Source organism: Gracilinanus agilis, chromosome 4, assembly GCF_016433145.1.
Source record: "Gracilinanus agilis isolate LMUSP501 chromosome 4, AgileGrace, whole genome shotgun sequence".
Classification (NCBI taxonomy): domain Eukaryota; kingdom Metazoa; phylum Chordata; class Mammalia; order Didelphimorphia; family Didelphidae; genus Gracilinanus; species Gracilinanus agilis.
Window position 1 is genome coordinate 46,465,670 of NC_058133.1, and position 72,089 is coordinate 46,537,758.

The following is a 72,089-nucleotide window of genomic DNA, read 5'->3' on the forward strand; positions in this document are numbered from 1 at the left end:
ATACTTGAACAAAGCCATCACATTGCTCTGGAGTCTTCCCAGAAAGAGACAAAGACAGAGATACAGAGACAGAGAGAGTTATTAAGCCCTTATTTTGAAAAAAAATTACCATCCAGTCACTGAGGCTGGCAACTGTCATTTTCAGGTCCTCACTCTTTCATCCCACCCTATATGCAACTGATTGTCAAGTTTTGTAGTTTCTGACCTTCATAATATTTCTCATACATGACTCTTTCCACTGACTCTACCACCACCTTGGAGAAAGTCCTTATCACCTCACACCTAAACTATTGCAACAATTTCCTAGTTGGTCTGCCTACTTCTTCTTTCTTCTCTCCAGTTCACCTTCCACTCAGCTGTCAAATGGATCTTTCTAAAAGACAGAGACAGTTCATCTCCATGTTGGATAAACTCCAATGGCTCCCTTTGACCTATTGTTGGCAAACCTATGGCATACAGGCAAGAGGGGGCTGCTCCCCTCTCCCTCTCTACCACACTTGAGGACATTTTTTTCCACATTACCTTCCCCTCTGCCCAGCAGTCCAATGAGAGTGCTTCCTCTCTCCCATGTCTGGGGTAAGGCAGGGGTCTCATATGTAGCATGAGGGTGAAGTTTGGGCATTGTTTCTAAAAGGTTCACCATCATTGACCTGGAAGAGAAAACAAAAAATCCTCTATTTGACCTTAAAGTCCTTCCTGCCCCTTTCCTACCTTTCTAGTCTTTTTACATCCTACTCCTCCTCATGTCACTGTGACCCAGTGACATTGGCCTTCTGTCTTTTCCTCACACAAGATACTCTATCTCTTTATCCCAGGCATCTTCACTTGTTGTCCCTCATATCTGGAACTCTCTGCCCCCCAGATTCTCTGCCTTGCTTCAACTCTCAGCTGAGGTTCCACCTTCTACTAGAAGTCTTTTGCAATCCTCCTTAATATCAGTAGCTTCTCTCTGAGACTGACACTACCCCTCAATTTATTCTATATGAATCTTGTTCATACACAGTTGTTTTCTTGCAGTCTCTCCCATTAAACTATAAACTTCTAAAGATCAGGGAATGTCTTTTGCCTTTTTTTTGTATCTCCAGTTCTTGGTACAGTTTCTGGCACACAATAAATACTTAATAAATGCTAGATGGATGCTAACTGTGTGCCCCACATTGCACTAAATTCTAGAGATGGAAATATAAGTGAGCAAGCCAGTCCCTACTACCAGAGAGAAAGACAGTACCCAAAGAGGGAACTGGAAAAGGGAGAAAGAGTACCTGGTTAATGCTAATGCTGTGGGCAACAATGAGAAAGAATGGGAGAGTTCAGGCATGACTGATGTTAAACATAGTTGAGATCCTTCCTAATATGGTAACACTGTTAGAACAGTAAGGAAAGGGGTGTTTTGATCTTCACACACCTTCCACTCCTATATTGTACTTATGAAAATGATTTTGGGAGCCCGAGAATTTGACTTTGCATTTATCCCTATTTAATTGTATCTTACTTTTTTCCTCCAGTGTTTTAACTTTCCTTCCCAATTTTGTGTCATCTGAAAAACTGAAAAGCATAATATTTATGCCCATCTGTGTAAAGTTTTGAGATGTTAAAAACAGGCCACATAACCATGCATTATTCTTTTTTTTTTTAAACCCTTAACTTCTGTGTATTGACTTATAGGTGGAAGAGTGGTAAGGGTAGGCAATGGGGTCAAGTGACTTGCCCAGGGTCACACAGCTGGGAAGTGTCTGAGGTCGGATTTGAACCTAGGACCTCCTGTCTCTAGGCCTGGCTCTCAATCCACTGAGCTACCCAGCTGCCCCCAACCATGCATTATTCACTTAACTTTTCTCAGCTTCAGCTTTTTCATCTATAAAGTACAATCATTGTAGTACTTACCTCAGAGTTATTGAGATGATTAATCTAATATAATATGAAAACCAAGAATATTTAGATGTGATTATTGTTACATAACTTCCTTAAACATTTATGCATATGTATATGTGCATGTGTAAATATACATCTATGTATAAGGAATCAGTCTTGCAACTTCACATATATAGAAACTTTCCTCATAGATTTAGAATAGTAAATAGTCTATAATGTTATATTCTTACAAAATATTGTTGGGCACCCAGAGTTTTAGCATCTCGCCCATGATCATAAAGTGAGTGATATCAAAGGCAATACTTGAATCCATAGCTTTATGACTCTCAAACCAGCTGACTTTCCCCCCCTATACCTGTATGTCTCTTATAAATTAGGTTAACTGGGGCATATATAGATATGTGTTTGCCTTAAAATATTCATTTATGGGTTTCCTGTAGTACTCAGAAGCTCAGGTATATGCCAACAATAACTCACAATTATGTAATATTTTGGGTTTACTTAACATTTTCCTCCCAACAATAGTGTGAATTAAATAGTATAATTATTTTGACCGTCATTTTGCAGATGAGGACAGTGAGGTTCAGTGAGGGTAGATGACTTGCTTATGGGTCACATAGATAATAAATTTTGGAGCTGAGACTTGAACTCAGGCCTTTTGATTCCAGAATTAGAGTTTTTCTTATTAAACATTAGATAAAAGTGCCTAAAGGCCATACTAAAATGGCAAATGCTTCATTTGCTAGATAATGCATCTATTGTAATTAGATCAAATTCCATTGTAAAATATATGTGTTTCAGTGAGAGATCTATTATTCTTTTGGCATGAGATAAATTAGATAGAGAATGACAGTCCACTTTATACTGGGAGTAAAAAACAAATTAGAAGGAAAGTTATTTTGAAATCAGTAATATTAGTATCTTCATACACCTAAAAAATTCTTGGTTTCCCATAGGCTTTCTCTTCTCCATTGGAAATTGATGTTAATTATACTTTAGTCAAAAGGCTTTTTAAAACTGTGGGTAGCTTAGAATTTGAGTTAGCACACCAAAAATCTATGAACACATTTATTCAGTGAACACAAAATCGCAATTCACAATTGAAATATGCAAACCTTTGACTTTATTTGGGCATTTAAATTCAATTTAATTAAACAAAATTCAGTGCTTCCAATGTGTAAGGTAACAATCCATTAAACAAAGTAGACATGAGTACCTTCTGTTTTTATTATTTAATATTATTATAAAAATTACTGCAGGCTATTCAAATTTATTTTTCCAAAATATGATCAGCTCTATATTTATCTTGTTTTAAAAATATTTCTGTTGGATTTTTAACTCTGAGAGAGGAATATAAAAATTAACATTTAATTTAAAAACTTAGTCCCTATACCATTTGGGTTCTCCAGTCTTGAATTTCTAACAACCTATTTGACATCTCAAACTGGATGTCCTATATATATCTTAAACTCAACATATCCAAACTTAACTCACTGAAGTCATCTATTCTTCCTAGCTTCCCTACTTCTACTATGAAAGGTGCCCTATTCCTTCTACTTACTCTGACTCTGGCTTCTTTGGCTTCCTTCAAGTCCAAGCTTATTTTCTACAAGAGGGCTTTCCCAATCGTCTTTAATTTTAGTGCTTTTCCTTTGAGATGACCACAATTTATGGCATGCATGTATCCATATGCTCATGAATTATATTTACATATATAAACATAGTTGCTTGCATGTCCCTTCCACTAGACTGTGAGCTCCTTGAGGGCAGGTACTGTATTTTGCCTTTCTTAGCATCCACAGAGCTTTGCACAGTGCCTGGCACATAGTAGGCACTTGATAAATTTTGGTTGTCTGGCTTGACTAAATAAAGTTGAGAAATCACTGCAGCAATTTGCTCCTGGGTTCTTTTCATTAATTTACCATGTTTAAAACAAAATTCCTTTTGAGTTTAATTTTATTGTTTTTCTTTCTCCTTTTCCTTTTCTTATTTCATAGGACAGTTTGATATCAAATTATCTCTGTTCTTTTGCATCAACTGTTCTCTTTAATTTCATGACATTAAAATTTAACAGCCCTGTAAAAAATGTGGTTTTCATTTTACCCTTTATTCCTTTTTCCTTCTAAGATACTTTAGGTAGGAATTCTTAGCTTGGGGTCTGTGAACTTGTGTTTTTTTTGTTTGTTTGCACTTGTTTTTGATTTTTATAACTGACAGCTGCTTTTTGAGATTATTGTTTTTCCTTGTAATCTTTATTTTATTTTATGCTTTTAAAAACACTATTCTTAGAAAGGCTTCTTACCAGACTATAAAAAGAATCCATGACACAGTAAGATCTAAGGATCTTTGCCCTAATCACCCATGTATGGGCTTTGCTCAATTGTGCCTTTCATATTGTTGGGGTATATGAGGACATAAACTTTACTCTTGCTTCTTATTTCTAACCAACCCACATGCTAACATAATTAAAAATCTCTAACTTGCCCCCTCATCTCCACTCGAAATTTAAAACTGTTTTAACTCAATGGGATACCCAGAGCCTCAATATGTTATTTAGTGACTCTTTTACTAAAAACAAATTCACAATGATACATAATTAATACAATTCACCTTGCCTTTCCTTATTGTCAAACCCAGTAACTCCCAAATAAGGTTGGGGATTGAATTGTATATTTTTCCGGCAAGTCTGAGGCACTCACAGTGGGGTAGCCAGAGCAGCCCCTACATGTTCTTTGGATCATCCACCTGGGGGAAAGGTTTCTTATTCTTTCCAGCTTAACTCTAGGTGAATTTCCAGCCAACTATACCCCATCTCTTCCCCCCGCCTCCAACCCCATGCCCCACTTCCATCTTTTTTTTTCTTTCTGAAGAACTTCATTTGCAATAATATTAATTTGTAAAGAAGATAGTAGGGTACAATGAAGAGTGCTCTATAACCTAGATTTGGAGAATATTAGATCGGTTGCTGGCTTTCCTCCCTTTTACTTGCAATTCTTGTTAAAACATCTCTCCTTTGGACTTATGTCCTCCCTGTTATTCATTTAGCTACACACCAGTAAGAGTCCTAAACACTCAGTTCTCTCAGATGGAGGTAATTGCCCCAAGAAGTGTGATTCCTACTAAGAAAAGCTTGTTTCCTAGCCCTCTATAGTCTAGTTTCCATAGTCATCACTCAAGAGAATTGCTCTCCTCAGTTACCAATGATCTTTTAATTGCATTTTCTCTGTCCTTAGTGTCTTGGCTTTCTTGAAGAATTTGCTACTGTTGACAATCCTTTTTTCTTAGAAAATGTCTCTTCTCTCTGAGTTTTCTTGACAGTATTCTCTTCTGATTCTCTTTTTATCTGGCTGGACACTCTGTTCATCTCATACCCCAAGGCTCTGTCCTTCTCTTTACATTCTCTGAATTGATGATCTTATTAGCAGCCTCTGTTTTTCTATCATATCTGTGCAGATCTTTCCCAAAGCTGAGCTCCCATAATACATCCCCAGCTGCCTATTATATATTTCTTATTTGCTTCCCTCTCCTTTCCTTCCCTCCCTTCCCCTTCTCTTCCATTTTTCTTTTCTTTTCTTTTATGACTAGGTCTCCTTGTCTCATAGTCTCAAAAGCCCAGAACTGCTCTTACCAGCACAAGAGTGTTGACCTGATTTCTTTCCAGCCAGGACTAGCTCATAGCTTCTTCAGTCAATTGTTGCCAGATTTAGTGCAAACTCTTGATTAGCTTAGACTGCTGCAGCTTAGAACTCCTGAGCTCAAGATATCCTCTGAATTCAGGATTCTGAATAGCATGAATTTATGGGCATGTGTTATCATGCCTATTTTTATTACAGATTTCAAACTGGATGTCTTGTAAGCATCTCGAACTTCAAATGTCCAAAATAAGAAATAATATCTCCCCACAAATGCTCTCCTTTTCTGAACTTCCCTGCTTTATAAAAAATACCATCATCTTCCCAATCACCTTTCTCCCTCAGACCCTTGGTCATTTAGCCCTTCTCTTCAATGTCATGTCACTCTCCTTACTTTTCAATCCCTTCTGCTTTCAGTGTAATATATACACCCAATGCCTGGCTTCAGTCAATCAATAAATCAATGAATCAAGCAAACATTTATTACTTATATGGCAAGTATCCTTCTAAGTACTGAGAATATAGGAAAAAGCTTTACAGTCCTCACCTTCAAGGAGCTTGCCTTCTAATGGAGGAAATAAAATATTTAAGTAAGATCATATAAGATAATGCAGAGTGAATGCAAGTTAATTTAGAGTTGATAGCACTAGTAGTTGGGAATAGGAGGGTTGGGGGAAGAGGCAAGTAAGAGTCTTCTGGAGATGGTGATATATAAGTTGAGTCTTAAAGGAGACCAGAGAGAAAGTCAGAAAGAGCCTCATCATAGGCACATAAGTAGAAATGACTGAAAAGGCAGAAGGAAGAAAGAGTCAAACTTCAAAGAGTAGTTAAAGAATGGGATTCGTCCTGGAGGTACAAATATCCCAGGGTTTGTCAGGCAACAGTATGTTCCTGAAGAATAGGTTGCTCAGGTGCAGTGTAATTTGGGGTTATATAAAACCAAATAGCAACTGCTGAGGAGTCTGGGTAGTCAAAGAAAAGGCTTGAAGGGCCACCAGATAAGCCAGCTGCTAAGGAATTTGGATAGCCTAAGAGAGTGCTTGAAAGGCACCCAGTATAGTTGACTATTGTGATGTTTGGGTGATCAGAGAGAATGCCTAGAGTACAATCCAAGTGAAGTCAACAGCTGAAGAGTTTGTTTCAAAATGGAATTGTGTGTTCCAAAAAGCAATAGATCTCAAGTTACAACCCAATATAACATATCGTGAAAACTTGAATCTCTCATCAATGGGAACAATAAACTTTCATCTAAAATGAAACATTTGAGGAATTCCTACAAAAAGCAAACACAGAGGTGAGCAATTATTTGATTTGCAAACAACATAACCAAGAAGAGCATATAAAGGTAAATAATTACAATTTTTTAAAAGTCTAAACAATAGGGCAACAATATATCATTTATTTGGTGCTTTAAAGTTTGTGAAGCACTTTGTAAATATTATCTCATCAATCTTCACGACAAACCTGGGAGGTAAATGATATTATTATTCTCATTTTACAAATTGGAGATAAGGAAGGCAGAAGTGAAGTGACTTTCCCTGGCTTACACAACTAATAAAGATCTGACATCAGATTTGAACTGTGCTACCTGACTCCAGATCCAGCATGATGTTATTTACTGTGCTATCTCTCTACCTCCAAAAGAGGTGGCAAAGAGGCAGCTGATCTTGGGACCTTTCTTACACTTTCATTGTTCTGGAATTCCCTAGCAATAAGTAGATTTTATAGAAAGATATCTAGAAAATGAAGTCACAGTCAAGGGATAAAATAAGAGTTTAAATGATCCATGTACTTTGTAATGATATTTAACAGGTAATTTAAATTTCCACAATTATCTCTGCAAGGACCAAGAACAAGGTAGCAGCTGGCTTGAGGTTTCCCCACTCACTCCCTTCATCCCATAGCCATGGAGAACTGTTTTGTTCTTTGGAACTTTGGATCAGTTTTTGCTAAGTACCAAACATTTGAAAGGAGACCAATGCCAAACTTTCACCATGGGAACCCATAGCTCAGTGGTTTCAAAGGCAAACAAATATTGTAGAGTTAGCTTCCCACTGGCATGAAGAGGATGTTTAGAAAGTGAAATGGGAAAATTTCAAACCAAGAGATATTAGATAGAAAAGAAAATGAGCCAAATGGGCTTTGCACCCCAATACTTTTTCAGGTTCCTAGATCTTGACAGGGTCCATTATCAGTGCAAAGACTTACTTCCAAAGCTCTATTTACTTCGGAATCTTCCTCTAATCAGACAGACTTAAGCACATGATATCATTATAAGATAAATAGAAATTTAATTAAATTAGAATGCAAGGCAACAATCAAGAAATAAAATCAATAGCAGACACTTCATCACCCATTTTGCAAGATGACCTCTTAGCAGGGAAAGACTCCATTTGTTCCTGCTACCCATGCTGGCTCAGCATCATGGCAGAGAGGAGATTAGAGAAGCATTTATAGTAGATAATTCTGAAGCTCTGTTCTAGCATTGTCATTAGCAACATCTGTATAGGATGTTAGAGATCCCATCTCTGGAGCAAATTATTTCTAAAGACCCAGAAACTCAATTTTCTCAGATCAAGTCCTTCCTCTCCTAGCATTTTTCTTATTACTGCTGGTTTTTTTTTTTTCAATCTAACCACTTTTCCTTCTGTGGTCAAAGGAATTATTCTATCTTTTGACTAGAAATGGATGAGGAAGGAGGTGTTTGGAGATAACAGGTGACTGAAAGGTTAATGAATTTTGGACATTTTTATTTACCTTGTATTTTACTTTAAGTGATTATTCTTTTGCAGTACTAAAATATATTATTAATTCTGACTGGTTAAACACAGTGGAAAGATTCAGAGAAAATCATGGGTTTGTTAACATTGGTTTTAAATGGATGATGAATATAAATAGTTTCTAGCAAACTTGATTGTACTATAGGGTCATCATATTTTATTGGGTTCCATCCATAACACCAATTGAAGGTGCTATACTTTGAGTTAGAAAATGAGAAGTTATATCCCACTTTTATATCTGACCTCTGTGGGTTTCAGCAAGTTTCTTAATCTCTTAGAGATGTTATTTCTTTATTTGCAAACTGAACTCTCCTAGTTTTCAATATAATCTAACTTATTTGCTCTGGTAATGTAAAATTGAAATTTTAAAAAATGTTCTTTCTAATTGATAGTCAAAAAAGTTTCTTTTTTCTTCCCCTGGAACTCTTACCAATCACGGCAATTATATCATTATAATCATTATACCACTGTGTTTTAAAAACTATTGAGATTTTATGTTTTTGTTTTATTGATGACAAGAAGTGAGTGAGGAAATTTGAGATCTTACTGGTGAGAGGAGAGCCTAAAGATGAATTGAGAAGCATGCTAGTAAGGAAAACAACAACATTTCAGCCCAGAGGTAACCTTACTTAGGAGTGGAGTAAAGATTGTAAGACTACACATTTCTAACTCAAGTAACTCAATGTGGGAAGTGATAGGGTCCTTTTCAAGAGGTCATTTTCCTCATCCATCAAATGAGGGCTTTGAAGATTAATCAGAGCGTGCCATAGAAGTAAATGACAAGAAATGATGTGGAGAAATATATATTTGGACATGGTCAATATGAGAATTAATTTTGTTTGACTAATAATAATAATGGATTGCATTTTTATAGCTTTTTAAAATTTGCAAAGCACTTTGCATATATTAAATCATTTGATCCTCATGACAGTCCTAGGAAATAGATATTATTGTTATTCCATTTTTACAGATGAAGAAACTAAGACACATAGAAGTTTAGTGATTTGCTTCAATGTCACCCAGCTCAGGTATGTCTGATTCAAAATCAGGTCCTCCTGATTCTAAGTCTAATGCTCTATTTACTTTGTTGCTTAGTTGACTATGAACATAAGCACTTTTTTCTTTTTCAAGTACAACGTGATAGAAGAAAGAGAAAATAAATGTTGATTTAAAAAAAGATATATATATATATATATATAATAAAATGTATATGAATCCTCTAATCAATTTCTCAGTATACTTTAACATGATAGAAAGAAGGCCTTTGACTTCATGTTATATTTGGAAAGATTAGTTGTCAGAGAAGTAAAGTATGATGTCAGAATGTCAGAATGGTCCAAATGGGCAAAGTATTGGTATGTGAGAAAACCATATTGCAACACCTATCTCTGGAGGAACAGCAAGGATAGTTTCTCAGTTAGTAAGAGTTCATATGTGGTGGGGAAGGCATTTGCAACAAGGATAATAGACAGAGAGAAAGGTAAGCAATGGGAACAACTGATCCTGACTAACTTTAAGACATTTTCTCAGGTATGGATCATGAAGACTAAATAAGAGATTTTTTTGGACTCAACTAGATTCCATTGCAGAAGTTTGGGGCAAGACTGATGGAAGATGGTATAGTGGGTAGGGTCACTCTTTCTAAAGGGGCAAAGGAGTGTAATACCAGAAATTAAAGCAGCCCTTTTTTCAATACAGCATCAAAAAGACCACAACCAAAGAAGCCACAATGTACTTTGCTATTTTGCTGTGGATTAGATAAACACTTGCATGCTTGGTAATCTCATGAGAAGAATACCAAATTGAGAGGCATAGCAGAATCATGGAATAGCAAGTGGAGCACTAGACTTGGAATCAGGAACACCTGGGTTTAAATTCAACCTCAGGTGTTTATTGACTGCACAGTCCTTAGCAAGTGATTTATCTTATATGTGCCACACTTTACTCATCTATAAAATGAGAGGATTGAATCCTTAAGATTCTTCCCAGCTCTAAGTCTATGATTTTATGAAGCTGATGTTCAAAAGATTGGCATCAAAAGTTGGAGATAGAGTCAAGAGCTCACTGTCCCAGATTCTAGAGAACCCAATCTCTCCCTCACCAATCTTCACTTCTTTCCATTTAGACTCATAGGACTACATGAAGTAATGTAGCATGTTCAGTTGAACCAGAAAGATCCCAAATGACAATTATACTTCAGGCATTTTATGAAGGATTCTTTCAATTTATGCCTTAGCCTATGCAGGGACTAATTCTCCATAGACTGAGAGAGAAAAATACCAATTGTTTGGCTATATCAGTGTTAATTTGATATTACCTAGGGAAGCTGAGTGTTAACAAGTAGAAGGTGAGCATCATAATTCTGGAGTGTACAGATTCAGAGAATATCTTTGAGGTGTCAGAATTAATTAGAACTAATTCAGGTCTGTTCAAAGCACTAGCAGAGTTTTGCAAAGAGCAATCAGGAATTCAAAATACCTAGATCTCCTGGCAATATATGGTACTGAGGAGGAAGGGAGAAGGTAGATGAAAGTGGTTACCATCAAAGAGTTATGGACCCAGAGTGGTGCTGGTAAATGTTTAACAATAGTTTTTGTAGGCTAGTGGGTGGGAAATGTATGGAGCACACACCTTTTTAAGTGTAATCTAGATGATTAATATTTTCTCTATCACTTTGCTAAGTCTAGACAATCATCAAAAGAGTAAATCAAGTCCTAATTTTTAGTATTGGCTGATTTCTGAGGTGTAAATGCTCTCACAATGAAAATTTAACAACTGACTCTCGGTAGTCATTTTGAACTGGCTTCTGTACTCCCCTGAATGCTCCCTTCAACCTCACAGATAGACCCAGAGACATATGACTTTAGTGACTCTCCAACATTGCCTCTGAGGAGGATCATCTGAGAAGGTAACCCAGAGTGAGAACTGAATAAATGAGATATGTGATGTGATTAAGAACCCAATGCAAATCATTCAACTCACAGACTCTCCCCCTAGAAAGTGATCTTGGAAAATTTTATTCTCTGAGATGAACAATTTTAGAAACCACCCAAAGGAACCAATGGTCGGTGTCATCATCATGTAGTCCCACAGACCATAAACCCCACTGATAAGAGGGGTGTAAAAGGAGACTGGGGGAAAAAAAGGACACTGGGAAGATTAAGAAAATGTGGATTATTAAGTTAAAAAAAACTAAGGTAGACCATGACTTGAGTGAAAGATACATTGAACTATCTGACAGGTAGCTCACACTTTCAGGGTTGGGCTTGTGCACTACGTAGCAGAATTCCCCAGCAAGATGAAAATAAGATGGCCAGTAGGATTCCATCAGTTCCAATAAATATCCCAAGTGATTTCTTGAGTCTTTCCACTTTTTAATTGTTCATGGAGAGGGTAATTGGTGATATGAATAACTTGATATAAAAAGACTGTGTGAGGTAATATTTAGGGGACCCCTAACTTGACCCATCTTGGAAAGACTCTACATAGGAGTCACAGAGTCACATGATGTGTCTGTTGATCTGACAGTCTGATGGCCTGACATCAGGGTCCTCTGGCATTCCCCAGCATCCTAGCATCTGTGTAGGGGTGCAATGTAGTGACAGAGAGAAGAGCTATAGGTTTTAAAAAACTAGTGGGAGAAGCAGAGAGATCTTTTTGCTTCTGCTCTCGAACTAATTGTCTCTGGGCTGACTCTCTCTGGCTGATTATTTATCTTATCTAGTCATCTCTGACAGGCTGCAATGGAGAATTGTATTTTCATGTAAAGTTACAAAGGCTATTAATCCCTTTCTTCTGTCTTTCTTTCTCTTTACTAACAAATGCTTATAAACCTAGTAATAAGCCTCCAGATTAATTTTTATTTATAACAAGATGACCCCTGAGCATTTGGAAAGACATTGGAAAAGTGTTAGAAAAGGTCATTGAAAGTATTAGACTGGCTAAGAAGCTCTAGACTGGAGCTATTAATTAACAAATAGCACAGTTGTATGCAAGCCAGTTGATTTCTCCACAGTAAGTGAGTTGGAAAAGATAGCAGTACATACCGTTTGGTTATGTCCAAAGGATTTTCAAGACCTAAAGATGGTTATAGTTTTTGGTAGCTATTGGGAAGTTGTAAAGAAGTAAGCTATACTTTTCATCATTCAGTTATGACACCCATGGGAAGATGGTCCAGAAGAACTTGAAGTAGATGGTCAAAAAGGGACAATCTGACCTGAAACTTGGCATTATTTGAGATTACTGGCAAGGAGTGGTGTGAAGAAGTTAAGGATTCACTCAATGTTCTGGTGCATATAACTGTGGATTTATACAGATCTGTGTTTTATGCTGACACCAGACCCGGAGGACATTAATGTAGATTTATACCAGAAAAGCAATGGCTACCAGTACCCTATTTTGATACTGATAATGAGACCTGAATTTCCACTTCTAAACTGGATTTTCTGGCTTTGAAGTGGAATGTTAGTGATAAATTCTAAGCTGGTCTGTAGATCTTTAATTCTAATATAGACAGACAACTCACCGAGACATTCTAAACAGTGCTAAGTTCGGTTCTGCTTGCTAGAGTTGGGTCATAGAATTATGACTGAAACTAGTACCACTAGCCAGGGATAAATAATTTGGATTCAAAAGCTCTGTCTTATAGGCCACATTTGTCCAAAGTTACGATGAATAAAACATTAAAATATGGGTAAGAGACCAAGAATTCCACTGAAATGTGCCATCAATGGAAGTAAATTGCCTGACATGCAACCAGTATTCATTATTGAGGTTGTTCTTGAATGATTGGAATTGGGATGCCAACTAGATGATAAAGATGTAAACAGGGCTAAGAAACAGGGGAGTTATCCTCAGGATTTCAAGTTTAAGTCCCAGCAAGGACACTATGGTCTTGAAGCAATGGAAAGAGGTTGGTTCTGTTCAATGGAGTGCCATCCTATATGTGAATGAGACAATTCAAAATATAAGAATGTAGTTTTGCTTCCCCAGGAGTACCAACTCATGGTTATGAAAACACTACATGGTGGTTTGGGATATTGGGATGAGGAGAACACCAGAGCCCATCCTATCCCAAATATCTTGCTTGATATGCTGTCCTGAGAAACCACTGCAAGGAGAGGGTTGAACAAATTTAAATCTTCTCAGGTCTGGGGAAGGGAGCTGTGTGATGGATCATTGAGGAACTATGCAAAGGCACAAAGCAGAATTCCTTGACAATGTCAAGTCCTGGCCCTAGCCTTCGAAAGGAACTGACACATCTCTCCACAATGTTATAGTCATAGACAGACAACACCATGACCCAGAGTTGGGAATTTCTGAGAATTGGTAATCTAGCATTCCAAAGGTCAACAGTCCTAGAATCTAGCTTTCTAGAACTTAGAGCCTCTCTAGAGAGATTTTCCAGAACAATGTGACCACAGATTCTATGTTTCTAGTGAGGAGAAGGATCTCTTAGCCATCATTAACCTTTTATCAAGAGAAGAGTTTCTGGCCCGAACCATGGAAACACCATCTTTCAACCAAGTGGCAACCATTCAAAGGTTTAGTGCTGAGATTTCCCAAGGGTTGCCTCTCAAGCAGTCCCAAATTCAAGAATCCTAGAATACGTCCTTCTCACTACAGGCGGGTGATTTTCTAACTTAATAATCCCAAAATCTGTGAAGGATTTTCTAAGCAGTGCTCATCTTGGGACTTGTCTTGTAGGTAATCAGAGCTTTTGATTAAGAGAAGAGAAATCATCTAAGTAGCACAAACCCTTGGTTATCCTTTGCTTAGACAAAAGGGACTATGCATGTGGCATGCATTTCTGTTGTGTAGAGAAATTAAGGGGATGATAGATAGCTCAATCCTTTATAAAGAAGAATGGTCAAGAAATCTGGTATTTGCATTGAACTATTAAAATAGGCTATTCAATTTGCAACTGATGAGAAGCAGGGATTGTCTGTCTAGGAGCCCCGAGTATTCTCCCCTGCCAAGAGGAGTCTAAAGAACAGGGTGACTCCAAGCTTAGGGAATTTAAAGACCCACAAGAGGAGAATTATATTCTTTGTTTATGGGCTATGAGGTTAAGACCTCTCTATTACTGTTCATGAATCTTTTGTATTTTTTATATGGGATAGAAAAAAGGCCCTATTACCTTGAGTATGGATTCCATGGCACTCTTTTATGTACATCTGTAGTTAACTTAGACCCAAAGTTGTTTTTAGAAGTTTCTTAAGGGTAAAGTGTGGGTGGGGAGCATAAAGAGCCAGAAATATTGATATATTAGAAGTATATGTGGTAGTTCATAAAATTCAGACTTGTGAAAGAGGTCAATGACTTTTCCATGAATATTTCCCCCCAGTAATTTCCATGATGGAAAAGGCAGTATACCTGATGACATTCGAAACCTATCATTAGAAGGAAGAGAGAGATTTAAGTTCAAGAGCCATCAATTAATTCAGATGTTCTTTCAAAGAATCTGATTTCAAATCTGAAAGAATCTAAATTATGACCATCATTTTAGAACTTTATGAGTTAAAGGGAACTGTGGAGATCATCTAGACCCTCTTCCTCATTTTATAGCTGAAGAAACGGAAAACTAGAAAAGTGAGATCTAGGGCCACAAAACTGGTTAATTGTAGGGCTTATATGTGTTCATCTTAGGTCTCTGACTCCATGTCCAGTCTTTCCATTTCATCATGTTTAAAAGCATTATTTCTTCAACTGTGAAATTTTCACCTGATACTAATAATAATTTGTGAAAATTGTTTTCATTCAGATTCATGCCAGTTCTCTTGGCCAAAATTAGGGGCTTAAAATGGGGGGTTTTATGCTAAAATCTTGTCAGAAACTTTTCCTTCTAAATCCCAGCGCATGTTAAGCCGCAAAGAAAATCAGACAAATAAAAGCACAACAGAGACAAATTGTGATATATAGGTAGCATTTATTTAAAACTTTAACAACATCAAAGTTACTATATGTTTTATCGCATACAGCTAGCGTACAACAAAGCATGTTCTGGAACTAAATGAAATACAAAAGATTTAAACCTTTTCTTACAAATAATTTTCAAATTTGTTGATGGGATGACAAATCTTCATTACTTAAATTCTGATACGGCAAATTATCTTATACTTTTCTTGCACATGGGTAAATATAAGTAGACCATTACTGAAAATCTGTGTCAGCATCTTAGCAACATTGCTGCTACTAAGATGTTCAAGAATCTGGTGTTATACTGAAAGTTGGAGAAAGAGTACATTTTAAATATAATTGTAAAATGAGTACAAACGTCTTTTTTTTGTCAGAAAGGAGTAGTAAGCAGATTAAAAGGAAGTCGTTTCAGTGACCTATGAAACCGTGGAACAGATGAGTCTGTTGTATATCAATATAGATCTGTTTTTTGATAAAAACGATCATCCTGTAAAAGTTTGAGTTGTGATATTGATCTGCAATTATGCCCCAGTTTTTTAAACTGTGAAGGTGTGCTGTGTGAAGATAGGTCACTGAGAGATCCAGAAGTGTAAAAAGTACCGGATGGATGATTGAAAGTAAAAAAAAAAGGTGCCGAGCCATGTAATTTTTGGAAAATTTTGAAAAAAAATAGTAAGAGCGCCCAAAGCCAGCACATGGCAGCAAGATCTTATAAATAAGTCATTTGGTGAGAATGTACAAAACATCACTACGCCCAAAAACTTAATTATGCTGCAGTTACCGTTGTCGTAACTTCTGGCTCACCGGAAACAAAAAATTGATAATAACTGAAGAGAGGATTTTGTTGAAAATAAAAGAGCGCACCCTTACATTTAAACCTAATTGTGGCAGTTTTTTTAGACTTTTGTTTCTCCTTTCCTTGTTATAAGCAATTAAATTTGAAAATGATGATTGATGCAGTACTCCATCTTCAGCTTACTAATATAGTATACCAGAACAAAAACATGGCAATAACGCTCTAAGTCAAAACCACTAAAAACAAAAAATAAATAGCCGCAATCAGCTAGCAGTGCATCCATAATATAAATTGCAATAGCGAAGCCGGTTAATTAATTAATTAATTTTTTTTTTTTTGCCTAATAAGGGCCAAGCATTTCTCACCACACAGATGCCCTTTTTTTAAAATGAAGCGAATTTTCCTTTTTTTTTTTTTAAAGCGAAAAGGTTTAAAGTGAGGGATTATTTTTATGACCCTCGACAATAATCACTTAAATACTCATGCGCTGTTTACAATACTGAAACCATTAATTTTATTGAATACAGACGGCGATGCTGTTACCTATGTGAGTGAAACTGGTTTACAGTCCAGACCATTTAGAAATTTTTTCCTGCTGCATGAGATCACATGCTTCCCATTGCACAGGCTACTCATGATTTACAGAACAACGCACACGCAAATATTACAACAGAAGGCGGAGATGAAAGAATTGTACTGATCACAGAAAACCCAGGCACAGGGTCCGGCCACCCCTGACTTTTAGCCAAATTTACTGCCAAATTTAATTTAATTTAGTTTAATTAGTTTTGTCTGATTAATTAATTAATTTTTGTTTTAGGTTAATTTTGCATGAACTAATCTAGCATTGGGAAATTTTAGAAATCTCCAATAATATTGGGTAGTTTGGATTAGAAACCATAGGCATGGGGATAGGGATAAAAGGGATTGGCTGGTTTGGAGAAGAAGAAATATGTCTCTCTCTCTTCCTTCAAAATACCACTAGCTAAATAGCAATCTGATCAAAATAAAGTAAATTGGGGGGGGGGGGGAAGGGAGGGCGTGACGTCATAATTTGGAAAGGGGAGTTAATCCAATTAGAGAAACCAGGGATGAGGACAAATAAAAGAGGGGCAAAGGAAAAAGGTTAATTTTGCATGTTAATTTTGCTTGAACTTACATAGCATTGGGAAATTTTGTCTTTAGACATCTCCAATAATTTTGGGTAGTTTGAATTAGAAACCATAGGCATGGGGATAGAGATAAAAGGGATTGGCTGGTTTGGGGAAGAAGAAATATTTCTCTCTCTGTTCCTTCAAAATACCACTAACTGAATATCAATCTGATTAAAATAAAGTAAATTGGGGGGGGGGAGGGCGTGACATCATAATTTGGAAAGGGGAAGTATCCAATTATAGAAAGAAACTAGGGATAAGGACAAACAAAAGAGGGGCAAAGAAAAAATAATACCCTTGGCCGGCCCTATACCTAAGAATTCTGGGCTTTTAGATTGCACGCATGATGATGACATTACTTAGCTGTGTGGAAAATGAAGGAACTAGATAGTATCAATTTAGATATACAATGATGATATTCATATTCAGCTTCGCCTTTTCTCTTAACATGGTGCAAAGGTGTGAGTCTTCTTGGGCTCACTCTAAAAATCAGCAAATTCCTTTGCACACTTCTCAGTAAGAGAAACACGGATGTCCTCTTCCTCGTAATCGTCGAAGTTGCTGGTATCGCCAGCACCCCGGTAGCGGGGAACAAAGGGAGCCTCCACCTAAAATCAGATCAAAAGAAAAATGACATAACTAGCACAAAGCCACCTCATATTTAGATAACTTCTTAAATACCCCCCCCCCACAAAACAAGGCTAAATGGCACTGCTAACACCTGAATATCTCAAAAATATGAAAAAAAAACATTTTTGTCTCACCTCCCCATATTGTCTGGGAGTATCAAAATATCATAACAGTTACTTTTTGCATTTAATACTTCATATCTATAAAAGAGACTATCAGATCTCTTTTACTGGTTTCGGATTCTGTATACAGTGATCTTTTAATTCAAAGATTCCAAGAACCCTTCTTCCAAATAAAGGAGAAACTTCAGCTTTTCCATGTGATGAACAGGGAATGGGGATTCTCTCATTTTTGGTTCGGCTGGGTTAATTTATTGGCTTCTATAATATCTCCATATAAATGGAGCTACATGCCCACATTAATGCTATCCATTTGGGAATGCCAAAATCTAAGAGGGCGAAAACTATGTTAGACACATGATAGAGAGCTATGCTTGAAAAAAGACCATTTGGGGATGAGAAGAGAATGATTAAGAGTAAGACTCAGTGTTAGGAAAAACACTTCAAAATTATAGTCAAAATAGAGAACATGTCCTTTTCCCTCCTTAGAGAGAGAACTAATTTAGCCTGTGTGCCTTAAGTGATACACAAAATAATTATTAGTCCTATCCATAATGATGAATTTTTAAAGCATCTTAATATTTACAAATAATTTTCCATACAACAAGTAATCCTAATAAGTAAGTAATAAAAGTATCATTAGCAGCCCTGCTTTATTGATAAATAATTGTAAAAATCACTATGTGAAATCCATATAGTAAGTTTTGATGTTCCATCGTCTGGAATTAGAATATCAATTGTTCATTTTCAACTATTTAATTTAGAAGAGAGAACCAGGCTTACTTTGCGCTGAAAAATGGCAATCCAGTCAATGGCGGAGAACCAGCGGTGGTGCTTGATGTCGCCAACACCGTTCTTCAGGTTCCCGTAGCGCTTGGTCAGGTCGACCTGGAGCAGGTTCCTCAGAAGGTCCTTCAGCTCGGAGCTGAAGTGGGAGGGGAAACGGACCTACACAGAGATATCCTCATGTTAAAATACATATTCCATACCTTTTCTCTACATTTCCCCCCCTCAGGACATTTCTTTCCTAAAAGTTTTATAAATGAAGATATATGTTGATGACCTTCAATCTATCCCTGAAAACCAGAACAGTCTGTAAATGCAGTATTTCAATAAAAAGGCACCCATTGTCCTTATCTGACTCTCTCACATCATCATATTATTGTAATGAAATGACTAGTAGAGCCTGACTGAATCAGCGGCAGAACAAGATTGGCCAATGGATCAACTGGATCAGGGAATTTGCTAAATTATTTTATTGACTTGAATTCCTTTTTTTAATCATTATTTTGCCTGAGGAATTTATAAATAGGTAATGGGGGTGAGTGGGGAGGAAATGAATCACAATCTCTACTCACCTTTCCAGAGATGATCTTCTCGTAGATCTGGATGGGCTGGTCGGCAAAGAAGGGAGGATAACCAGCGGTCATCTCGTAGATCAGCACTCCCAGGGCCCACCAGTCCACGGCCTTGTTGTATCCCTGAGATAAATCAGTATTGAAGGTCAATTACTGTTTCATTTCCTAAAATCAAATGGGGCCTGGGGGAAGGTTAATGATTGTACAATGATCTTCAAGCACATGAAAGAGTATCAAAGCAATTACTAAGCAACTATTGAGGGAAGAAGAGGAAATGGGTTTAAACTAAGGCAGAACAAATTCAGGTTAAATAAAGGAGAGAAATTTGGAAACTAATGACTGGTAAACACTGGAACAGGCTTGTAAAAAAGCTTGTAAAAATATTTACCAAGGAATATTAATAAAAAAATAAACAGCCAATCTCAAAAATATGCTGTCTACCCTGCAGGCAGGGAGATGGACCAAATGACCTCTTAAAAGGCAGCATGGTATAGTGGAAAACAACCCACTGGATCTGGAGTCAAAAGACTTGAATTTGAGTCCCAGCTCCACCATTTACTAGCTATATGACTATGAATAAGTCACTTAACCTCACTGAGACTCAGTTTCCTCATCTGTAAAATGGAGATAATATTTGCCCTATCTACCTCACAAGGTTGTTATGAGAAGCAAATGAGATAATGTATATATTGTTTTTAGACCTTTATAAATGTTACTATTGTTGTTATCATTCTTAGGATGTGTACTCAAGATGTTTTGTTCAAGGATTTGTTAATCCCAAGGACTGCTACCCTTCTAGTAACTCATGTGGAACAAATATCATCAGGAAGATTCCTGGGAAGATTCTCCAGGATTATGAGAACTGAATTCAAGAGGAAAATGTTAGACTTAGGAACCCAGATGGTTTTTCTATAATTACTACCAATTGCCAGTAAAGACTTCAAAAGTAGTTGGAAAGTGATATACATGACTAAGAAGATGGTTGGGGGCACAGAGGAGAAGGATTTTTTTTTCCTGAACCATGGCTTAAGATACAGGAATGACGCTCCTTTGGCCAAGGACAGAGTGCATAAAAAGACTACCAAGGGGGAAAAAAGGAGCCTTCTCTGATCCCTCTCTAAATGGTCCCCACCAGTTGCTATGGTTCTCCTTTTCAAATTTCCTTTTATCTATCTCTATCTCCATATGTTGATTTCCTCCTGCCATTCCTAGCCTAAGTACAATTGAAGAGAAAATTTTGAAGCTGGGTGGTGCCTAAGCCAAACCTTGAAGGATATTCTACAGGTAATCTTTCTCTGCTAAGAGTTGATCAATTCTTGGCTTTCCTTAATGATAATTTTGCCAACAGAAGGAAGACAAAGAGAAAAGAGAAAAGCAACTGCTAATGTGTATCTGATTCTGCCTAAAACGAAGGAAATGATCAGTGAAGTGGAAATGACAGAAACCTTGGTAGGAAGAAACAATGCCATTTTAGATGGCATCAGGGAATGTTTCACACAGTCTGTGCCAAATCCAAGTCTTAGAGAGAATAAGTTTTGAATAATTCTGAGATAGAATAGCAAAGATTCTTTGGCCTGAGGTGCTAAAAGGGAATTCAACTCAAGAAAATTGGGAGGCTTTCAGGAATGAAATCTTAGTGCCCAATAATAAATGATTACTTCTTTGAAAAAAAGGAATGATTACTATAATTACCATTAGAAAGAAAAGGGAGGAATGGCTAATGAGTACAATGTACTTGAGTAAGAAATGCATTGCTGAACTTAGGTTGTGAAGGATAAGTCCAAGATATGGAAGAAAGGCATCTAATAGTAAGCCATAAAAGAAAGAATGGAATCATCTTGTGAGAATACTAGCAGAAGGGTTAGAGCCTGATTTGAACTAAGGCTTGCAAATAATGCTAAAGAAAACGGCATTTGATTTTTATTGGAGACAAGAGGAAGATCAAAGAAAATATACTGGCTTTTGTTTAGGAGGATGATAATAAACAAAAGGAAGGAAAAATATTCAGGGCCTATTTTACTCCTTTTTTTTGACCAAGGTCAGATGGCTATTTTCATTAGTTAACAAGGAATTGAGATGCAAGAAAGGAGAGAAGATGGAAAGGGAGCATATTGCTAAAGTTGCTCTCCTGGAGTTCAAATGACATGGCCCAGACAAACTGTATTGGAAGGTACTGAAAGAATGTTCAAATGTGAGGCTGCTGAATCATGATTAAAAGCCAATTTTGGCAAGTAGGAAGTATGTCATGGGATCTGCAGCAGGCTAACATTGTTCTAGATTGTCATTAGTAATTAAAGTCAAGTTCACTATCCTAGAGCTTGAAGGAGTCATCTTTTTCCCCCTTTTGAAAATTAGAACAATTTGTACATCCTCAGAAAGAAATGAGACAATCACTATAAACTATCATGGGTTTGGAAAGAATATATTATATATTAAACTAATTTCATTTTATTTCAGACAAGTAGACTAGTTACTAGTCTAGTAGAAACTAGTAGATACTTTGCCATTTGTCTTAGCCAAATCTGGATTTGGGTATAGCAGATATTCAGATATCTGTATATCTAAACTTGGGTAAGGCAGATGGCAAGGTAGTTTATAATTTCCTTGAGGATAAATGTGTAGCTAGGTGGATTCAGTATGTCCCAGATGGTCAACTAAAAATATTATCTTTAGCAGTGAAAAAAAAATTGATGTTCTGGTGGACTGCTAACTCCATGTGAGTCAATTGTGCGATGAGGAAACCGAAAAAGCTTAAGCAATCTCAGGCTACATTAATGGCATCCAGAGTAAGGGAGGTACACTATACTCTGCCCCTCTCTGTATTCTTCTTTAGTCAGAGCCCATCTGGATTATCGTGTCCAGTTCTAGGTGCTGCATTTTAAGAATGGCATTGACAAGCTGGAATGGGTCCAGAGAGGGCATTCAGGATGGTAAAAGGAACTCCAAAGCATGCCAAATGAGGATTGGTTGAAGGAACTGAGGATTTTAGCTTGGAGAAGAGAAGATTTAAAGGGTGCATGATTACTTTATTGTAAAATCTCAAGTCTCCACCATTATAGGTCTGACCTCTCCGTCTTGGATCTGGAGGACAGAACTAGAACCAAGGGATGGAAGTTAAAGAGAGGCAGATTTTTGACTTAATATAAGGAAAAACGTCCTAACAATTAGAGCTATCCAAAAATGGAACCAGCTGTTTCTGTAGGTAATGAGTTCTCAGTCAGTGGAGGTCTTCAAGCAGGGGCTGGATGACCACTTGTTGGGGATGTCGTAGATAGAATTTATGCTTTGAACCACAGGATCTCAGAGGTCTAACTCTGCAATGCTATCAATGCATGCAAAAATAGTGCTTTGTCTCTAGAAAGCACTATCCAAATGTAAGCCACTAAGATTCTGAGCTCCCACAAGCTAATGAGACAGGGCTTCTACATTATAACCAAGAGCTTCAAATGTTTTAAATAAAACGGTAGCTCTGGGACACCAGGGAAATTTGTGGAATTGCCTTCTAAGTTGCTAGAACTTAGAAGGGTCAGTGTGCCAAGGTCACTTAATCACTGTCTGGACTTTTGGAAAAGAGACCTTTAATGGGATGCCTAATCACCTCAATATGAAAGTCATGCACTTATTTAAGTGCAATGGACTTTGATCTAAAATCCTACTCCGTTGCCACACTGTGGCATGGAGAGGACCCCTGATTCGCAAAAGGCTATGCCAGGGGGACGCAAGCTCTAATAGATCCTACCAAGCCCACAAAACTTTGAAAATTTGGGTCTGTCTGGTCTCTCTTGTCTAAGGATTAAGTTGGGAAAGAGTCATCACCATGGTGGGTTTGGTGATGAATGTTTTGGCCACAGCAACTCTCGAAGACCATCTACTGAGTCATACAAGGTTTGTGATCTGCCTTGGTGGAGGTACTACCTCCACCAACTAAATCACAGATCCTTAAAGTAATTATGTCACTTTGACATAATTTATGCTCTATCTGCTTCAATTCATACATTAAGTTCATTAAAGTACAAAAGATGTATAATTAAATTTATATCAATATGCAAAATTTATAAGAAAATAATGTATATTTGTTTTTAAAGCACTAATGAAGAAAACTTAAGTATTCAAAATAAAATATCAAGACAACATATATTTATACTAAAGCTTATTACCATAGCTCTTAGTCACTTTGATAATGGATTATTTTAAGATAAGTAGAATTCCATTAAAGAAGATAACACAATGAAACAATTTGTATAATAAGGCTATTTGCTCATTCTAAATATGAACTACACTGTAATCCCATTATCTGGTTGGCCTGGGGAATGCTCCAAGATGAATAATCCTGTACAATGAGGCTTTCTCAATAGTCATTTTGTATAATAGAAATACCTGCCTGTGTTAGGAAGCAGTGAGGTAAACTATCTCTAGCTCTTTTGTTCTGTCATCAAGTATGATTTAATTGAACAAATCTCTTCAAATCCCTTCACCTCCTCCCCACATTCTAAGCTCCCTTGAATTGAGGAAAATGAAATGAAAGTGAAAACGATCATTTTTGGATGTTGACGTTGCAATGAGGTACTGAATGTATTAGAATCTCTCCAATCTGTCTGCAAGTATACCGTAATTGTGGGGTTCTTACAGTGCTGAATGATATCCTAATATAAAGTTTCATGCATGACTGGATGTCTATATCTGCAGCTTACCTGGTGACTTAAACAGATGGGACAAACTGGCAGCTAATATGCACCTTTTGTCAATACATCTACATTCAGAGAACCTTATTCCACTGATTTCCCCATTACTAAAAATAATAAGCACTGGATTATTCATCTGGTTTCATAACCAGGGATTTATTTATACTATCTCCTTAACAACGAGGGTAGCAATTAACTAAAGTTGTGGAAGCAATGGGAGGCCCTAATCAGGCAATTTTTAGTAGTTAATGCAGAAATTGTTGATTTAAATTAGTAAGTTAGAACTAGAAAAATTACAGTAAACACTTTTTTGTCAACTAATTTTAAAATTACACAGATTTTGAAGAAATTCAGGATGGTATATGCATTAGGTTGCTGATAGTAAAAGATTTCCTAATAAAATGTACCTTGCTGAGGATGATCTCAGGGGCCAGGTATTCGGGAGTTCCACAAAGGGTCCAGGTTCGGCCCTTCACCCTTTTGGCAAATCCAAAGTCAGTGACCTATTAAAAAGGGAAGAGGAAAAGGAATGATCTTTGTATTATTTGGGGGAATTGGTTAAGGTGGTCCTAATAAGTGCTTCCTGAATGAATAAAAATACTTTTCATATTAATTTGATTAATTCCTACCAGGATGTATCCATATTTGTCAATCAGAAGGTTTTCGGGCTTCAGGTCACGGTAGACCAGGTCAAGAGCATGAAGGTATTCGAAAGTCAGCACAATCTGGGAGGCATAGAAGCGGGCATGGGGCTCGCTGTAAGGAATAAAAATATGATGGATTCCATAAATCTATGCACACATATCAAAATGATACAATTCAATAAGTGAAGTTAATCTACATACAAATTCCTGAATGATAAAGAGTTTCATTTGGGCTCAACAGTTGATGGTTGTGGTTGTTTGCCTTCTCCTAAATTGCCACTAAAAAATCTTCTTAGATGATGCCTTCGATGTATGTGCCATGAGTTGCTAAAATCCCTTTTCTAAATTCACCAAAAGCATACTCAATTGGTCTTTTCAAATTTCCTTTGGTGAGGGTCATATTCTTCAGCCAATTTGCCTTCTCTAAGATCTCTTCAAAACTATGGTCACTTACTGCTAGCACTGGCAGAAAATGCCCATTTTACTTCATTTGAATTAATGAATGCATGTATTTATTACATTGTCTTGTTACATAAGTTCCTACAGCATTCTTCAAATAACTCCAAATTTATTTAAACCAATTGATATGTATTTAAGGTATTGAGGTTCTCTAGAATCTGGGAGCTAAAAACAAACAAGAATAAATGCTAGTACTTAAAGTTTAGGGGGGGTGGTAGGAGAGGAAGACCTAGATTACCTGAATCTGCCAATCTTTCTCAGGTGGGAAAACATCTCGCCACCAGGCACGTATTCCATAACCATGTACAGGTTGGAATTATCCTGTGTGTAAGCGAAAAGAATTTAAGTAACATAAAAGAAAATACAAAACCCAAGTTGTTTCTCGAAAAATATTTTTAGGTTATACTGTTTTCCATTAGGAAAGAACACTTTTACAATCTACTTGACAGGTTAATAATGTGGGAATAGAGTGCTGCACCAAAGTCCTCCAGGCTCCCAACGTTAGGGCACTCAGCCACTTTCTTCTGGGAACTGTCATAAATCCATCCTGGTTTTTCTCAGCTCCCAACATCCATGGGACTAACTTCACTTGAGAATATCCTACGTAGACTCCAAATATGATTGCATTCTCACATGTATGAATGATAAAAACCAAGAAAACTAAGTCAAAATAGTTGTTTCCCTGAAAAAAGATACTAAAGAAATTTGTTTTTTTACTAATGGTACAGGTCAAGAGAAAGAGATCATTTTCCCCCCTCCAATTGCTTTTCAGAGATTAAAAAAGAATTATTTTGTTTAAAAGGCAAAATAGCAGAGAGACATAGTTTTAGACTATCTTGTAGTTTTGCTGTGATGCTACCATAGTTCATTCTAGATAATGGAACTGCCAGAGTAACAATGCAAGAAAAATATGCCAATATATATTAGAAAAAAATATCTCTCCAGTTCCCAGAGTCACATGAACAGAGAGGCAAGGATTAAGTTAATTCTTAAAAATTAAAAGGCTAGAGGTTAGGTTACTTTGTAAGATGTACCAGAAGGAATGAAATGGAAATAGAAAAAAGTGGGTGGATATGTGTGCCTACATGAATCTAAGACCTGTGTTTTGCTAGACATTACCATGGCTTTTGATCAATTAAAATATTTGATTTTATAATGGCATTTGACAAATAAGTACAGATATCCATTTACCCAATGTATCTAGAGAGAACCTGGAAAGTTTTCAAATGGTATGAAATGTTATAAACACAAGACATTTTAACTACATACAACCTTTGTAACTTCATATTCTCTTTTTGCTGGTTTTTTAATTTTTCCCTTAAGCAAAATTTACCTTGAAAGCGTATTCCAGCTTGACCAGGAAAGGGAAATTCACAGCCTGCAGGATCCTCTTCTCGTTCAAGGTATGCTCAATCTGCTTCAGCTTAACAACCTTTGGGGGAAGTGTAATGTAAACATTTTCAGAACAAATGTGCAGAATAGCAGAAATAGAATTGTTTTTAAATGGAAGATTTTTCACATAGTGCTAAACTTGGGTTAATGGAAGTCTTGAGAATTTTATCATCATAGCAAGAACACCAATTAAATTAAAATTATTAGACAGCAAATGATCACAGGAGATTAAAAAAAGGATCAGTTGTGATTTGAAAATTGAAATGGTTTCTATTTTTAAATAAATGAAAAATGGTGAGGTGGAAATTAAACAATTTATCGATTTAATATATATCATGAAGAGTAATAGAATAATGGGGGAAAAAGATCAATTTGTTCATACAGAATAAAAGAAAGAATTGTCTAAAAATGTCATGTCTTTATGAAGACTAGGTCTTACTGAATTAATTAAACTTCCTTCTGATGGACTTGGTACAGTGAGGAAGGAAGTAATTTATTTTGACTTTAGCAAGGTTTGTGATTCTTTCCTACATGACTTGGCAAATCTTGTGTTCACTCTCAAGCCCCATGCTATGCTCAGTGGCAATCTGCCAGTGTGTGACTGGCAGTGGGTGGGAGGTTCAACTCTTAGTGGTGCTGGATATGGAAAGATCTAGTAAAGGGAGTGGTTTAGGCAAGAGTCATTAGAAACTCCCTCTACCACTACTTCCATATCTGGCATCAATTAGAGATTTGCAAATTGCTCTTTTTAATGGCATCTTGCATTTATATAGTTCCCAACAGGAATACCTTAACTCTTCCTCAGTGCCTAAAATTAGTCAGAATCATCACCTACTCATTCCTCCTTCCCACTGCCACAGAAGCAGTAGTATCCTTAATAGCAGTCTGAGGCTAATCTTACCTATGTTCTTAATCCTATTCCCTCTAGTCTCTCAAAGACCTTGCTCTTGCAGTCATTCTTTGTCTCTTATACATCTTGTCTCTTTTTTTAGTTGCCAACATGCTAAGGTCTCCCAGATCCTAAGCAAGCCTTCCATTGAGCATTCTATTGCTTCCAGCTACTCTTCTACCTGTCTTCTCTCCATCATTACTTAATGACTTAAAACCTTTTCATGTTGATACATTTCCTTCATAATTCCACTCTTTTCTTAACTCTTTGCAATTTGGCTTGCATTCTCATTGCAGTACAGGAACAGCTACTGAATTTCAACATTTCCAGTGGCCCCCTTTCCCTCCCCCAGTTCCACTTTGCAGCACTAACACTCCCTTCTATTAGATACTTTTCTTGCCTACTCTTATGGTCCTCCTCTAACCTCTCTAAAATTTCCATCTACTCTCCTTTACTAGCTCTTCATCCTTTTAACCTTTTTTATTCATCCTTAAGGTATTCTCTGAGGGCTTATCTTTGGCTCTTCTTTCCCTCCCCTGACATTTACTCATTCCCCCATGGCTTTAGCTACCTCCTCTTAGCAGATGATTCTTAAAACTATCATCTTTATCCCAATGTCTCTTTTGAGCACTTAACTAAACATGTCCCAAGTCAACTTCACTTATTTGCATTCTGTCACTAACACCATCATTTTCCTTGACTCCAATACCCAAAATCTTGGTACTATTGATCTTTGACTACCTCTTGGCTCTCTCTCACATCCAGGTAACAAGACTTATCAATTCCATTCTAATAGGTCTTCTTGCTTTCTTTTCTGACTTTTCATCTATCCTTCATACCACAGATAGAATAATCAACATACAAAGTTGTTGTGCTACACTATCTGTTCAAATATCATCAGGGAGGACCTACTGTTTAGTGAGGAAAGTTTAAATTCCTTTGTTTAGAATTCTAGCTCTTTCACAATCTAGCTACATTCTATTTTTCCACCTTTCTCTTACTCTCTTCTAGACATTCTCTATTCCAGCTAAATTAAATTACTTTCTGTACCCTGTGATGAGTTTTTTAATTCATGCTGTTTTTAGGCTTCATTTGCCCTGGATTCCTCTCTTTTTTGTCTATTAAATTCCTACTAATCTTTTAGGACTCAACCAAAATGTCATCTTTTCCATGAATCCTTTCCTTATCTCATCAGCAAGAGCTTTCTCCCTTGGATCTTACATACCACTTTATTTTATCTTCCTGTAATGTGTTTATCATGTAATGTTGTGTGTTATGTTTATTTTTAAAAAATTTTTTAGCTCCTTGCTAGACTGTAATTCCATGAAGGCAAGGGCTATATTTTTATTTTAAAATGTTATTTCTTCAGTCTTTATCATAGTGACCTGCATACAGCAGGAATTTAACAAATGTCTGTTAAATAGAATCAACTGGCATACAAGCTCACTAAATGAAAGTAAACCAGAAAGCTGGCATTGTCAGATGCATGCAAAATTAGTTAGAAATTGGTTCTCCACACTGGTCAAAGGCTCCTAGTCAACCAAGGAGTTAGGAGGAAAAAAGAAAAAAAATCCAAGCTCAACAGAAATTAGAAATGTATTAGTGTTGTTAGAGAAGAAACAGAACTGGTATGTATAAAATACATAGTATGTAGAAATCATAAAGAAAATTTCCATTATAATGAAAATGAAAGAAAATAATTAGAATTTTAAATGGAATACACTTCCCATTCCTTTTAATCTATCATCTTATTCTTCCTATCACAATGCCCCTTACAAAAAAAAAATAAAGGGAGCCAGACATGGAAGGCTTCATCCTGTTATGTGATTTAAAGAGCCCTGAATTTGACTTTAAATAAAAAAAATATTTTTTTAAGACCCAGGACATAGAAACAGCAAAAAAAATTAGCTGTTACATGACTTTGAAAAGGTCTGGTCCCTAGAAATATTTCTCAAACATTAGTTTGGGGAGTTTTTAGACATCTGACATACACAGATAAAAAGCAATTTCCAAATTGTATTCATTTCTGGGCTCTACTTTGGTAGAGGCTGTAGCAAAGGTTTCAGGCAATTAGGGTATGGGAAAAGAGTATCCATCCAATCTATGTGGAAACATATGAAAGGAATTGGAATTGTATAGGCTCAAGAAGAGAAAGCTGAAGCAGTAATTTAACAATAGTATTTAGTGGTATGAATGGTTAGATTACAAAGAAATCTTTGTAATATTATTGATCCAGAAGAACCAAAATTTATCTTCAGGAGGATTGAGGTTAGATATAAAGAAAAAGGTTTAAAAATTAAAAAATAAAATAAAATGAAAAATTTAAAGTTGATCTAATAGTCCCTCAAAGAGCCACAAATATGGTTATCTTTGAACCAGCAACTTGTTGAGTTCCTCATATTTTTAGTTCTTTGGTAAGGCTTGCTTAATAACTATTTTCAATTATTTACTGTTCCTATGACAATAATATTTCTAAAAAATCTGTGGAACAATTATATTCAGCCCTATAGTTATTATAGGAAGGTGTGGTAGGAATAGAATGCCTTTCTTGAGTCATTTAAAAATATATAAATATATATATATGTTTCCTTAGCAAAGGTGCAATTCAGTCAAGGGCAAAATTAATTTGGAAACCAAAGAGGAATAACAAGGAATCACAGAGGAATCACAAGTCTATCACTGACTTGCTATTTGACTTCTCTCTGAATTCTGTAAAAAGAGCTACTTAATACTGACCTTGAGTGTAAAACATTTTAAAATTTAAGTGATGTTTCTAAAGGGGGAGATATGAAAAAAAAAATCTTTCAAAGCACCAATAGCTAAAGTTACATATAGTAGGAACAGAACGAACTCTTCCACTTAGAATAAATCTTTGAATTTGCCATGTAAAGTGGTATGTTTTATTTGCTCTATTAATAAAATTCAAATTTTAACATATTTATTATACTTTTCCTAAACTAGATTCAGATTTGGACTAGATGATCTTTAACATTTCTTCTAACCCTAATCTTCTAGAGCCCTGGGGTGGGGGAACTTAAGTCTTCCTGGATGCCCTATGTTCTGAGTAGAGCACTTGTTTTTTTTACATCTCTAATGCACTTATCAAGTCAGATTTGGGGTTATAATTATCTAAGTTTATGAGTTACATCTTAATAAGATAGCAAGACTAAAGAAGGCATGGACACTGTCTTATCTATTAACTTTGCACACTAGGGTCTTACACAGTGCCCTTTCTACAACAGGTCTGAAAATGTTTGTTGAATCAATGATTTGACATATTTTTTAATGTTACATTTGTGGCTTTTAAACACATTCCAGGGAGAATGGGCAGAATCTCAGAACACTCCACGTGTCAGATATGGATCCTGGGCATCTGAATGGTTGTGTCATCATGGACTTGCCCTCCTGGCAGGACTCCCTCTTATCATCCTGAACCCCATCCTCTGAGAAGATACCAAACACAACCAGAGTACATGGGATTTGGGGAGGGGAGGGAGACTTAGACAGGCCACAATTATATGCCTTGCTTACTCACTGGTAATTTTACCAGTGGGGCAAGTAGATGAAGAATCCATCAATTCAATAAACAGTTACCAGGCACCTGCTATTATCAAGGCACCAAACTAATTCCTCAGAATACAAAGATGAAAATGACAACAGCACTTGCCTCCAAGTAGCTTACAATCACCAAGAAAGGCAATATTTATGCACAGATAAGTACAATATACCTTGGAATGTGCTAAGAGCAAAAGAGAGCCAGAAAAATGCTATAAGGCATTATATCTGGAAGAGTCCTTAGAAATGATTCAGTAATTAGATTCTATTCCAACCCCTTCATTTCAAAGATGAGGAAATTGAGGAGATAATTTTGCATGGAGGAGGTCAAAGAAGTGGCTACATATGGGTAGTTATATTGCAACAACAAAAGAAGAAACTGAGTGAGGGTCTAGGAGGTTGATAGCCCTGCAGTTAGCATTCAAGGCATGAAGTGATCCCTAATTTGGTAAAGTGAACACTAGGGCAAAGACATAGGTTGGCATATGCTGTCTTTGAATCAAGCTCTGAAAGACTATGTTCTAAGTATCCTCCTGTAGAGATAAACCAATTTGGCAGTAAAGATAAGCAGTCACTGATCATGTATAGACTCCTCACTTTAGCTGAATCTACATTTTCTTACCATCTATCCCTGTCCACTAGTCCTCTATAGTCTTTGCATTAGAAAAGAAACTTAGTGAAGAAACCCATTCCCATCTTGAGGTCATTAATCTTTGAAAGTTTTCCTTATATCAAGTCTAGTTCCAGCTCTCTGTATCTTCCTACCATTATTTCTAGTTCTGGTCTCTGGCCAACCAAGAAAAATCTAATCTCTTTTCCATATGACATTTCTTTAAATATTTGAAAACAGATTGTACTTTACCATCCCTTCCCTCCAGTCTTTTCTTCTCCATGCTAAACATCTCCAAGTAATTAAATTGAATTGGTTAGTACATTTCAAATTTAACATGTATGATTCTCAAACATATTCTTAGAGTGATGGGGCAGTTTTGAAATCTCCCTCTTGTCAGATTTGCATCATGCATATTAGAATTATAAACTCACCATAAATTTTCCCTTTTGAGAAACTGACCACCTGTTCTGTGAATCTTATTTTATGGAACAGTCCTTTACAGGGAATATATTTTGTGATAAATCAGTCCAGAATTTAATCAGGTTACATTATGACAGCAAAATAAGCAAGCAAACAAAAAAAATACCTCTAACTTCATGTCTTTGTAAACTGCAACAACTAAAATCTAAGGTAGTCTGGATCTTACCATCTGGCCAGATTCTCCGTCCTGCAGACTAAGGGCTCTGTTATTTGACCCTCTAATTTACCCTTCCAAATCCTGAATTTTGTTATCCTCTGCAGTTCTCCCATTTAGAGCCTGAACTCCTTGAAAGACTGTCTTCTTTTCTCCATTTGTATTCCCAGCATTTAGTGCAGTACTTAGTATATAGTAAGTACTTAATAAATGCTTTTCCATCCATTCATTGATTCTAGAGTCCCCTTTAAGAATTAGGTCACAGGATCACAGATTTAGAGCTGGAAGGGACATTAAAGATCATCTAGTCCAATCCCTTTATAATACAGATGAGGAAACTTAGACCCGATATGACTTAAGTAACTTGCCCATGGTTACACAGGCATTATGTGGCAGAGCTGGGGTATGAACAAGTCCTCTGCCTCCAAATCCAGCTCCCTTTGCACAGCACCAGACCCTAGTCCCTGAAATAAAAACAAAACAAACAAACAAACAAAAAACCCAGAAACAAAAACAAGCAAATAATTTTTAAAAATATAACCCAACAACAAAAAAACCTCCCCAAAATAAGGAAAAGAAATTATCATCAAAACAATCAAAGGCAATTTATTGGGCACATGCTGGGGAATTTCTTAACTTATAAAGGCATAATTTAATTCAGTATGATTTGGAATATGGAAACTGTAAAGTCAAACAGCACATATGCTTGGGAATGGTCTACTTCAGAAAAGCCTCTCTCTGTCTGCCTCCCTTCCTCCCTCTTTCCCTCCCTCTTTCCCCCCTCCCTCTCAAAAAACACATAGGCATGCACACACACGCACATACACACACGCACACACAGAAAACTTATTAGTGTTTTAGAATTCTACTTTGAGTGACATCATTTCTTGGCCAGGAAAGTTCAGGTTAAATATAAATTTATTAAGCAAATATATATATAAAGGTAAGGGTTCCAAGCTTCTCAAATGGCACATTCATAAGAACATACTCTAGCTTAATTCTTAAATAAAATTTGAATGGACTAACTTACTTTTTCCTGCTGTGTTTGTGGAGGACTTTTGCCTTGACTAGTGCAAGTATTCTCTACCAGAGTCTTCTCTTTCTGCCCAGGAAGCAAAAACCAAACCAGAATGCAAAGGTACCTCACACAGTGAATCCAAACAAGAGGCACAGCAAATCACGTTCATTCACAATCTTTACCGACGGACATCAGAGGAGCTGGACAGAACTACTTTGGGGGTCTAGACCTGTGATTATATCGGAATAAGGAGCTCCCAGGGAGGAAATTTCTCTGCCTGTTTAGAGTTGCCTACAGGATATTGAGAAGTTATCACTTGCCCCTAGGTTACATATCCAGTAAGAAAGGGACTGAGGCTAGACATTAGCTAAGGATAGTTCCTGACTAATAAGTCTCTCCAGCTTGATAAAATCTGGCAGAGTTTGTGATTTTGCTGCCATTATCTTTCAAAAACCAGTTTCAGCTCCTCACTATGTATCAGATTGGGATTCTAGTAGAGAGACAGAATGTACGTGAAAACACTTGAGTGTGTGTTCTATGTCTCCATCTAATCTTTTTCATAATCCCCTCCTCCCAATTTTTAAAAGTCTCTTTTGTAAATCCTCCATGGCACTTACGACAATGGCCTGCACACTGCAGACTGTCCATGAATGAGGTCAAGCTAGACAAAGCTCATTAAGATTGTGGTACTAGAGCTTTACTTTCTCCTGGACTACTGGACTTGAAGTCACTCAGTTTCTTTTTTTTCCAGATGATTACTGGAACTCTGCCAAATACTGCTAAAGCAAAGTCCCACCCTGATTGTTTGGCTAAGAAAACTACAGAAATCCTGTTTACTCTAAGTATCTAAGGGGCATAGTTTGTTCAACTAAAGAGAGGAGTATCCAAAGAGTAATTTTTTTTTTCACATAAGCATCTTTTTATAAAATATGCTTTCTCTTTTGGACCACAAAGACAGATATATTTAGGCAGTTACTAAGCTGAATATTTAAGGAAGATCCTTCAGTGTAAAAGTCTACAAATTTAAAAATGATATTTAAATTCAACCCATAGCTTTAGCCTAGTAGATGGAGGACCCTCATATTAGAATCAGGAAGACTTGGATTGTACTTCTAATTTTGACTGGCTGTGTGACCTAAGGGAAGTCACTTCTAGAGGCTCCTAGGCAACTCTAAGTTTCAGAATAAATACCGATCTGCATTGGTAGAGGGAATTGCCTAACCAAGAGTTCCCCACATGGATGAAATCACAGATCGAATTCAAAAACAAACACACAGCTTTGTCCTTTGGACACAAACAGGCTGGCATTTGTTATATTCTTTCCCTCCTGAGGGAATCTAAGATTGTCACGCTCCTAAGACAACAAAGTCAAATATAATGAAGGGCTAGATTTTTAAAACGGATCAATTTAAAGGGAGCTCGCAAGCTGTTTTACACAATGATTCACCAGGGGAATCAATCCTTTATGTACTGAGCTCCCAATTTTCTTGAAAACATAATTCTATTTATGCAATATTTTAGAAAAAGCAATCTACTATATAAAGTAAGGCACACCTATTCAGTAATCTAGTAGAATAGTTAGGGAAAGGATTCTAAGATCCCCCAATTTTCAGTTATTTGCCTAATGCAAACTAACCTTTTTTTAAAAACCCAAAATCCAGTGACATTTCAAAAGAAATCAGTTCAACTGTTTTGAATGATCTTTGATAACGAACTACCATAAATATTTCCAAAAGGGAAAGGTAGTAATATCACAAAATAGTCATCTTAATCAATTTGGAATTTTGCCAGACAAGACATAAATCCATATCTAGATTAACAATTAGGACTAAAGGAAATCATAGCTGCATCATTCTTGAATCTTTTATGACAATAAATTACTATTTTAGTATTGTTCTGTACTAACTCTATACAATATGATACAGAGGAGTTTCTAAATGAGGGTCTTGAGAATAGTATAAAATTATATTCCTCATCAGCTGAGCTGAAAGAGTGCCCTCTCAAGATCCACAACTATCATCTTTTCTTAAAACACCAGTTATAGTCGTTATAGTCATTTTAACTTTAAGGTTCCTTCTTCTGGTCTCAAGTATTATTTTGGAGACTCATCAAATCATAGAATTTGAGGGTTGGAAGGGAGCTCAGTGGTCACTGAGATAAAAAAAAAGGTGATTAAACCAAGGATTTGAAAAAACCTTGCTTCCTTTCATGAGTATTCAATGGAGATGGAAGTTTATGGAAGAGAAGTCTAAGGGAGGAAATGTGATGCTTTGTTCAGACACTTGAAGTGTAGTCATATGTATGAGGTATTTGATTTGTCTTAATGGGCCCTGGAGGGCAGAAGTAGGACTACAAGGGGTTCAATTCATAGGGAACGAGATTTTGATTCTGTATAAAGAAAAACTTCCTAAAAACGACAGCTTTCAAAAAGTGGAATGGTTTCCTTTAGGTAGTGACTTTCCTGCTATTGAGGTCTTTAAATGCAGGCTCCAAGTCCATTTTTAGGGGATGTTGAAGGCAGACCTAAGTTTGATGAGTTCCCTTTCAACTCTGAGATTCTATGACACTAACAAATAGATCTGGATAAAAGTTCATCAAATATCACCAACCAATCATATAATTATGAGCAAATTGATACTCTTTATAAATTTTGGCAACAGTTAACACCATGACTCAGTATCAGAGTTCTTCACTTCAAGTGATTCTTTTGAACGATTGTGAAGCACTAGAGTTCAAGTCCTATTTCTGACGTATACTAGCTAGATAATCATGGGCAAATCACTTACCTCTCAGTGTCCCAAGCAACTTTCTTTGAGTATAGTCTGTAGGTGAATTGCCAATCTGCTTCATTGGAGGGGGTTTCCACTTCAGAAGTTCCCCATACTTATAAAATCATGAGCCTGGACCCCTTCCCCCAACCCATTCAGAAAAAAAGCAGTAACTCAAACACTGTCTTATATCTTCTAGTTTTCTGGAGAAGAGGTTCTTCATGAGTGATGAGAATACTCCCACCAGTAATACCATAGCTCCTTGAATAATTAAAGTTGTATAATAAAGTGAAAAAGAATTTTGGAGATCTAGATTTAGTCCTAGCTTTGCTATTGGAATGCCAATTAGCATCTCTTAGCCTCAAATTCTTATTTGTAAATATAATACACTTGGACTTAAAGATGATCTATAAGGTTATCTTTTAGGTCTAATGTCCTATTATTCTATTCTAGTCATTGCCAGAGAATAAACATTGCTTACCAAGAAGAGGGTACCTATTCATTTATAGAACATCACTGAAAAAAGAGATAGTCAATACATATTTGAATTTTCCATACTATTCAAGTTTCACCTCTACTTTATGTCCCCAAAGATTTAAAGACTTTGGCCATTTTAAATGGAAAACCTTCTCAAATGCTTTATACATTTCCCTGCCTTCTTAAACAGAGTATATTTCAGTACTTTAAAAGATCTGTGATTCCTCCTTTGAGAGTATTTCCTCTATTAATACAGACTACAATCTCTCCATGCCTTAGTGTATGATCTCATGAACCACAATTATATATAATTAGGTGGTCAGCCTTTTGGTAATGATCTACACTGAAATGATAGGATAGTCATCGAGGAGTAAAACTGGATAGATGGGAAAGAGGTAAAATTATATTAAAATACAATTTAAATCAAGAAATAAAAAATGTTAAGAATTTGAAGAGTGTTTAGAAGTCTCATGCCTATGTAAGTCTTCATGAAGAGAGTTAGGAAGTGCTAGATAATGACATTAATTATATAGTAACATATAAGGAAAAATAGTTGCTGATATAAGGGTCATTTCTGAATCAGATGTCAGGAGTACAGTATGACAACTGACTTGTCACAAATATCAGGACAATATCAAATTGAAGAAAGAATAAAAACGGGAAGATGTGTCATACAACTAAAATTACTCCAACTTAGCCAAGTTCATCAAGTTGTAAATTACTCAATGTTGGAGCTAGAATGGAAATTTTCACTATTTCTTATGGAAGTTTAACCTCTAGAAACTGACATAATAGGGAGGTCAAACAACTTCAGAAAACACAGGTGTATTCTGGGGATGAAAATTTTTGTGGGTGTTGAGTAATTGAGTCTCAAGATATCTAAAAGCGGAGAAAGCACCAAATAATTAGGAAAAAATAATGAATAGTATCAAAAAAGATCAAAGAGATAGCAAAAGCAAAGTTTATTATATTCATTAGCTACCAAGTAACATGAAGTAGACCCTCTGTCTAGGAATTTGGAAGGAAATAGATGTTAGACAGACTGAGAAGGCATGGATGGTTTCTAAACTGTACCATCAGAGAGAGTACTCACAAAGTTGTAATCACAGAACTATATGCAAACTACATATATGTATATATTTAAACATACATATATATGATTGACTTCTAAGTTATATATTTTAACATCACTGATACATTTATGCAAAGATCATTTTTTTTTAAAATGGCTGTTTCAGTAGATAAAACCATACATAGAACCAGTATGAAAGCTTTCATGTAATAAGAGAACTTTGCAATTTTTAAATCAGTACTGTTAAGCAGGAAATGGCATAAGCAATATTCTGATCAAACTGGGGTAGGGGAGGCAGTACCAAAATATGCAGCAATACCTCTCTGACATGGTTTGTTGAGCTCTAACTAAGAACCAAAATGCTCCTCTTGAGGTCTTACCTAAAATGATGTCATTCATTTCTTGGATGCCTTGGCACCACAAAGTTGATGCTCATGAAATGTTTGAACTAATGACTAAATAGTTATACTCTTACAATGACCTCAAGTTCCAAAATAATAGGCCTGGATTGCCTAGGTAGATCAATAACTTTGGGTTGTTGAGGGCAGGAGGGTTCCATTGGGGCACAATGCTCTTAAGACAAGAAGCCCTCATTTCACTAAAGTTTTTAGGGTATTACAATACAGATAAGAGCAAAGATTTTCTTCTTCCTCAATTGCTTCTCTTGGAATAAGAAACACTGCCTCTATTTTGGGGGTTTTCCTATTAGTTAGGCACATGAGGTGTATGAGTATTTGATCAATTTCAGAATACAAATAATTTTTTAAGCATTTTAGATATGCTGTGTTCTAAGTTTCAATGAGGTTTAATGTGGTGGTGATACTAATGTTGGACAACCCATGCTAAATTCAAAATTTGTATTAAAAAAGGAAAACAAAAGCTATTTAAATGGAATCATTAAAATAATTGTTTTTCATAAATATTCAAACCATCAACAATTTTCATTTAAATAATGTCAAGAAATTTGAAATCAACACTAAATTATATATGAAGATACATTTAGAATCTTAGCTTTCAAAACCCAAGTTTACACTACGGATAACTCATGACAGAATGCACCAACCTTCTGCTTATCAAGGATTTTCATAGCATAATACTGCTCGGTAGCCTTGTGTTTCACAAGCATAACTCGTCCAAATGATCCAGTTCCAAGGGTTTTCTTTCTCTCAAAGTCAGACAGTTCAGCAGTATTCTATACGTAAAAGTGTGGAGTTGATTACCAAATCAATTCAACAAACACATAAGTGCCTAACAAATTCAAGGCACGTGGAGTTTACAAATGATGGGGTGTCACGCAGAAGAGGAGCTAAGGCTTTTTCTGTTTGACCCGCGAGGACAAAAGTAAGGGAAATGTGGGTGGAAATTGCGAAGAGCAAAATTAAGACTTATGATAAGAAAAAAAACTCTAGCAAGTAGAAATATACAAAAGTGAGACAGGCTGCCGTGGGAGGTCTTTAAACAAAGGTTGAATGACCATTATCCAGAATGCTATAGAGGGGTTTCTTATTCATACATGGGCTCCACTTGAGGATCTCTGAGGTCCCTTCCAGCTCTGCGATTCTTTGACCTTGGACAGGAACTCAGATGGACAATGAGTTGGACCCAAAATTACATAGCAGGAGAGCAGGCTGGATCACCATTGGGAAACTGAATAACACCTTCAATGATCTTAAACTGCTCCCTGACACAAAGGTTCATCTCTTTAATAACTTTATCCTGTCATGCTATATGGCTACAGGAATGTGATCTTAGAAAAGGAAAACAAACAAAAAAACCAAAAATTGCACATGACCCGAAGGGGGTAATGGAAGGACACATGGTAAGGGGAAGTAGGCTGCAGCATATTACTAATGTTTGCTCAAATGAGAAACAAAGCCAAAAAAAACATCATCAGAGACATGTATGCATGGCAAATTGTTCATGAATGAGACATAACAGCTCCAAAACCCAAGGCTTATACTGGTATCCATGAAATATTAAAATAACCAAAGAAAGAACTCAGGGCATTGTGTAGACTCACAGAATCACTGAATCACGGAATTGAAGGGTTGGAAGGGACCTCAGTGGCCATCTAGTCCAACCCATACATGAAAGGAATCCCCACTATGACATACCCGACAAGTGCTCGTCCAGCCTCTGCTTGCAGAACTCCAAGAAAGTAGCCCCCACCACCTCTTGAGGCAGCCCATTCCACTCCTCTATGGAGGATTTATGGAAGGAAATAGACAAGGATTGCACAGGATGAGAAGTTGTGGACATTTCTTATATGCACCCCTGGAGGGAGTGCTCAAATTGATGGGGTCAAGCATCCACCAAAGCATCAAAGTGTAAGGTTTGACAGGATTCCAGAAAAGAATAGGGTGCATAAAAGAGCACAGACTTGGAATCAGTTTCTTCATCTTTAAAACAAGATGCTATATTAGATCTAACCAAAATCACAGCTCTAGAATGCTATGAGTTTATGAAAGCATTCTTTATTTTTAATATGGGAAAACTGGATTACAGGGTACTGGAGTTGTGCATTCCCCTAGTGCCTGGTCAGCTATTGTGGATGTCTGAGAAAAACCATTTATCCCAGAAGCACTCTTTCTTTATATGAGAATGGTACAGGTTAGAAGAGAGAGTCAACTGGTTTTGTTGGGTTTTTTTTTCACTATATCACAACCTAATTCTGCTGGCAGTAGCAGAATTGCAACACTAAATCTGTCCCTCATTTCTGTCTCCATCATAGCTCTACTCATAGTCACTGTAAAATGGTGGCAAAGGCAGGGTTCTTGTCTCTCCTCTCAGCTTCTGTAATTGCCCAGTTCAATCTATATCACATAACTTAGAGGAAAATTCCTGGCTACTTATTGTTATTCATCTACCTTAGCAGAATTTGGGGACAAAGTTAGAAAAATGATTTCCCACCCCAAAAGGGAAACTGTCAAGATTTAATACAAAATGTATATTATTAGTGATCTTCAGAAGGTACAAATCCAAAGAAAATGGTTTTTCAAAGTATTGCTGATAAAATTAGTGGGCTTTCCAAATCCCAAGTATTTTAGGGCATCTTCCTAAAAGCTAAGGCATCCAAGGAAATATAATTAAGAATAAACTACAATTTTGAAACTGACATCTTATCATGACAATGGGGACAAACTCTTCATTTTCTTGAGAAGGACATTTAAAAGAAGAGAATTTGATGGCATGAATTTTTCAATGTCTGGAGCTCTATCCAGGGGAAAATACAAAACTCTAATTCTGAACTACTTTTTAAAAGAAATATTTCTGGAGTAGAGAAGTTCAGATCATTAAGATACCTTAGTTTATTGAAAATGTTCCTTAGTAAAATCTCATTCCATTCACTATGATTCTACTTAACAGGCAATTTTCTAATTGTGTAATTTGTTTCTTAAGCTCATCATAAGATCATAGAATTGGAGCTGTAAGGGACCTCAGAGATAATTCATGATAACCTCTTCGTTTTATAGATGAGGAAACTGAGGCCCAGAGAAGCAAATTAACTTGCCCGAAGTCACACAAGTAGTAAGAGGTGAAGACAAAATATGAATCCAGGCGCCCCCGAGCCTTAATCTAGCACTCTTTCCATGGCACCCATGGGGGAACTTGGCAACCAGGAGAGGAGTGGGCCTCTCCAGGCAACCGGTCCAAATTTGCCGGTAAGAAGCCTATCCCCCATTATAAATTTATAAATTGGCATTTAGATTTACAAATCAACCTTTTGTTAATAAGGTTAATTTGAATTGATGCTCTAGAGGTTGATTACCCTCGGGTGAACTGACAAACTGAGTTTCTGAACCTTTAAAGTTGAAAACAACACCCGAGAATTACAGTAAGCCCACCAGAACATCCTCACAGAATAACAGAATTTGAGAGTTAGGAGGGACCTTTAGCAGTCCCTGTGATGTGAAGCCTTGACTGAGCAGTCAATTAGCTGGTTTCTTTCTGTAATTCCTTCTCTTAACTGAAAAGAAAAATCACACCACTAACTTGATGGTTCTTTGGGTAAAAAATTGCTTTCATCTATGTTTCAATTTTAAATTTCTAATATTTTGTATCTTAATAAGGAATCCAATTCAACTGGTATGATGGCAGATACTAATAATGATTATATTTTAAAATTACACAGCATTTACATTTCTAGACAACAGTACTTATTACTGGTACTCAAGAATAGTAATTATCAATTATTTATACAAATATGTACATGGCATAACAAAAACGTGGTAAAATTAGATTTCCATCAAGATTTGTAAAGTAAATAGCACCTATATTTGTTCAATGTCTCAAGATCCATATTGAAAACTGTAAGTCAGTATCTTTTCACTTTAAGCACTTAAGCATATCCTAAGTCATTGCTGTATTAACAAAATTTTTAAATTGTTTTTTCATTTCAGGATATCATCAAGACTTTACTTTCTTTAAGATTTTAAGGTCACAGAAAAATTTAAAGATAATTTACCTGGGTGGGATTTTCCCATTTCCTCAAGAAATCTTCCTTGGCCCTGGACAGGAAGTCTCTCACTGAAAATATATACATTTTTGGAGGTTAAATCTGTATCATGATTGTTTGAATTGGCTATGGCTACCAAAATAACTTTGTTAAAAGTGCACATAGCAGAAATATGTTATATAAGACAATGATTAACTCCCAAATATGAAGCAAGCATTGCTATTGGGTCCATAATAAAATGCTAAAATCATTCCAGAATATTATTCTATGCAAATAGCTTTGGCAATTCCAAATTTAATGGCAAATCAACAATATTATCTTTGCAGACAGAACTGAAGGTGATGTCAAAATTTTCATGCCAATCCCAGACAAAATAATGATCACAAGTAAACATAGAGTAATTTCATTGATAACCATCCTGATTATAGCTGTGGATGCTATTTGCTATTTTAAATCACCTTTCACAAAAGTCTGTTTGCAAGCAAAAATATTGAGGGTAGAGCATCAAAGAAAGCAACAGCAGGCATACAGGACTACAATAGCACAATACAATAGAGAGGCCTACAGTCAGAGAAAACACTTTTCTTTTCACTTCTAATATTTGAATTTACAATGAGCACTTTTATAAAGTGCAGAAAGACACATCAATTTGAGACCAAATTGTTTATAATTTATATAAAGTGTAACAAGTTCTTTATTTGCACCTATTTTTAGGTATTCCATTTTAATAAATTTATTGAAAGTGTTTTCTTTTTTGTTTTGCTGGGTCACACCAAAAAGTAATTAACCGTGGTAGTTATTTGCAGATAATTATTTTAAATGTTTTTAAAAGTAAAGCATCTTTCAAGGTAAAACAAAAAGCTGACAAACATATACAGGGCAATATAGGTAGATGGGAATATAAAGCCTGGCTACAAGGAAAATGAGTATTATAATTTTTAATCAGCCTGTGTGAATCATTCTTTTCTTCAAGAAATGCATATTTTTAGCATCCAAATGGTGAGACAGATTAACACCTAATCCCTAATAGATGCATTTTGTCTTAAATTTTTTTTAAAAATGTGACTTTCATCTCCCTCATTTATCTTAGTGAAGGCATAATGCAATTTAATGATTGTTCAATGCATGCAAGACAGTATGGAACAAAAATTTTTGAAAAGGAGAGTAACGGTATTTCCACTATTTCTATCTTAGTTCCATAGGTCCCTTTTTTCCCTTTCAACTTCCTCATCCAGTCAGTTATCAAATTTTGATAGTTCTCTTTCTCTATCTCTCATTAACTATCCTTTTTCATACACATGGAAAAGATAGAGAAATAGAACTGACAAGATAAATGTGGATTATATACAGATTTTCTTGAATGTGGTTCAGAGAGAAACCATAGTAGGGGAAAGGATGATAATGTATCCTATGATAAAAATTATCCCTAGAATGCCAATCATTAAAACTATGTGACTATCACATCCAAGATCTAGCTAGAAATTATATTCATAATAGGGAACCAATAAGGTCTCAAAATTTAAATTATATTAAATTTTAGAGATTTTCCTGGGGCCAAGAGAGATAAAATATTTGCCCAGGGTCACAAAGCCAATAAGTGTAAGCTTTGAACTCAGATCTTCCTGACTTGCAAACCTGAATCTATTCATGGCACCATGAGGTATCTTTTAGGTGTGGCTATCTATCCTAAAATTACAGTTTTGGTTTTAAATGTGCAGTTTAATGCTCTATTCTATTATGGAATAGACTCTGCCAAAAAATATTTTTTTAAGGCTCTGGGTGAAAGACCATACAGGAGATTAATTATCCCATTAAAAATTAATGGGTTATTATTTCCCTCTAAGTATTTCTCTGAAAAATTTTAAACAAAAGTCAGAGAAACAATTTTATCTGAATTTCAAGTTAGAATATTTATAGGTTCACATTTAGAGCTAGAAGGGATCTTAGCAATCACTTATTATCAACCCCTTCATTTTAAAGATGAGCAAAGGGAAGCCCAGAGAGCAGAAATGGTTTTCCCAATATGATACAGGTGGGAAGTAGCAGGGCCAACATTTGAAGCTATGCTCCCTGCCTCCAAATAGATCATTCTTTTTACTGTGTTACTCTATCTGTTCTCAAATATCTCAATGAAGTCTGCACATACACTATCTCAAGGCTGACTAGTATTTTTTAATATCGTTGCAAGTGAGAATTTTAAATATCGGGACACAAATTATCCAAATGAAAATAACCTGATTATTTTTAGGATCCAGGTGCAAGAAAATAAATCATATCTTCTAATTACATGGCTTTTATTCATTGATTTACAAGAATATATGAAAGTCTTAAAATGGTACATTCAAATCTCAATGAAAGAAAAACAAGGAACTTCCATATTAGCACTGGTTCCTGATAGAGGAGCTATTCATATTTTCCTGTTTTCATGAGACTTTTATTTAGCTACTCTAAGTGGATGAACACAAAAGCCTCAACACAGTTTTTAAATTTAACGTAGTTCTGGCTTTAGTCTCCCCCTAGAAAGGAAAGGCTTTTTTTTCTTTATATCTAAATATGTTTTTATAAATAATTGAAAAATGAAAGATATCATATACTCACCACTCATACTGAAAGACCAGCCTTTCCAAAATAACCATCTTATAGTACTGTGAGTTATGCTAATCTCTAGAGATGGAAGCACTGATTTTGTCAGTACATTCACTGGAAATGGAATACACCACATATAGGAAATGGGGGGGGGGGATTTTCTTCCTTAAGAAAGCTTCTGGAAAGAAAGTCCAATGAACTAACCCAAGGTGCCCTAGCTAACTAACACTAGAGAGTACCTAAGATGAGCATTTGTCTATTATGCTCTCATCTAACTATCCTTTTCCTCTTAAGGATACCACTACTACATCAGTCTAAAATGGCAGAGAAAAAACATTCAAACACCAGTATTTTTAAGAGATTCTCAATTATACTTAGCATGAGCTGTTACCATGGCAACATTAGACCAGAATTATCAGTTCACTTCTAACCAATGAGTAGTTGTTCTAAAGCTTTAATCAATCCAATCACATAGGATTCTCCTCTATGTTTCTGGTGTTAGATGATTTTAAATGTACCCTCATCTGTCATTTCTAGCAGTAACACTTCTTACAACTCTCAAAGATATAAAAGTTTATTCATGAATTACTGTTTTCCTCAAGCACAGTGTTTATTTCTCGAATCCATCCTGAATCTGGCAAAGGCCAAACAACAAAATGACTTGTTCTAAATATCCTTCAATTACACTCAGTTCTTACTGCTAGCAGCCGATCTCACAGATACTAAAATGCTGTGCTTTTACCAGTGACTATTGCAATGAATCTTATTACCCAACCTGGCAATAGCTTTTATTTTTCATGGACCAGGATGTAAGGGAGCTGCATTGTATAGTACTGCTAAAATAAACTACTCAATCTTGCTATACTTTGAAAGTGACATAAAATGTAACATTAAATATACCTACATTTGAAAAGGAAGCACACTAACATTTTCAAACTCCTATTAAATTCAGTATTACAAGTGCCACTAAATTTCTTGCCCCTCAAAATTGATTTTGTCCTGGCTTGCCAATCATGTGAAATCTGCAAATCATCAATAAGATGACAAAAATCAGGGGCTATAAGATGTCAGAGGTGCTGACAAATCATATAAACTACTTTGGACACTAATGAAAAGAACAATGGATTTGAAGTAAAATAAACGTGGTTAAAATATCAGTTCTATCATTTACTGCCTGCATGATCTTGAACAGGTCATCAACCTTCTTTGTGATTTCATTTCCTTACTTAGCAAAAGTAAATATTCCTAAACCTATATAACTCACTTTAGCAATTAATCAAATATTATATTTTTTGTTCTTTAAATTTTTTACAATGTGTATGCCTTATTGATTTTCCAAATAAATTCTGTCAGATTAAATAGGCATAACCAATTATCTGAAGAACTTGATGCTTTGAGAATGGCAGTTACCCAGGTCTGGTCATAACTGTACTCTTCTGAGACAGTGGTTCATTACAAGACTTATGGAGCAAAGAGCAGACACAATGTGATTTTTTTAAATTAAATTTTAAAGGTCAAAACAGAACAAATAGAATGTGTTTTTAAGTGTAGTGAGAGCACTCTGAGTTACTTTCGTGAAACAAATCAGGCCAATACATCATTATGTCATTTCAACTGTAGGGTCTACAATAGCTTCCTTTTCCTCTGATTTCTAAAGGAACCAATATAAAGTGCTCCACATGTCCAGGTGAGATAATAAGTAAGCCACTTCTCCAGTGATAGTCTAGAAAGGGTATCACTTTAAATGACTCTTAAGAAACTTCTGACATGGTGCCAGATATACGGGTTATATTTAAAGAGTTCATTTAGAGACTCCTTTATTGATAACACTGAATAAGAATCAACTTCCTGCTACTAAATAAGCTAGAGAATAACTGGTGTATGCATCAAAATAGTTACCGTTCTGTTATAAATTCTACTCTTTCATTAGCAGAAATTATAGATGACACAAAAATTAAAGTTGTGAATGACAACTAAATGCATAATTTTGGAAGCAAGCTCAATTAAAACAATAACATGAATCTTTTAACTTGGTAGAACCCTGCTTATAATGCTGAAATGACTCTCATAAACTGCAATCCAAATAAAAACATTCTTCAACTCAAAACACAATTTCCACAAAATTTGAGGCTTTAGCACCTCCAAGGACCTAAAGCAAATTGTTTTTGAATCTACTCATTTTCCTCTGAATCTAAAGAATCAATAGACGCCACCAGGCTGCCAAAAGACAACCCTAAAACCTATCTAATGCTGATCAAGAAAAACAAAACTGCAGAGCTATGGAGTAGCATGGGAGTAGCTTCAACTTAAGCCCACAAAATGTCCTTCTATGAAGGAATAAGTAGATACGAGTCAGAAAAGGGTTTAAACAACATTTTGTTCTTTAAATCAAACTCTGTCAACTTCCCTGGGCTTTTGTTAGTTATCTGCAAGCTGAGAGCTATCAGAGGAAGACTTACTTGATCTGTCCCATAAAGCAGTGTACTCAGAGAAATGAAGGCTTTCATTTTCCAGAGTAGTTTTCACATCATGAGCTGCACCTTTAGGCTGTCTATGAAACAATCGGCTAGCAAAATCTTCAAGTTTTTGAAGAGTAGTGGTAGTCCCTGTACACTGGTTACAAGGCAGCTCCTTCCGAGCTGCCATTCATCTACATAAGACTTTTCTATACCAGAGACGAGGTCCAGAAGGAGCTCAATAATGTCTAACATCGAAACTACGAGCTATGCAAGTGTCAAACTTCCTGTTTGCAGAGTATTCAAACCACTACTGCTGTTCTGTTTCCTGTCACTATCAAACAGCATATTTCTGAGCTTTTCTTAGCAAAATTCTCTTTTCATCTCATTAAAGGTGGTGATTCCAAAAAAACTCTAGGTATATCTTCCTCATTTTGTACATTAGAATTACTTTTTTTCACCTTAGTATGGATCTTGATTCGATTTCATTTGATTAGATTGAGAATATTTTTTTAGCCATTCAAAAATTGGAAACCTAAATCTTCATTCCTAAACATTAGTTAGTCCTTCTAGTTTTGTGACTCTTGGAAAAATTTGATAAAATATTCAATCAATAAAATATGGCCCTGTAGACATGGTCTGCTGGAGGATGCCCCTCCTGGCTTCCTTCCATTAATTGCCAGTGAAATATAAGAAAACTATGCCTGAAGCATAGTCCTGATCCACCATTCTGGTGACACTGTCAGAAAAGGGATGAGATTAGTCTGCTATAATGTGTTCTTGATGAGCCCTGGTGCCTGATATTCACAACCACTTACTTTTTTCTACATGCTCACACATTAGCTCTTTAATAATGTGCTCTAGAATTTTGTGAGGACCCAAATTCAAGCTTCCTCGCCTAGAGTTTGAAAAATTCACCTCTTCACCCCACCACCTTTTTGACAAGTTAATGGGCCATTTGCCCAACTCCAGTCCTAAGGCACCTTTCGGTCTCTCTGTCTCCCTTTCTTTCCCTCTCCATTTCTTCCAAGAAATATTTTTCAATTTTTCTTTCATTGATCCCTACCTTCTCTAAACTCCTATAGCATCTATTTATATTGCATGGTTTAATATTTGTCTTGATTTCTAAAACCTATTTGTATCCTTGTCTTATCCCTAATTAAACTTTAAGTTCCCTGAGGACAGGTGATGCTTATTTATTTTCATATCTTTTCTTGACAATGTGCTACACAAAGTAGGTACTTCATGCTTTCCAAATAAATTTCCCCTACTGCTTATCACTTTCCACCATCATGAGTTAAACTATTATTATTATATTAGCAAATATAGGAAGAAGTGACTACTCTTAAGGTTTTTCAATCGACATATCTTCCAGAGCCTAAGTTCGAGGATACCCGAGTTAAAAGTTAGCAATCTCCTAAATTCCTGAGTTGAACTCTGATTTAATTGATAAAAATATGACTATGTTCTCCAAGTAAACATAACTAGAGTGTCAAGTAGAGAAGTTTCAATGGCTAAGTTGTTGTAAAAGATTAAACTGAAAAACTTTTACATAATTTCAACAAAATCACAAAGGCTTGTTATGAATTTATATTGAAAATATGGTATAGGGATATAAGAACCCTATATCATATTTTCTAAAAATAGCAATTCTAAGAGGAAGTTGTTGCTATGGTCCTGCTGGTCTCAGTCCTATTTTAATTCAGAAGAACTCTACTGGCATCTACTGCTTGAAGGGAACAACTACAGTTGTAACACAACTTTGATTTGTTTTGTAAATCAATCAACCCTTGAGAAGGGTGATGTTTGTCAATTGAGTTCATCAACATCAAATTTAGTTTCAATTTTACTTACTAGTCAACCATGGGAAGCATCATGGCATAGTATATAAGACATAGAAATTGGAGTCAGGATGACCTAGATTCACATCCCACTTCAGATACTTACTAGCTGTGTGACCTTGGGCAAGTCACTTAATTTGTTTGCTTCTCAGTTTCTCAGTTTCTTCAACTATAAGATATGAGAATTGGACTCAATGGCCTTTAAAGTTCACTCCTGCTCTAAATATAGGGATTAATAAGTGCTTTATACTACTTAATGCTTTTTGAATTGAAGTATATATTAAAATAGCATTCTTTTTAAAAGTAGTACCTTATTAAAGAATATTATCCATGAGGAAAATTATTACCAGATTTTGTTACACTAGTCTATTTCATATCAAAGGAGAAAATATGAAATTTACATTTTAGTAGGATACTAATAAACTGTAGATACTGATGAAATCTAGGAAATCACAGATTTTTTCAAAATGTAGAGATATACAATGAGCCTATTTTTGGCTCATTCATTTAGTCCCTGCCTAATCTAAGGCCCCAAGCCTCATTAAGGTGATATCCAAAGATCTTGATAGGTCTGAAGCCTTGGAAGCTTCTCCAGAGCAAGTTTGGAACCCACTGGTTACTAGAGAGTCCTAGACACCTTTAGAATTAGATAAGCTCTAAGACAGCTGCAGGGTGGAGCTATCTCAATCCATGCCACTCTTAAGATAGTCAAATAATTATGCTGATTTCTCCTAGCACTGCTACCACCAAAAAAAATGTTTCATTTATAAATACATCTGTTTTACCACACTACTCTTTGTCCATTTTATATTTAAAGCAAGACTTGCATTACTTGAAGCTTAATGGTTTGTGGTATTTCCAGATAAAATGATTTATTCATATTAATGAACCCTGACTAACTTATACTGATAGACACCATAATATTGTTAGAACTGAATATTAATGATTAGCTTTCAATAATAATAATGATAGTAGTTTAAGTATCAACTCAAAAATGTGTTGAAAATAGTAGCTGTATGATATTCTGAAAGAGAATTGTGACATAGGAATAAATTCTAGCCACAAAACCAGAAATTATATCAATTTTAAAAGTTTATGAGTATTGTTTCTTCATAAAATATAAATATTATAGAATGTTTACTGAGAGGATAAATACATAAAGGACGGGGAACATGGTTAAACTAAAACAAATATGGAAAACTGGGCTAAAAAAAGAAGTCAGTTATATCAGTGACTAAAATGGCACCTCATACATGAGCTAAAAGTCTAGATTATCTGGGACTTTGTTATAGTTTAGGATTAGTTAAGAAGGCTTTCTGCAATGTGGTAGCTAATTAATTCAATCAGGTAACAAAGGTTTTTTTAAAGTATCTCAACTGTAAGGGACTACTGTGTTAGTACTGAAGATTTAGGTAAAATGTCCTGAGACAAATTATTTAACCTCTCAAAGTCTAAGGTGTTTAATCTATAATACAGAGATAGTGCTACTGGTTTTGTTGGACTAGTGGGGATATTTAAGAGGATCAATGTAATAATGTCAATATTGTGAAATTGCTAGATTGGGGCCTCAGGAGAGGATCTGAGCTTTTTTTTTTTTTTTTGACTCTCCCTTTTTATGTGACTTCATTATTTCCTGCCATAGTATATTTGGTACTAAGTTGTTAACATTCAAAGGGTTTTCTATTCTCATTAATTAATTAAAAGGCCATTCTGTTCTCTTTCACATCTACTTGTTGTCTTTGTAGTTTCATCTGCAAAAATGGCCTCAGATTAGACTGTCTTAACTGAGTCTGATACCAAGCTCTCTGAACTCTTGTTTTCTCTTGAGCAACTTTTCACCGTTTTGTACGGTGAGACTGTACTATTATTCTCTTCCTCCACATTTTGCAAATGAGTTTGTTCATATGTTGTCCTTGACTAATATGTTTGTACAATGGTAAAGAAATCAAGTACTTATTAACTAAAAGAGTTTATGGACTCTTCTGGCCTCCTCATTGTAGCAACTGCCAGGCAGAGTTTACTTTTTCCAAAAATGGTGATGTAGTTAATGGCTTTACTTTCATCCATTTCTTATTTTTTTGAGTCTATAGATTGTTTAAATAGAAGTGGCTAGAGCTACTGTAATCTAATTTTTATGTTTCCTTCCAATTCTAAATTTATTTTAACCATTGCTCTAACCAATCAAACCATAGTTTAGCCACTTACTATCATTGTGATCTAGAGTAACTCTTCATCTAAAAGAAGAGAGAATTATGGACTAGATGACTTCTAATGTATCTTTTAGCTCTAAATCTAATATTCCATGATCCTAATAATAAAAAGTGGAATCTAACAATGACGATATCACAAAAATATTTGTGGGACTAAATCCAACCTTCCTTTCAAAGGCATACCCCACTATTTATTCGTATGACTGATTTATCATAGAGAGAAAGGAAATACTTTTTATAACATGTATCCAAAACAAGCAAGCCATTTGAAATAAGTTCTGGATAATAGGACAATAATCTAAATTTATAATTTTGATCAACAACTGAAATAAGCGAATTTTCAAAAGTCAATTTATAATACCAATTAGGAAAAAAATTTGCAGTCTCCAACTGTCAATTAATCCTAACAGAAAGTACACACAATGTTCTAATTTATCTCATGGTCAAAACAGTACAGAATAATAAAAAATTGATGATGAAGGGCTAATTATTCTGAAACATGCTGTGTGACCTGATTAAAAGCAACTATGCTCAACTTTCTACTCATATCACCTAATGGTAAAGCTATTGTGTAAATTAATCTCATTCTTCTTATCCAAAAGGACACAGTGTTTTGTTTACATTGGATATATCTCTTGTAAAGAGCATCTCCAACAGAGTTTAATATAACCGCTATCATTCATTTTTCCCCCAATAAATGGAGATTTTAGAATGCTGAGTTCCCTGTCTTCAAAGAAGGAGGGAATCAAATAATATATCAGAAACTTAGGGGCAAGTGAAGAGGATGACCAATATATTCATATAATCATCCATCAAAGTGATTGATTCATACATTTACAGATTCCATTGGTCTTTAGAAGAGAAAATCTAGATTCCCTTCTTCCTCTATTCCTCCCTATATTCCTTGGTCAAATTGGGGAGGGAGGCTAAAGGGGAATATATAACTCATACAAAGAGGTAATCAAATACAATTTAATCTAAGGAGATGGCCAACATTAGGAAGAAATTCCCTTTTTGAGAAATTCCCTTTTTGAATTCCAATTCAATAGCACATGGAAATAACCTTATTATATTTACTTCCCATTATTTAAGATTTATTCACATTCACAGAATCATAGATATTTAGACTTAGAGCCTTAGAGTCCAACACATTAATTTACCTACAATCATTTAGTATAGTCAATTATAGATTAAGAAAATAGGACCCAGAGAAATCAGGTAACTGAACCAGCTCATTGCAAAACTAAAACTGGAACTCATGTTTCCTGACTCCAAATTCAGTGCTCTTTCCACTGCATCACAGAGCCTCTTGGCATATACTTTTTCCCCAATAAAATTCTCAGGATACATTCTCAACTTCCATTTTCCCAGAAATATATGTTTATACAGAATGACCTTGGTCCCAACTCATTCTATAAAAACAGGATTTTGATGTATATTTATTTATTCATTTCCTCCTAACAGTCACCTTAAAACTGTGGCTATGAAAACGCCTTCTTTCTTGAAGGCTTTCAATGCTCCATTGAAGATAGGGATGAGGTCAGTCAGTGTATGTACTTTACTCTATCTTATACTTTTATGCCTTTCTATGGCTGTTTTTGCCTTGTCATGTTCCTTCTTTTATACTCTTTTCAACTTCCAACACCAGAACATAACATTGCATCATGCCTTCAACACCAATAAATACTTCATATCAATAAAGGATCAGAAAGCCAAAAAAGGAGACTAGCCAACAAATTTTCACTCCAATTAAATAATCTCCTATTATTGATGATTTGCCTTTGATATCTAAAGCTTGACAAGAAATAAGCTAATGTATTGATTTTTTTCAAGAAACAATATTGTAATTGGGAAATAAACTCCTCTATGTAAATGAATCAGTATAGTATATCTATCTTAGGTTAAGTTTTAGAGAGACAAGAAGTTGGTTGAATGCTAAAGCTTCAGGGAGACTAACACATTTTAATGTAAGATTGTTTTGTATTTTAATGGTCCTCTAGGACAGCATTCCTTTACCTGAGATCCATTAATTAGATTTCAGGGGGGGTATGAACTTGGATAGGAAAAAAACATTATCTTTACTGATCTCTAACTATAATCTAGTATTTTTTTTAGTTGTAAATTAAAAAAAAAACAGTATTAAGACAAGGGTCATAGACTTTACCACACTGAAAAAGAGAATCTATGATTTTTTTTAAAAAAAGGTCAAGAACTCTTGACTTAGAACCAACTCTGTACCATAACTATATGTCTTGTGATTCAAAACACCTCCCCCCAAATGAAGCTTTTTCAAATTTCCTTTCTATATGAATAAAATTTTGAATTTTTAAAAAGGAGTTCATGATGAATCATAAGATAATTGGGATGTTGACAAAGTGGGGAATGTCAATCAGTAAAATACATTTACAGAACAAAAAGCTTAGTTCCTTAATCAGAATTTGATAGTGCTTTCAGCAACTCTCCAAATAGCTCCCCCATTATAAAAGAAGAAAGGGGGAGGGGAAGAGGAGAGAGACAGAGACACTGGGGAAAAGCCAAAAATCTTTTCATCATTTTGATCCATATATACTATGTAAAATATGGACATTAGCTTTATTGGCCTCTAAGGTCTTTTTCCATCTCAAAACCTATGATTCTAAATAGTATACAGAGTATTCCAAAAGTCTTCGTGCCTTTTTTAAGCTTTAATATCTCAAATGACCTAAATTTTTAAAAATGTTATGCTTTTATAGCTTAAAAAGGCACTAAGACTTTTGGGACATCCTGTTTAAGTATAAATCTGGATACCAAGGAGTTTAATTAGGTAGAAACCTCAAAGGAATATCAATATTTTAAAAATTGAAGTAAAGAGGAGGAAATTACAATCCTCTATTCTTCCATTAGCAAAATTAAGATGAAAATATTTGATATTTAATTCCAGAAATATATTTCATTTAATATTTTAATCAAAAGTGTTGATAATTTCTAAATCACTATTTTAAGAGTCCTTTTGGAAAAAACTCACTAACTTTGGCAAACTCCTTAGAAAAATATAGCACTTACTCACATCTCAGGAATTAAAATATTGAAGTATTTAAGAAGAAAAAAATAGCCTATAGAAACCAATAATGAACTTAATTACCAATGATCTATTTGTCAGTGACCTACTTTGTAGAAAATTTATATTTTGAATTCACTTAGCCACTACAATCTGGAATATTACTCAGTCTACTATCTCCTAACCCTCATCTAGCTGATGCTCTGGAAATATAATCTAATTTTAATATCTACCAAGTCAGGCAGAATTAGTCCAACTTAAATGGAAGATAATTTTTAATCTAAAATTTCTTTTTAAAAGAGCATTCCAAAATCAAATGTGTTTATTTTAAATAGCTTGTACTATAATTTCCATCAATAAGCTCAAATAACTGAAAACTGATGACACTTGCAGGAAAATATGTCATTCTGCTATTTATGCATCTTTAATTTGATAATTATTTAGCTATATGGTAATAATCATGCTAGAAAGAATTAGAAAAGTATGAATTCTAAAATTATTCTTGAAAATCTAAGGATTTGGGGTTGCTTTTACATTTCTCCTTCTCTTTTTAAATTACGCATTAATATTTCTACTAATGCCAATGAAAACATTTAGGTTCACAGTTTCTGATTTTCAGCATATTAATAATTTATAGAAATAATGGACTATACGATATACTGAATGCTTGTTGAACTGAATTTTCATTTAGTTGGTAAAAGTGAAAACAAGCTTCAAAAAGCTTTGATAAATGGTAATTTGGGGTTTATTACAATTAGAAACTCTTTGAAATGCACAAAAAATAAAATGTACAACATGATTCTGTTAAACATGGGCACTTAACCTAAAATCTCTTGGAATTTTGGTTGAGAAAAAAAATCACACCCTAATTTTCACTAATGTCTAACTAAAATTAGCATTTCTTTCCATTAAGAATTTAATTTTAAGAAAAAATTTTAAATGGTCTAAAGTCTTCAATAGACTGTCAAAGACCTCTCTAACAAAGAGGTTCAGAACCCCTGTTTCAGACTAGATTAAAGCCCCTCTCTAAACATTTAGATCTAAATTATCAACAATCATTACTTTCTTCCCAATTTTCCCTTCCATATTTCAAGGATATGAAAATTTGTTAGTGTAGCTAGGATATCAGGAAAACTAGTAACAAAAGAGAATAAGGGGGGGGGGTGTTTCAGTGAAAAGAATTGAATTTGGAGTCCCTCAGCCATGGCTACAATCCTGACTCTGACATTCTCTAATTACCCCCTTAATCTCTCTGCACCTCAATTTGTTATTTGCAAAAGGGGGTTAACAATACTTGCACCATCTACTTTGCAAGGTTGTCATACAGAAAACACTTGGAAAAATCTAAATGAATTATATAAATTTTCACAATTTGCTACACATTTCTAGGAAGAAGTTCCATCTTTGAGTATAAGTTGTCTATATTATGACTCCATGATGAAATGTGGCTTTACATTTCTAATCTAAGAGATGAGGTCAGAGTTCTCTTACTGCTTTCCTGCAATCAATGGTCCACACAAAAAGATTGAAAATATTCTCATTAATGTTTTATATCAAATTAAGTGAGTTTGCTAATATTCTTAAAGAGATATAAAATTTTAAATTCCTTTGATAATTCGAAGAAATGGATCTATTTATAAACTAATAAATAGGTATGCAAAGGCTAAAAAAACTGTGAAAGATTAAACAAACATGAATATGCCAAGAAAAAATGAGGGGTGGGGATCACAGTTGACTGCAAGCTACCTGAGTCAACAACATAATGCCACTCAGTAAAAGGCTTATGGGTTTCAGAATATCTTAGTGGAAACCTTTTCACTAATCTACACACTTTAAAATAGCTTTATTTGAGCATTGCGTAATTGTTCTGTCATCTGTGTGAAGAATGGACAGGAGAAGGGAGATTGAAGGCAGAGAGACCAATTAGGAGGCTGCTAGGATACTTCAGAGGAGAGGTGATGAGGGCCTAAATTAGGGTGTTGAGATGAAAGAGATGTAGGTCAGGTGATAATGCAATCAGAAGTGCAAGCATGACCAGATTCAAAGAGTTTGAGGAATAGCTAACAGGCCAGTTTAACTGGAATGGAGAGTGCATGAAGGGGAGTGATAGGAAATAAGCCTAGAAATGTAGGTAGGTGGGAACTAGCTTATGTAGGGCTTTAAATACTAGGCTGAGGAGTTTGTATTTTATCCTAGAGAAGATATGGAGCCATGGAAGATTTTCAAATAGGGTGGCAACAGTCAGACCTGTGTTTTAGGAATGTCAATTTGGCAGCTTTGTGCAGGTTGGCCAAGAGATGGAAGGCAAGTAGACCAATTAGGAAAATATTCTAATCGTACAGCTGAGAAGTTATCAGGGCTTGAACTAGGGATTGACTATATAGGTTTTTTTTTTTTTTTTTTTAAGAATCGTCTGAAAAACTACGATATCCCAGAAAGGTTGGTAAAACAGGTGGAGCAGGGAATTGAAAAGAGTCCTCACTAGTTTTAGAATCAGAAATCAAATCCTGACCCTGTGACCCTGATCTTTTCCACTTATGTGGCTTTGGAAGATATTTAACTTCTCTGGAACTCAGTATCCTGAGCAATAAAATAATGGGGCTGGACCAAATCTAAAAGAAATCACTTCCATTTCTAAATTATGATCCTATAATCATCTCCCCCATCCCCATAATGACCCCTTGTTGTTCAAAAAATTTTCAGTTATGTCTGACTATTCATGATGCCATTTGGGAATCTTTGGCAAAGATACTGGAGTGGTTTGCCATTTTCTTCTCTAAATCATTTTACAGATGAGGAAACTGAGGCAAACAGAGTTAAGTGACTTGCTCAGTTTACACTAAAATGTCTAAGGCTATATTTGAACTCAGGTCTTCCTAACTTTAGACATGACATTTTATCTACTGTACTGCCTAAGTACCCGTAATTGGAACACAATGTAAGATTACTCAGGAAACTCACAGCTCTAGATAGACCCAGCATAAATTAAGTTGGTTGGTATATATTTTTAAACTATTAAAAATCCATGCTTTTGAATACACCCTTGGAGTCTATGACAGAGTCTCAGAACAATCGCTTTTCAGATATGGGTCCTGGAAATCTGAATGACTGTATCATCATTGACTCGCCCACTTGGTACTCCACTCCTCTAGGGTAAGTACCAAAGCAACAACATTAAATAAGATTCCTGAAAGAGTGGGGATCACAAACTACAATTACCTATTGATCCCCCTCCTCAATATGATATACTGGGTCAATGCTTACCTTATATATCAGTGGGTACACAAGAAAAGATTCCCTAAGACTCATGGCCTCAGTTACATCTTTCTGGTTGATTTAATAATATAAATTTAGAATCCAATGGAACCTTCTTCATAGACACCTCAGAATCATCTAGCTCAACCCTCTCACTTTACAAATGAGGAAATGAGTTCAGAGAAGTTAAATGATTTATACTAGATTATATGGGTACAAACTGGTACAGCTGAGATCTAAATTCTAGAGTTCTAACTCTAAATCAATTTAATTATTCCACTTTACCATTAATTAGGTGGAATATTTTTGTTAACATCTAGGACCCTCAAACTTACACCTAGAGTCATGAAGCAGAGTCTTGGGGCAATTTACTTAATGATCACCTACCCCTCCCTTTTATATTGGTCTCTCAACCTCCATTTTCTTAGACTGGGTCCTATTCTTTTTGGTAATCCTAAGAGAGAAACTCTTCTAGAGGATAGAAGTTTGGTCTAATTTTCCTTATCTAGCCCTCTATTTGCAATTTGTTTTAAGTACACCATAGTTTTAATATCAATATAAAAACATATAAACTCAAAATAATGCCAATTATGAACTCAACAAAGTTCATATTCTTATGAAGGCAAATCATTCTCACCAACCAAGTACCTCATATAGAGAAAATCTGTTTCATAATTATCCATGCATATTCCTAACCCAAGGCATACATTTTACAAATTCACAAGTTACCAAGATAATAGTCAGTATACCATATCACTACTACTAGAAATAACACAGTTCATCAAAGTGCACACCTTCTTACTTACCTGTAGCACCAGAAACATTTAGATAGAGCAAAATTAAAAGTGTTTAACTTTAGGACAATACATTTTTTTAGGAGCACCTGTCTTTAAAAAGGTGATACTTAATGGGATGACTTACTTATGGTCATTAAAGTTGTAAATTAGATACATTTATTTTTATTTACTATCATCTAAAATGTATTTGCTTTGAAAGAAGGAATTTTAGATTATCTGATGTAAAATAGTTTATCCATATAATTTTGGGTAATATCTATGATTGGAGTAAGTCACAAAAGACCTGCTTTTCTTATTAATTTTTAAAAGAAACCATACTAATTTATAAGTTGGTGACTTTATAAACCTAGATTTAATTAGAGCTAATTTAAGTTTATTAATTTTATTTTTATAAGAGCATCTCAGGAATACTATCTACTAAGGCAGGGATTAACTTGGAACTTCTGAACTTAAAAATAATTTAATAACTATATTTCAGTATATTTGGCTTTATTTATTTATTTTAAAATATGATTTTGAGGAGTCCATAGATTTTACCAGACTGCTCAAGGGGCATAAAATAAGGCAAGGAACCCCTGCTCTCATCTTCTACTTTATCCCCATTATCGCTTGGGAATCAGAGAAAGGATACACAGGACTGAGGGACATTAATATTTTTTTCCTTTAAAATGAGCAAAAAATTTATCTTCTAAAGGCCAATATCGTAGTGATAAGTCTCTTGGTAATTAACTAAGCTGATCCTTGAATAAGAGACTCACTTTATTAACTGGATCACATAAAAACCTTTCCGTCATAGCAGTATCTACCAGAGCTTATGCTTCACTGGCAGAGGAAGAACACACATATTTGTGTGTCTATATATGTGTATAATTTAAATTGAAAAGAAAAATCATTAATTAACATTTCATATAAATAATGAAATGATAATAAACAATTTGGAAGAAAATAACAGTGTGACATTAATCAGTTAGGTAAGGCAGCTGATTTATGGGTCAGAAAGAAAGCAGCTGATTCTAATATTCCTAAAGAAGGAACTATCTTCTCTCCTACTTTTAAAAGCAGCAATCAGTATAGAGGGTGTCCCAAAAATCTCAGTGCAGTTTAAAGCTTTAAGATTTTTTGGATGCTGTATAAAAGCAGAAAGAGCTAAAATGTCTAGGCCAAGAGTCCTTATTCTTTTCTGAATCATGGACCCCTTTGGCACCAGTCTGTTAAAGCTTTTGGACCCTTTTTCAAAATAATATTTTTAAATATATAAAATAACTAAATAGTAATAGAAACAGAAACTATTTATATTTAAATATAATTATCAAAAATTGAATTCACAGACCCTTCCCTCAAAAGTGGGAGAGGGAAATTCATTGTTATCCCTATTGAAATCCCTACTCTAAACAGATATTTGAGATTGACCAATGATTCTGTATTAGAAGAATTGTGTATGTTGTAAAGAGAAAGGGTAGGAGATCCAGGTGAGATCTCTTCTTGCAAGAATAAGGGCAGTGGGAGAATTTGGTGGGTCTAACTTTCCCCATGTGTCTGGGAATTGTCTTCCCCTCTGTTGTACCTAACCCTAAGGAAATATTGTCTACCTTTGGTTCTAGAAGAACAGATTACAAAGGATTCACTTCAAAGGACTGTTGTGTGTATCAAATAAGATAACACATACAAACAGATTTAAATCCTGAAATGCTATAAACTTTGAAGTGCTATATAAATATAAGCTACTATTATAATTCTTAAACCAGGGTTACTCAAAGTCTTTGCCACTTGCTGCCCTGATCATTCTTTTTCTTTTTCTCCATCTGGTATCAATCAACTTAAACACCTCAAGGAGGAACCTTGCTCCTTCTCTGTGTTGGCATAAATAATTTTAATAGCTTAAAGAGTAATTTATATTTATGAATATATAACTATGTACAAAATAAGTAGAGAGGCAGTAAATGCCAATCCAAAGGCTTTAGCTGGATTTAAATTACCAAACCCTTTCAAACTTAATTTTAGGCTCTTAAAAGAGCAGGTGGGTTTAGTAGCTGAATCACTGTCAATAACCTATGAAAGGTTATGGAGAATAGGAGACATGCTAAAGGACTGGAAAAGGAGAGCTAAATTGGAGAAGGATAATGAAGGCTTGAATTAAATTCTTGCAACAATTCCAGACTGTATTATTAAAAGGATGGTTAAAATATGCCTAAGAAAGGAAGCCATGATTGCAAAAAACTAGCATGGTGTATAGCTTGATTTTAAAAAGGTCATGCTAGAATAACCTCCTTTCCTTTTTCCATGGGGTACCAGACAATTAGGTGAGGGTGGGTAGAGTTTCAGTGAGGGGAAAAGGCTTCCCCACCCACTCAAGTCAGGTGATCACCATTTCCTTTTCTGGATATTCACTAAGCACCCCTTTAATAGAATGTTCTAGAATCTTGCCAGGATTCTAAATCTAGCTAATCAGCTAACCACACTTCAGAATTCATTCTTCTTCTTTTTTAAAAAAACTAAGAACTAAATTAATTGGGGAAGGAGGTGTTGCCTGCTTCCATAAAAAAAAAATTATATAAACCAGTTTAGTTAGAATAAGGGATAAAGCCTGGATTTGGAGTCAAAAGACATACTTTCAAATCCTGGCTCTGCTATTTATTAATCGTAGGCAGATCCCTTAACCTTAATTGCCAGAATGAGACAACTGAACTGGATGACCTTTAAGGTTCCTTCTAATTGTAAATTCATCCATGACTTTATGAATACCAGATAATAATATATTATTATGTTTATAATATTTATAATATAATAATAACACTATATTTATAATAGTGTTATATTGACTTTCTTGTGTTTATACACCTACATTCTAGTCTTCTGCCTTTCACGTAACAGATATTTAACAAATGTTTATTAATTAGTTGGTTCTATTGTATTTGTATTTATTTGAATAATATTGGATAGCTATAAATTGCTATATAAGATATTAAAATTATTTTATGCCAATATACAAAGTCATAGATAAGAGGCACATAGAATAAGGAGTGGACAACTAGTGATATGCTCTGCTGGACAGAATGTGTGGGCTGTGCTCTGTATTAATGAAAGGTGTCTAGGTGTGGTAATCTGCACCCTTGAAGGGAGTGGCCAAATGGATGAGATCATCGAATGCACTCAAGTATTGAAAAAATATTTAAAGAAAATATAGATTATATATTTAGGTGATTCACAGCTAGGCTAACTAAATAAATTTCTTATAAGTACCCAAAGCAATAACCTGTCCAGTGTTATGGTAATGGTTTTTTTTTATTATTTATTCTTATGATTTGTCAATAGGTCAATTACCTCATTCACTGCAATAGAACATTAACAATGCTTTTGAATAACACTCTTCCAGCTTTAATTATGCACATAGATCAAGGACATAACATATTAAGTAGTTGTCCTTAAGTTAAATCATTTGCTATTTTCGATTATTTCCCATCATTTGTTCAAGATTACTCAGTAATTTTGTTTGCATGTATAATGTACTGAAAATATTTGCTAATAGACACATGCAAACTAGGCTATCAATTGAGCCTTTGAAAATAAACTCATTATGTAAAGATTGTATAGGAATAATTAATTAAAATGCTGGGTTTTTTTTTCAGTTTTTTAAATGTATTGAGAATGTTTCCATAAATATGAACCTTACAATAACACTGGTAAGGAGAGGACTACTTTAGTAGTCCAATAATTAAATATGCAGATCATCATAAAACCCATCTTACCATAAGGATCATTCTCAAGGTATCCGTCTCCATCCATTGCTAAAAAGAAAATACTTGCATGATTCAATTCACAAGAACATTCTTTTGGAATAGGAATAATGCACCAACACGGGTTTTTATTTTTTTTAATTATACATTTAAATGAAATTAACAAGGAAAACAACTCATTTGACACTCGATGAATATTTTTCTCTATAGCAGGTTTCTAAGTTTCTATAAAATTTTCTTGTTTTTTGTAATACCAAAATCTCTGCTTCTATATTAATATAATTTAAAATATGATTATTTTTCATAACCATTGAAGGTATTTAAAAATAATTATTGAGATAATTTTATATTGGCAATTGACAAGTAAACAATGAAACCATACTTGTGCGCCACTCTAAAGCTAAATCATCTTTCAAATTAAATTATAAAGAAAAAATCAAAAACTGATTTTTTCCCAGATTTTAAAATTATTCTTTAATGATTTGCAGACATAGGCTCTAGAAGAATTTGTTTTTCTTTATACTGATGAGAAAGATTAGTATTATTTTTAATTTTGACACAGAAACCTGGCTAAAGAAAAAAATTCATTAATTGTCCAATAAACAAAACCCAATTTACTTATGTAGAGATAGCACCTTTTCATTCTTGACACAATGTATGCATTCAATTCACTTTATTCTAAATGTTCTCTGGAGTCAGTAAGAAAAATACCCAGGATGTACTTTTTGACCAGTTATTAAATATCTCCAAACTTCGGCAAACTACGCAACAATTAGTGTAACATTGTATATATAAGAATATAGCCATGTACTAGCATTTGATTGACAATATATGGCAAGAGGGAGATAGAGTGGGAATGGGAGGGGGAAGAGAGAAGGGAGGGGGAGGAGGAAGAGNCTCACCACTCTCACCTTCGGTGCATCGCCTGGCAGCTGCTCCGGCGTTTCCCATGGTTGGGGAGTCTGGGAGATCGGGATCTTCAGGGGAAGGAGGGGAGGGAAGGGGAAGGTCTTCAGGACGCTTGGACGTCGTCGGCTCTGGGTGAGGCGGCAAGCCGCCTGACTTGCTCCAGTGACTGGGGTGCCTGCGGCAGGCGTGCGGGCAGAGAGCTGCTGAGGACAGCTCTCGGCTCACTCGCGACTCTGAGGGGTTCCGCTCCTGGGAACTCCTCGGAGACTGCTGGCGACGGTGGTCACAACAGCAGTGGCACTGGCACTGGCGGGCGCGGGATAGACACTCTCTCCGGCGGGCGGACACGCCCCCAACCCCACCCACCCCCGGCCCCCCTCCCCAACAGGCTCCACCCCCTGCTCCCCCTCCCCTCTCGGAGGAGCAAGCCCCCCTCCCTCTCCCGTCTGCCTGTTCCCTGCCAGCTTGCCTCACGTAGCCTGCCTGGCCCAGCCAGAGACAGAGCAGACCCTTTCCCCAAGTAGACCCCTTCCCCAATAACATACAAATCCGGAAGTGACGCCTATAGGTCCTGGGACTCTAGCTGAGGAGGGGACTGGGAGAAAGGCTGGGGAATGCAGAATAGGGGTCCTCAGGCTGAATCTTCTGGTGGGGGGGGGTCAATGACTAAGTGTGGAAAAGGCCCAGATTCTGCTTTCCTAGGGTGTCTCTAGAGTGGGACAGTTGGGGTCCAGGTGGACACCCCTAAAGAGTGACACAGTGTTTGAGTAGGTATGTGTGTGTATGGTGTAAGCACCCTCACTTTAGCTCCCCTTTAGTGAAGGCATTCCAGTTTCAGGGGTAGCATGGGTAGCCCGCCACGCACTGAGCTTCCTGGTCTCTCTGCAGAGCTGGCGCGCTGGCGCCTTCGAGGCTCCTGCAGCTGTCCCACTGCGCACCTAGTCCACAAGGGGGCAGTCGCATCTACTGCAGCATCCAGCACTGGCAGCAGCGGCGGCTAACTGGGTTTTTTCAAGCCAAGTTACCTTTGATACGCCGGCCGAGGGAGCCGAGCTCGAACCTCAGCCGCCGTAACCTGAACCTCGGCGGCCCATAAGGAGAAAAAAAGCAGGTGCCCCTGAGCCTGGGGCAAGGGGGCAATGGCTTGGGCATGGTGACCTCCGCTTGTTTCACCTGGAGCGCACCAATATTGGGTTATTAGACTGTGAGTGGGTGCTTTTCTGTGCGTAAACGAGCCCGTAAGTTACGGGTCCGCCGGCCCTAGCTAGCGGGTCGCTGCTGCCCCAGCAACCTGTGAGGGCAGGGGTTGGGGGCGCTTGTGTTTATCAGTTCAATCTATCCCTACAGACCCCTGATAGAGACCCCATTCCCATATTTAATTCATGTTTCCCAGCCTCTCTTGCTCTCTTTCCTGGCCTAGGCGGGCATGCGCCAAACAAGTTTTCCAGGGAAATTGCGCAGTGCGTTTCCTAGTCCTAAGCGACTCAGACACAAATATAAAAAGGAAAAAGGGAATAAATTTGCCCGTACCCCAAATCCATCTCTCTATATCTTTATTTTTTAACCCCAAAATTTTCCTCCTGCTGCTATGCGGCTATGAACCATTGGCAATGGGGCGGCGGATCGGGGAAAAAATCGGGAGCGCGGGGTCACCCTGAAGATGGGCGGTAAGGAAGCTGGAGAAGCGGCTTGCCAGGGATGACTTGCAAGTCCGATGCCTTGCCGCATTGATTTGCGCATTGCGGGAAGACACTGTCCAAAATGTATGATAAGGGAGAAAGAGAAGGACCGGTCATGGAGCGAATAAAAAGCGAAGGGTAAATAGATGGACAGCGCGAGTGCTGGCAGCAGAGTGGTACCAAGAGAAGGTTAAAATACCTAGAGATGTTTTCACTAGAAAAAGAGAGCCAAAAGGCACCTAGGGTGGGTCTGCCGTGCCGGATGGTTAAACTGCTAAGAGCGGGGAATCAGTGGGCAAGAGACGTGGCCGGCGGCATTAGATGCCCGGCCGGGCAGCGGCTGATTGAAATGGAAACAGGTAGCTAGAAGCCGACGGATAGGTCTCTATCTGTGCTATCAGCGGGAGGAACTGAGTGTTTGAAACCCTAAAATAAAGTACTTATCACGCAGTAAACATGCACTTTTAAAGGTTTTAATAATTCTGCCCTTTTCTAGACCGTTTTACACACTCGGGTATCACAGGTTTCAGTACTCTTGGAGGAGAAACAAACAGTAGATAGAAGCATCGCAAGACTTCTCTGGAAAGGACCTTAGTGAAGCAACCTGTTCAGCGGGTTCATTTAACAGCCCGATTCTGTGGGAAAAGGGATCGCAGGGATAGTAAGGAGCAGAGCCCGGATGCAAACTCCGAATGGAGCGCTCTTTGCTCTGTGCGATCGTATGCGCTAAGCCTTTCCCGCCTTATCTCGCACAACTCCTGGCGCGAACAGCACGGCTAAAACCTAATACGATTCCTGTGGTTTTTCCCAATTCCATCTCCCGCTTCGGGCGCACCGTCGCATGTATTTTCGCCAGTGGACCCCAGAAGAGGGAATGTATTTTTTTTTTAAATCTGTTTCTCAGAATCTTTGACTTCTCCCGGGCGTAAGACAAGTGCGATCCTCCTTTGAAAATCACCTTTCTTTTGATCCCCTTTTCCACCTTTGTTTTTGATTTTGGATAGCATAGCGCGGTATGCCGCCGAACCTCAAGCTTAAAGGGCACTCAATAGAAATTGAATACATTTGATATTGAATCGGTTTGATGGCTTACTGCCTAGTCAAGGACGCAGAAGCCACCTGTGGCCATAGGCGAATAAACCTCAGTTTCCTCATCTGTAAAATGCGGATAACAATACCTACAGAACCAACTCCCACAAAGGTGATGAGGTAATTTATGTAAACCACTTTGAGCTAATGCTATATAAAAATGAAGTTATAATTTTACAACATGTTGCTTCACTAGACATAGAGAGGTGATCAGAGGAGTTCCTGGGTTAACTTGATGAGCCAAGAAGTTGGATTTTGGAACTCCCTTGATCAACCCATTGCAAATATTTTTACAAAACGACAACAGTCCCGATTGTCCTTGGTACTGTATTTAGCAACTTTCTGTGATGATCTCAAAATAAAAAATAGGATCATAGGACTTGGAGCTGGAAGGGACCTTAGCTCTTTCAGATGAGAAAAGTGAAGGCTAGCCAGGTTAAGTGATTCATCTAAGCTTACAGAGCCAGAAAATAAAACCAGAATTTAAAAATCAGATTATTTAATCTAGAGCCCCTTTTCATCACACTGTTTTGATATATTTTTTACTGTATATCTTATAAATTTTTTTTCTTTGCAAAGAGCTTCCTTTTTGTGAGTTAATATTTTTAACAGAAGAACATTTTTAGATTTTTGCTTCTGTCTTTGAGCTCTAGTGTTTGGAAATTCCAAAACCTAACTTTAAAAAATAAAATACTAAACCTGAGGGGCCAGGGCCCACTCCTCTAATTTCTTTTGTATCTTTTCCCTGGCTAAACTAAGAGCACAATAGGTTGAATAAATATTTTTGTTGATTTAAAAGCAAGATATTGGGAAAATATCTCAAGATTTTAAAGATGCTAGCACCATTGTCTAACAAGATAAAAAAGGGGAATATTGATTATGGTAATTACTGAACCTCTCTAGCAATCCCTGTCGCTAGGATGTTGCTTGTTAGTATGTAAGTGTCCCATTATCAGCACACTTGGAGACACCGTAATTTTGACTACATGTACTGCAGCTAGGGTATTTTGGTTAAGTACAACGATCAGGGAACATGCAGAAAATAATCCATATTTATGTAACACTTAAAGGTTTACATTCAATCATCCAAAAGGTATTTATTAAACTCCTACACTGTGTATGGCACTGTTCTAGACTCCAGACAAAGACAAAACAAGAAACAATCTCAGCTCTCAACAAGTAGAGGGTACTCTCATAAAAAATAGGGACTGTTTTCTGTTTGCTTTGCCAGTCTAAGTGCCAGCATGGTTCCTGACAAAGAGCAAGCATTTAAGAAATGCTTGTTGAATTAAACTTATGTTCTGGTGCTTTTCCTAAAGTAATCCTGTATCTGGTAGTCCAATTCATATGATCCTCATTTTACAGATGAGGAAACTGAGGCACAGGATATAATAAAGTGAAACTTGTTCAATGATGAGTATAAATCCATAAAACAATTGTGCATGTACTCAGAGCAGGTTGGACCCTATATACTACTTCAATAGTCATAGTAAATGTTGCTAAGATCTGATCTATGATGTTCACAGCACTCATTCTAAAGGGAAGTCAAGATACATATGTCATTGCAATAAGAATTTTGTTTTACCATTATATGTAGGACATATATTCTTTTAATGAATTATCAACAGATTCCTATGTGACTCATAAATAAGCATATTGAACAAGAGAAAACAAAGCATTTTAATAGATGTTCAGATTTGGATACAGTTATTGCAGTTTTCAAAATGCTACTGGCTCTGAAGGGGTCTTTGATATGCCATGAAAGATTTAGGTAAGCTCTAAGTCTATACTGAAAAGATGTTTTGAGTTTTTTCTTTTTATTAAGTAGTATCCCTGACCAGTTCTATGTGGATGGAATAATTCTTCCATTTGCTGCAGAGACACTCAACTCTGCAGGAACCTGCAAAGATTTTAAATAACTACTAGTTTTTCTATCATTCTGCAGAGAGGTAAAAGATGGGAAGCAGGATTAGAAATCTCTTTCTCTCCTACAACTAGCCTTAATGATGCTTTCTAAACTGGAGAAGAAGCCAATGGAGAATTTCTACCGACTCTATGATACTGGGAAGAGTAACATGAAGCTTTTTATTTGAAAACAGTTAGATTTAGATTCCTCTGAAGTTATGCATCAAAATTAACATCTTAAAGTAGGAAGTTAAAAATTTTTTTTTACTTTTAACAATAAGACTTTATTGCTTCTTCAGCATCAATACTTAATATAGGCAACCTCAGAATTTGGTTTATGTGAAAATAAAGTAAAATTCAATTCATTTGAATTTGCAGCAGTTTTTATGGGTATTGGACTATAGGTTTTCTTTACTTAGAGGTCTTCATAGTGTAAGTTCATGGAATAAATGAAACTAAAGAGGAAATGTTTAAAATAGATAACTATCTTAACTCCATACTCAAGTAAAAAAAAAGAAGTATACACTCAAAGACTTTAGAGAATACTTATTAATGCAAGATTAATTTCCATGCAAATTACAAATAACTGTTAGTTATTAAATCTAGCAACCTAAATACAATTTCTAGGCATCATTTTTTCTTATTCTAAATTGAACTAATGTATTTTGCAGAATGTCAGAGTTGGAAGGGACCTCTAAGACCATCTGGTCCAACTCAGACTTGATCAGCCACCACTTTTACAACATCTCTGGCACGTGTTCATCCAGCCTCCACTTGAAGAACTCCAGGAATGAAGAACTCATCACCTCCTGAAGCAACTCATTCTACCTTGGAGCAGCTCTAATTATGACTTTTTTTTTCTATGTATGAAGTCTATGTCTGACCTTTGCAACTGTCACCCATAGTACCTACTTTGGCCATCTGAGTCCTAGAATAGCAAGCTTAATTCCCATTCCATATGCAGACTCTTCAAGAAACCAAAGACAGCTCTTAGCCTCCAAAAGTCTTCTAAACATTCTATTTCTCCAGATGATCCTAGCCATTCCAACCCCACAAGAATGGATATACCTTGTGCTAGATCATGAATATAAAAAGACAAAATAAAATTCAATCCTTGCTCTCAAGAGACTTTAGATTCTATTGAGTAGACTCAACTTATTTGAGGAAGGATAGTACTCTAACACCTAGTGAAAGCAAGAATGGCTTCGTATAGGAATTGTAACCTGAGCTAAGCCTTAAAAGAACCTAGGAATAGTAGGAGAGGACATTATCAGGAAGTTCATGCCAGCCATAGGGCAGAGACTTTACAAATATATGGAGGTACAAGATGGAATGCCAAATTCAGCCGAAAGTCTGGTATAAAGTGTATGGAAAGGTGAATCATATGAAATAATCTTGGAAAGGAAATCTGAACCCAGATTATAAAAGACTTGTATCGTCATTCTGGGTTTTTATTTTGTCCTGGGTACAATAGGAACTTGAGCAGGTAGTGGCACGGATAGACATTTGCTTTCACCAGGTTTTTTGGCAATTATAAAAAAAAGATGAATTGGGGTAAGGAGAAGGTAGAAACTGAGTCCAACCAATAGACTATTACAATAGTACAGTCAAGAGTTCATGAGGTCTGAACTAGGGTGGTAGTCATGTGATGGATGAGAAGTGGATGGATCCAATATACATTGTAAAGTTAGTCTTTAAAGGATTTGTCAGCTGATATGGTGTAATATATGGTGAAAGAGAAGGACTAATAGAAGATCTCTAAAATTGCTTACCTAAGAGGCTAAAAGGTTGATGGTATCATAAACAGAAGAGTCCTCTGAAGGAATGGTGGATTTAAGGTGGGGTAGATAATGTATTCTACTGCTTTGGATCTTGAGTTTAAGATGTGTATGGGTCATCTAATTGGAGGTGTTCAAGGGACAGAATATGATGGGGAACTGGTGATTAAGAAGGAGACTGGAGCCAAATACATGTAATGATCATTTGTATAAAAAGGGTCGGCAGCTGGGTAGCTCAGTGGATTGAGAGCCAGGCCTAGAGACGGGAGGTCCTAGGTTCAAATCTGACCTCAGACACTTCCTAGCTGTGTGACCCTGGACAAGTCACTTGACCCCCATTTCCTACCCTTACCACTCTTCTGCCTTGGAGCCAATACATAGTATTGACTCCAAGAGGGAAGGTAAGGGTTTAAAAAAAATGGGGCAGCTGGGTAGCTCAGTGGATTGAGAGTCAGGCCTAGAGACAGGAGGTCGGTCCTAGGTTCAAATCTGGCCTCAGCCACTTCCCAGCTGTGTGACCCTGGGCAAGTCACTTGACCCCCATTGCCCACCCTTACCACTCTTCCACCTATGAGACAATACACTGAAGTTAAGGGTTTAAAAAAAAATAAAAGGGTCACTATACCCATGAGGAATTGATATGATCAACTAAGAGAGTGTATAGAGAGAAAAAGTACAAAGCCTTGATAGACACTTATAATTAGGGAGTGGGGGATTAAAGATGATCTATTAAAAGAGAGAAAAGGAATAATCAGATTGATAGGAGGAGAATCAAAGAAGTACCCCTCCCAATAATAAATCAGGTAGAAAATATAGCTTCAAATTTCAAGAAGTGGCTAACTAGGATGAAGACTGAGATAAAGTCATTAGATTTAGTAACAAAGAGATTCTTGAAAATCTTGAAGAAAGCAGTTTCAAAGAAGTGATGGAAATTGGATTAGAAAAGGTTTAGAAATGAGTAGAAGAAAACTGGAGGCAAGAAGTGTTGACAGCTTATTCTAGGAGTTTGATAGTAGAAGATTAGATATAAGATGATAGCTTGGGAAACTAGCAAGATCAACTGAAGGAAGATCAGAATACCAGGACACATTTTGTAGGCAATAGCAAGAGTGGCAATTAGAAAGGATGGAAGACTTAGGGGTTGGAGGTGGTAAAATTGAAGATGGAGGATTTGAGAGCAAATAGAATTGAGATTATAAGTAGAGGAATTGGCATTACCAGGGAGAATGGCTATATCTTTGTTAGATACTGGAACAAGGGAGAGGAATATGTCAAGCAATTTTGAGGTATAGAAATGGGGAGAAGAGGAAGTTCATGATGGATGGATTATGCTTTCTCAGCAAAGAGGAAGGCCAAGCTAAGCTGAAAGCAAAGTCTTGAGGAGAGAAGAAAAGGTATGGAACAACTGCTACATGGAATGTGATAGTCAATTATGGAAAAATAAAAGGATTGTTGCCCAATGAAAAGGGACTCATTTAAATAACAAATTTGTAGTGAAGTCTGAGTGGTCCCATAACTTTTTCTGACAGCTTTCACCAACATAAAGGGGCTATGCTAAGGTAGATAATTGAAGTAACCTAGGATAAATGTTGGTCAGAACATAAGGGAAGAGACCCAGGAAGTTAGCTATTGGATTGAGATGGCAAAGAGACCAGAGCAAGAGTGATAGAATGGAAATGGATGATACAATTGAACGACAAGAGGTCTTAGAGGGGATGAAGTAAGGTCTGTGCCTTATAAGTCTGTGGAGAGTTGGAGGACAGAACATTATGGTCAAATAGAGGAATTTCATATTTTTAGATCATGGAGTTAAAGTATGATATGCATAGATAATGATAAAATTTAGGAATGATCTTTGTAGTTGTGTTTGAGGTATAGTAAAGGCCCATGGGAGTTGAGGAGATTGCTGAAACGAGAAACCAACATGTTCAAATACATATTGGCATGTGTATTAAATTAAATTCCCAAGTGTAAGGGCATTTTCACCCAGATCTTCACCATCCTAATCATCTACTTGACAATAACAAAAATGATTTCCCTTCCTTTCCATTTCCATTGATAACCCTCTAGTTTGGGCTCTTATAACTCCTGGTCTGAACTATTATAATAGCATACTAAGTGTTCCTCTGCCTCCAGGCTCTCTTTAATTCTGATTTATTCTACTAATAGTCACCAAATCAATCTTTCTAAAGTACCTATTTGATCATTTGCCTCATGCTTAAAAATTTTCTATAGATCCTCTTTGCTTACCAAATTAATTCTATGCCCCTTAATCTAACATTCAAGGCTCTTAAGATTTGATTCCAATATAGCTTTACCACTTTATCCTCTGATAGTCCCCTTGCTAAGATGACCTATGGGGCAGATACCAAAGGGGGAAAAATAGGAAATCAGACACTTGAAGCTCTGCTAATTATGGATGACAGACAAACCAGTTAGGCAGAATGTAAGCCCAGAAATACATTGGGGAAGAGATTAGGGTTACCAACTGGCTACAATTTGACCAATATGGTCCATATGGTTTCAAAGAAGTTGATTTTTTAGAGTTATATTGAGCTCTATCAACTTTTTAAAGAACATTTGTTTTATTATGGTTATTCTAACTTCTCCTAAGCCCAACTGTATTCTAATTAGCCAAACCCATTCCTAGGCTCTTTTGACCTTGTTCTATCTTCTCTAGCCTACTTCATCATGCTCTAAGATAGCTATTCTAGTCTTTGCAAATACCCCTTCATCTTCTAACTTTTCAATCAAAGTTTCCCCTGACTTTTTTGTTTGAACTGGAGCCTGTCTCTCCTAGTAGGATAGCAAATTCCGTGCAATTTTCTCTGTTGGAGACCTCTCCTTCCTCTCCTCCTGCCTTGCAGGGCAAGGAGGAAGGAAAGGCAAATACAA

General features: G+C 36.1%; 1 protein-coding gene across 2 annotated transcripts; it reads right to left on the reverse strand.

The window, feature by feature from the left end:
- Window positions 1–17,634: 17,634 nt before the first annotated feature.
- Window positions 17,635–47,150, reverse strand: PRKACB (protein kinase cAMP-activated catalytic subunit beta). Of its 2 annotated transcripts, none has more exons than XM_044676608.1 (10): window positions 46,964–47,150; window positions 41,928–41,989; window positions 38,526–38,654; window positions 26,378–26,476; window positions 25,283–25,365; window positions 24,571–24,697; window positions 24,349–24,444; window positions 19,260–19,382; window positions 18,685–18,849; window positions 17,635–17,760 (listed from the first exon to the last, which is right to left on the reverse strand). In XM_044676608.1, exons 1-10 carry the CDS (start codon window positions 47,148–47,150, stop codon window positions 17,635–17,637), a joined length of 1,197 nt encoding a protein of 398 aa, XP_044532543.1. The 2 variants fall into 2 exon arrangements, with proteins under 2 accessions (XP_044532543.1, XP_044532544.1); XM_044676609.1 differs by having other exon boundaries at window positions 41,928–41,985; window positions 46,964–46,977.
- Between the last annotated feature and the right edge of the window lie 24,939 nt (window positions 47,151–72,089).

What these genes read in the sequence shown, in the direction of transcription:
- PRKACB (XM_044676608.1), bottom strand. Translation starts at nt 47,150, where the DNA reads ATGGCAGCTCGGAAGGAGCTGCCTTGTAACCAGTGTACAGGGACTACC. An exon ending in AATGGGAAAATCCCACCCAG is followed by an intron (nt 38,655 to 41,927) that starts GTAAATTATCTT and finishes TTTTACGTATAG; the next exon opens with AATACTGCTGAACTGTCTGA. An exon ending in AAATCCTTGATAAGCAGAAG is followed by an intron (nt 26,477 to 38,525) that starts GTTGGTGCATTC and finishes CTTCCCCCAAAG; the next exon opens with GTTGTTAAGCTGAAGCAGAT.